We start from the raw sequence: 72,089 nt of genomic DNA on the forward strand, positions 1-72,089 counted from the left end.
TGCACCGTGCTAGGCAGTAATCAGGCTTGCGCTTCGCCCAGGAAAGATTAACTCCTGTTGTCCAAAATTTGAAGCAAAATTGCCCTTTGATATAGAAGGGCATCAAAGACCCCATAATATCTTCCTCATTTTTTGTTTCATTTTTTCTTTTTTGTGTGTAACATATGCATGTGTGTGTGCACATATGTGTGCACACACACACCATGCATGCACCTGTGGAGGCCAGAGTTTTTCTCTTTCTCTTTTCACCTTAGTTGTTGAGTCTCTCTCTCTCTCTCTCTCTCTCTCTCTCTCTCTCTCTCTCTCTCTCTCTCTTTCTCCCCACTGAACCTGAAGCTCCCTCAGCTTGACTAAGCTGGATGGCCAGCAAGTGCCCAGGACCCCCAGGTCTCTGCCCACACACTCCCACCCCCAGCACTAGAGTTACAGATGCCTACAGCAATGCGTGACTTTCACATGGGTTCTAGAGATTTGAACTCAGGTCTTCACACTGTGAGCCAAGTGCTTTTACCCACTGGGCCGTCTCCCCAGTCCTCTGTTCCATGTATTTTTTTTTAACCTCGAGAAAAAAAATAAGTATGACAAGCTGAGATGCAAAAATTATAAGGCAAATCCAATGGAAACTCAAATTTACAATGACTGATATATGAACTGTACTTAGTAGGACTAATGGTAGGTTACACACCGCAGGGAGAAGAGGAAATGAATGAGAGGATCCAGAAGCAAAGTGCCCAGGAAGAAACACAGAAAAGGGAGAAAAGTAAAAACCATAAATAATGAACCAGCAACTGAGACGAAAACTTGGAGCACCTTCACTAATATGTCAACGAAATACTGCTTCTTTAGAAATGTAGAGGGGCGAAACAAAGAATAATAGCTGATTTTTGAAATTTGAGTATAATAACAAACAAACAAGACCCCAAATAAATTGTTTAATTTTAACTACTTGATCTATGATTACATATCATCATAGGGCATCTGATGAAGGCCTACAAAAACTCCTTAAATCTGCCATGCTTCTATAAGCATAAAATTACCAAAGAAAGAAAACTTGCATTAAAACATAAAAATGTAAGTCTCAATTGTGCACTGTAATCAAGAAGCCCACTGTAAACATAAAGAGAAAAAATTAAAAGTAAGAGAACACAAAATGGAAGTTGCATTAGCAGAAAGATAAAGTATCTAGAGTAAGTCAGGCAGATTTCAGAGAAGAGAGTATTACAGGGGATAAAGAAAGTCATTTCACCACGAGGAGAGGAGTAACCAGTAAAGAAGCAGCACTTGTCACTTGTCCATGTCTAGGTTCGTTAGAAACCTCATGAAGTAAAAGCTTGGAGAGCTGAAGAACACTCAGACTCCACGATGACAGCCAGATGTTTCAATAGCCCCCACCCAAGAACGGACCAAATAAGCAGAGAAACAGCAACATAAAAGGCCGAAGTAGCTCTTGATCCCCAAACAGCCGAACCAGATTCTTCTCAGTAATGCATGAAATGTTTGCCAATAGACACCATATTCTAGAGAATTAAACAGATACAAATGATTTTAAAATGATTCAAGTCATGCAAACTATGTTTTCTAACCAAAGTAGAAGTAAATTAGGAATTCATGCAATCACAGAAAATTCTTAAATGCCTAGAAACTAAATAATTTACTTCCATATTACTCAACTGGTCACAGAAGAAATCAATGAAAAAAATTTAAGTATTTTGAATAGAATGAAATTTAAAAGATAACATTAAAACATTGTTGGATGCCAGTCATCCAGGTTTTATAATGTCTACAATACTTCGGAGGGTACAGTTTTAAAAGCACTCAGAGAATAGTATAAACAACTTCATAACCAATCTGGTGCTTTAGATGGGATAAACAAATTTCTTGTAAGATATGAACCATCAAAACTCATGGAAGAGGAAATAGATAAATAAAAAATTTATAAATAATCCATATGGTCCAAGGTATCAAATGCTTCAAAAATGCTATAAATTTCCCACAAACTCTTCTAGAAAACTGGAGAGGCAGAAACAGTTTGCAATTGATTTATTCTAGAAAGCCAACATGGCCCTGACATTAAGACTAGAAAACACACTACAAAAAGGAAAACTATAGATCAACATCTCTCATGAAAACAGATGGTATCAACAAGGCATAGAGGACAGTACTTTGTTGTAAGTGTGGTTTGTCCTGGAATGCCAAACTGGCCTAACCTTATAGATTAAAACATTGTATTTGATCATATTAAAAACTAAAGATGAAAAAAATCCATGGAACCATGAACAGGCCCACAGAAATCATTTGATAAGTATTGCATATATCCCTATATATTCACATATATGTATATTAGCAAACTAAAACATTGAAGGATTCTCCCTAACTTAAGATCATCTCAAAACTACAGTTAGCATAATAATAATTCATTATAATTCATCATAATAATGAAATATGAATAATTTTTCTATAAGATCAAGAAAATGCCAGAATACCTATTTTCATCATTTTTATTAAAGATTTTGCTGGAGGTCCCTGACAACAAGTTACAGAACAAGAAGAGGTAAGAAATAATGCATATTTGAAAGAAGAAGCAATGTTATTTTTATTCACACGACATCATAGTCTATATAAAAATTCTATGTAATAGAAAAATAGAACAAATGAGTGGGTTTTACGAGGTTACAGTAAGATCAATGTACAAAATTTAACTCCCTTTCTGTAAACTGGAAATGAAAAAGTGGGATTAAAAATTGTAAAAAGCAAACCATTTACAATGTCATAAAAACTGTTATACTTAGGTATGAATCTTACAAAGATATGAAAGACCTGTAGACTGGAAACCATAAAACATTGCTGAGAAATTATATTTGTAAAAAGATGTAATGAAGTGGAAAGATCTGTGATATCCATTAGTCAACACATGTATTAAGATGTCAGTTTGTCCTGAAGGATTTAGCTTGAATTCCAATAAAAATCTCAGCAGGAGGTTGTTAAAACTGAGGAGTTGGTTCTCAACTTCTTAGGAAAATGTTAAAGAGCGGAAATAGCCAAAGTGGCTTTGCAAAGACAAACCAAGTTAGAGGGCTAATAAGCTCATTTGAGACCTTGTAGGAAGCTACAAGAACCACACACTTTTGTTTTGTTGTTTTGTTTTGTTTTGTTTTGTTTGTTTTGGTTTGGTTTGGTTTGGTTTGGTTTGGTTTGGTTTGGTTTGGTTTGGGACAGAGTTTCTCTGTTTTCCTGGCTGTCCTGGAACTTGTTCTGTAGACCAGGCTGGCCTTGGACTCAGAGATCTGCCTGTCTCTGCCTTCAGAGTGCTGAGATTAAAGGTGTGTGGCACTACGGCTCAGCCATAGACACTTTTTAAAACAGCCATACATGGAAATAAATCTTAGGCTGAAGAACTTACGAAAACATATTGCTACTGAGCAAAACACAAAACAGTGAAAATAGAAATAAAAAAATCCAATTCTCAAAAATGTTTATGTCAATCCTGAATTAAAATCTAGAAAATACTGTGAAGGCTGGAGACTGAAAAAACAAGTTTTTAAAACTAGGAGATAAAACTGTTAAGATATTTCTTCTTAACAGAGGAAATTAGTATGTGCAAGCAAACCACCTTAAGAGAAGAACTAGAACACACAGCCAGGCTCGGTGGTGCAGGTCTTTAATCCCAGCACTCAGAAGTCCAGTGGATCTCTGTGAGTTTGAGGTCAGCCTGGTCTACATAGCAAGTTCTAGGACAGCCAGGGTTACATAGAAAGACCTTGTTTCAACAAAACAAAAATAGAATACACAACTTTTAAGTAGCTAAAGGAACTTTTATTTCTCTAGAGTCAAAAGATGATTTTTTTTAAGGAAAAGAATGTAGAGGATGTGACCTCTATGAGTAGAAACACATTTTAACATAATGGCACTGATGGAAAACAGAGGAGGCTATGTGGGATATCTCCTTCCTCACAACATTATGTGAAAAACTTAAAGCTTCTCTAAAATAGCATTCAAAAGACATGTCAGGGCTGAAGAGTTAAGAGAACTTGTTCTTCCCAAGAACCGGAGTTCAGTTCCTAGCACTCATATTGGGCAGCTCATAACTTCCTAAATCTCCAACTCAAAGGGCTCTGAGGCCCTCTTGTGGCCTCTGTGAGCGCGTGCGCACGCGCACAGCGCACACACAACACACACACACACACACACACACGAATAAAAAAATAAATTTTTAAAAATACACGTCAATATAATGATACTGTCACTTATGTATCTCAAATATATGTACTTTCCCATCGCCATGTGAGAAGAGACACCATGATTCATGGAGGTCACAGCACTTTGTGCCAGAGCTGATTTTGAGCTCATGCCTATTAATTAATATTACTTATATCACATTAGTACATGGAAACTGCATTCACCGAGTGAAATGTGTGCAATGACATTTTAACGCAGTAGCAAATAGACACATGGAGAGACTTCAAACTAGGGAGGAAATGGCTCCTTAAGTCCTTAAGAAGGTATGGAGGGAGGAAGGAAATAGTTAGAGATGCAGTCAGCTTTCCCTGCACCTCAGAGTGAGGGAGATACGGTACTCTCGTAAAGGAACGAGGTGCCCAGGTCTCCCTGCCAATGTCAGCCACATGTGGCACTGACAGCCCTTGTACCCTTCCTCTCAATGCCCTGTCTCAGTAGAAATGTTCTGGAACCTCAGGTGGGATATTCTCCCCTCCCTCACAGGAGTTTTCTCGGAAAGCTTAAAATGAAACCAGATGCAGAAACAAAGAAATAGCCTTTTTTTTTTTTGCAGGGTTGGAATCAGCGGAAGCCAAGGGACAGGGCCTGTGTTCCTCCATGGGTCTATCAAGGACAGTCACGAATGGGCCCCCTTTTGTAGCAGCGAAGAGCAGTCATGTCCAATGGGAAGGGAGAATGCAAAAGTCTCATCGGTGCGGTTGCTTTAAACATTCGTAAGGCTGGCTGGGGAGACAGCTGTGCCTGTGAAGGGCTCAGCATGGAAGTGTGAGGGTTTGAGTTCAATCCCCACGTAACACCCTGGGGCTGAGGAAAGAGCCTGTGACCCCGACACTGCAGGAGAAATGACAGGAGGAGCCAGTCCAGCTGTACCGGAACACTCCGGATTCAGTGACAAACTCTCTCAAAAATAATGTGAACGTGAAGTTGAGTGGGTAGGAAGAGGGTTGTCTCAGAGGAGCTGGGGGAGGGAAATTAATAGGACCAAAATATATTGCAAGAATGAAATTCTCAAAGAGAAAAGAAAACCATGTTTTAAAATGTCACGTGGACAGCAGCCGAGGAAGACATCCAACATTAACCTGTGGTCATGTTACACACATGCACACTTACAAATACCCCAGGCACCAGCCAAGCACCTTCTCTCAGTACTAGCAAAGGAAGACTCGGTTTAAAATGTGAGGAAGCCACTGGACTCTCCTCCACCACCCCCACTTCAGAAGCTTCTTGCTGGGAAAGTCCCCCTGTGCCATCTGCCAGCGTCCTCAAGCTTCCTCAGAGCTCTGGTTACAGATCTGCCTTTCATGGTGCCCACCTCAGGGTGAGTGTACAGCTTTGTCCTGAGTGGCAGGCTCAGTGAACCTCACCCACATAGCTGTAACCAGGCTTAGGAGGAAGGTGGGGTGGAAGCAGCTGAGGGGCCCTTCCTGGCTTGTGTGGCCTCAGAGCTGAGGCTCCTGGCTCCCAGGACTGCAGAAGGAAGAAGCTGACAAGGCCCTGTCCCTTGTCAGCTATAAATTCTCTATCTCCCCATTCACTGGAGGAAGGAAATTTTGTGCCCACCTTGTCCGTCAGGGGAAGGGGGAAGACCACTGAGGTAGGTCTTTTTCACTAGCTGCAAAGAGGAAATTAAAATCTTTCTCCACTGAACCAAGCAAGCAACCAGTCCAGAAGTAATTAAGCCAGAACCGGAGGGGAAGCAAACACAAATGGGGTCCTTCTATAATTTATAAGACTGACGTTTCACAGTGGAAGTTTCACAGAAAGAAACTGGGGCATCTCAATGTTATGTTGCCAATAGCTTTTGCCGTCAGTCTTGGACTTCTGGGTAGGAGGTAAGACTTGAGAATAATTAAGTCTCAAACTTTGTACTTTTAACCTTGGACTTCTCACCAATGAAAATACAAGGAGGCGGGGCTCATGGGAGGATGGAGGCAAGGACTGTCAGCGTTCACTCTCTACTCTGCAGTGGTCTTGAATTCAAAGAAGGTGTGTTGCACACCTTTGCATAGTTAGTGCTCAGCACATAAAGGATGGTGAGAGGTTTTAGTGACTCTGGGGAGAGGTGTGTTGAAGTTTCTAGAACTCAGAGGAAAGTGATCTGTGGCCCATTAATGCTGTGCCCTGTGAGTGTGCTGTGATCCATTAGTGCTGTTGTCCCTGGAAGCCAGTAAGAGAATGAGTGTGCATATGCTATCTGATTTACCATCCCTTTAGAAAAAAATATGCAGTATTATTCTAGTTAGGGTTTCTATTGATGTGAAGACCATGACCACAGCAACTCTTATAAGGAAAACATTTAATTCAGCAAGGCTCGCTTAGTTTCTGAGGTTCAGTCTTTTATCATCATGGTGGGGAACATGGAGGCGTGAAGGCAGGTGTGGTGCTGGAGTTGAGAGTCCTACATCTTGCAGGCAACAGGAAGTCGATTGAGACCCTGGGTTGTATCCCGAGCAAAGGAAACCTCAAAATCTACCCCCCACGGTGACACACTTCCTCCAATAAGGCCATACCTCCAACAAAGCCACACCTCCTAATAGTGCCACTTCCTATGAGATTGTGGGGGCCAATTACATTCAAACTACCCCAAGTATGGATGGTGGTTAGTACTAATTGTCAACCTGATGGAATCCAGAATCGCAGAGGAAACAAGATCTATATTAAAGTTATCCTTGAGAATGTCCATGAGGGAATATCATGATTGCATTGGTTGGTGTGGAAAGGCCCATCTTAATTATGGGTGGAACTAGTCCTTGGACATGGGATCCCGGACTGCATAAGGTGGAGAAAGAGGGCTGAGCAGCCGTGCTTGTTCATTGCTTTCTACTTCCTGGTTATGGATGCAATATGACCAGCTGCCTCAAGCTCCTGCCCCTGTGGCTTCTCTGCCATGAAAAGCTACAGCCTTGAAGTATGAGCTGGAATGAACTTTCTCCTTTAAGTTGCACTTGTCAGGGTATATTACCACAGCAACAGGGAAAGCTGGACAGTGTGCGATGCTAAATAAGTATGCTTCTAGTAAGGAAGGAGGTGGGCAAAATCTTAGTGATTTGTCTCTATAGCTAGGGTCCTTATCTGCAGAAAAATGCTACCTTCATATCTGACTACTTCCACCAAAATAGTAATAATAATCATGATGATGATGATGCTGACAATACTCAGGCTGAGAAGTGAAGCATCTTCTTTAAGAGGACTGCACCAGTGTGTGATAACCCACTAAAGCCAGAGCCAGTGGTGGAGCCCGCTACCTTTCTTGGCAGATATCATCTCGTGGCTATCCATCCTCAGTGAAGTCACCTTTTCACAAGGAAAGTTTAGTGAAATAAAGCTAGGGCATCTCAAAGTTACATAACCAATTGCATCAACCTTCACGCACAAGGGCTGACTAATCCACTTTTTCTGACCTGCTACCTGGATGCTGCTAATTAAACAATAGCAGAATCAGCAGGCCATAAGCCTCTTCAAATGTGCTAAGCAAAAAATGTTCTCAAATGAACATTTTGTCCACCAACATTCAGGTTAGTTGAATACATAAGCCTCATTATATTATGATTATGATTATCATTGCTACTTGCCCCCCTTCTGTGTGTGTGTGTGCGCGCATGAGCACATGCATGTGTGCCTGCCAGTGTTCATGGTGGCCAAATGTCAACCTCAGGTGTCTCTCTTCAGGAGTCATCAATCTTGCTGAGTTTTTGTCTCATCTTGGTTTTTGTCTTTGTTTTGCTGAGACAGGATCTCTCACACTGAGACCTGAGGCTCACCAACTGTGCTAGGCCAGCTGACTAGGAAGTTCTAGGGATCCACCTATCTGGCCGCCCTCATGCTGGGTGTATAGGCATTATACCACGCCCTGCTCTTCACTGAGTTTGGGGATCAAAGTCGAGCCCTCTTGCTTGCTTAACCGGCACTTTAACTACTGAGCCGACTCTTCAACACCCAAGCCACATTTTGAATGGCAGTGAAATATCCTGCTTCTGGAGAACTTCCTTTAGTCTTCCTCTCAAGTCACTCCAGTGACAAGATTAAACTCACTGTACAACACTTAATATATTTTCCTAAGAAAGGATGATTGATTATACCCAATGGAGGAGGAGAGGAATCAGAAGAAAAGATGAATGGGCATTTCCTTGCCTGAGGGAGACATTCAAACTCACATGTTTAGGCCTCTCAATGGGCCTGTTTCCCCTATCTTGGGACCTAGGCAGAACAATTATCATAAACACACACACACACACAACACACACACACACTCACAACACACACACACACACACACGCATACACACACGCATGCATGCACATGGGCAGGAAGCTTCAAGCTGCTGCCAAGCTTTCTCAGGATGGCAGGAAAACGCTTATACTCTATTAACAATTCTTAATGCTGTTGTACAGACCTGATTAAAGGATGGAAAATTTATGCTTTTCAGTTCCCCAGGTTATATCCAGCCTTGGAACAGAAAAGAAGAGAAGAGGAAGAAGCAACAAGAGATCTAAAGCTTGTATAGAAAGATTGCATCAAAAGGGTGGCTATTTCCACTGGACTTTTGCAAAATGGATAGCTATTTCCACTGGACTTTTGGAGAGAGACAGCCAAGTGTGCTAGAGTGACTTCTGTAGGTCACCTGAATTCTCAGGTGTGAGTTCGCGGCTCTGGGGGCTGCAGTATCTAAATGCCTTCTTCTATCCTGTCCCTTCCCTAGGAAGACACAGGCTTCCTAGAAAAACCTACCACAAGCCATGAGCAACCTCAGAATTGTTTTTTAATTTTTATCTTTTATTTTTTTATTTTTTAATGTGTAAGAACACACGCATGTGCATAGGTATAAGCATGGTGTATATGTGCCTCTATCGGCACACACAGAGTCCAGAGGAGGATGTCAGGTGTCCTCTGTCATTCTCTCCTCATTCCTTTGAGACACAGCATCTCACTGGACCTACAGCTAGCCTGGACAGCCAGCAAGATCCAGTGATCCCCTTGTCTCATTCCCAAAGCGCTAGAACTGCAGGGATGTGCATGGCTATCCCCCGTTTTTTTATGGGGGTGTTAGGATCTGGACTTTGGTCTCCATGACCAGACAGCAATGACTCTCACCTGCTGAACCATCTCCCCAGGTGCCAGCCTCAGAATCTTAAAGGAAGGGTTAACATGACATTCAGAGATCAACTTCAGAAAGCAGTAAGCAGGGTGAATGGAAACAGGATCTTTTGGGATGAAATGAAATAACCAGAAATACCAAGAAATGTTGACTGCTCGAGTTCAGTGTGTGGCTAACATTTTGTAGTGTGGTCTGATCATCTCCCTCCCACACAAATTCATATTTTCTTTTTTTTTTTTTAAAAGATCTATTTATTTATTATGTATACAGTGTTCTGTCTGCATATATCCCTGCAAGCCAGAAGAGGGCACCAGATTTCATTGTAGATGGTTGTGAGCCACCATGTGGTTGCTAGGAATTGAACTCAGGACCTCTGGAAGAGCTGTCAGTGCTCTTAACCTCTGAGCCATCTCTCCAGCCCCATATTTTCTATATATTAACTAAATATTTGTCTGAAGTAGGAACTGGGTGCTGGTCCCCGCTCAGCAAAAACAGAGCTGTGCAGTGTGCCCAAGCCACGTGCTTTCTAAACCTAGTGACCGACCACTGTTACTGAAGCAGACCCCAGGTAGAGTTCAGTCCTCAGCCAAGGGTTTGTCACCCCATCCAGAGCCTTCTGGGAGGAATATTGTTGTGTGAAACATTCCCACAGGCTCTCAGCCAGCTTGTCTTATACCTTGGCTTGTGTCTGCCTGAACTAACTCATAGAAAATATTTTGTGTCATGTATACTCAGGTACAGTGCACACATGTCCTCTCACATGTTTTGTTCTGTGTGATAATATCTATTGTCTAATATGCATTGGCCATACATGTTTTCAAGACAGGATTGTACACAAATAGAAAATACCTGATTAGTTCATTTATACATCTATTTTTTATTCTTTACATTTATATAGTGCATGTGTGTGTGTGCGTGTGTGCGTGTGTGCGTGTGTGTATGTGTGTGTGTATGTACATGTAGATGGCAAAGAACAATTTTCAGGAGTCTTGTTCTTCTGATATGTGATTCCCAAGATTTGAACTCAAGTCCTCGGACTTGGTGGCAAGCCTTACCCATCTCACGGGCCTTTCTATCTGTTTTAATTGAGTGACACTCCTATTAATTTTAATTGAATGAGCAGTCTCCAAGTTGAGCTTCCACACTAGTGAAGACTGAATCCCACTGGTTTTCAGATCTCTGTGAAAAAAATCCACTGAGTATTTTTAAAGCGTTGCCTTTTTCCTTTAGGCCTGGATTAATCCCTCCATTTCTTGGCAGCCTAACCCAGCATAGAGAAAAATGAATCTGAATGTCAGCAGAAGAAGAAACTATCTATACACACTTTGACACCTTCTCATATATATGGATGTTCACACACACACACACACACACACACACACACACACACACACACACACACCACTAAAAAACAGTAATCGGCAACTTGGGATGTGTGATCACAAAAGATTGCTACTTAATCCAGCTGTGAGTTTACCTGTCAGCTCAAATGTAGCTCTTCAGAAGAACAGACGATGTGTCCCTTGCCAAGAAACATGCCACATAAACAACTTCTTAGTGACTTTAACCTTCCTCACAAATATTTCTGTCACAGGGTACAGAGGAAGTGACAGGATGTCCAAGCAAAATATGCAACAATAGCAAGAAAGACATTTGAGAAACTGCCCCCAGAGTCCTGAGAGCCACAGCACTTGTAGGGCCGTTGTCCTCCTTCTGGTCCTCCATGCCTCTGACCCTTTGTTTTCATTTCCTTATTTTTCTGTCCTTCTTTGGCTGTCTCCACAGCATCCTCTCAGATAGTCATTGGGCAAAAGGGAACAGGAACCTGTGTTGCTTTTATAAGAATAACATTATCTGGTACAAAGCAAGTAGTCACTTTGTAAGAAGAGACAAGACCAGGGAAGGTCTCAGTCATGGTCTAAGCCACACTGGTCCTTCAATATAATCCTGCTCTCAGGGTGGCTGTAATGAGGTCAAACTCGTAAACGCATGGGGAGGTGCTCAACCAGTAACTCACGGCCAGTGTCCTCTGAGTCTGAATTATAAATTCAGTAGGGCACTTCTTGCACTTTTTCTTCAAAAGTTAAGGTTCAGATAGTTTGAATGCCAGTGTAAGTTTCTTCTTGGACTGGGGTCACCCTTTATATCCTCCTTAAGTGACATGTTCCTGGAGTGTCAGAACCCTGTTTTATAGCTTCTGTTATGTAATAGGCAGAGAGTTGAGCTCTTTGCTGGGCATGTGATAGATGCTTCAGATATACAGTGCATGCTGAGTTAGTTTTTCAAATCAAAAAAACCTATGTATCTAAAAACAGTTGCAGAAGTGCCCCGAAGTTTAAGACTTCCATAGGACAACGACACTGGTCTTTGAGTAGATATCCTGTGTCCCACCCAGCCATCCTACTCTGAGACAACTACTGTGAATTAGTACAGCCATGGCTTATGCTATTTCCATTTCACTTTCCAGCATGTACAGTAGCTCTGGATTTATTAAGCATACAGATTCCTTGATGCCTTTTTGAATTGGTGGGAAATTAACACCCTTAAACTGCCATTGCTCAAACACCCTGTCCCAATAAAGTCATATCTCAATTTCTGGTCGAAGAAGTAGCTAATGATTAAACCCCAATAATGATGTAAGTATCGTTTTGCCAGTTGAACTGAACAGTAGGCGGGAATTGTATTTTTCTTTAATGGCAGCTCATTTGACTTTTTCTTTTGCAGGGTTTTCTGGGACTGATCAATCCACCACACCTATCAAATATTCACCTAAGGTATCTTTCGAAAGGACTTCCTTTCCCTTCCTGGGGGTCTCTGCATCCTTCCTCATAGCTGTCCTTACAGGACTTCCTTCCCTTGGCTGCTGTATCCTAGCAGCTGCTCCCCAGGCCTTGCCATTTTTCCTCTTTTTCACCAGTCCTCTGAAGCTTTCTAGGACAGAATGTGTGGGAGTTCCATTTTCTGGGATCTCGTATGTGTAAAGTTTGGCTGTTTCTCTATATGTGATAACTGAGTGTGAACGAGTTGAAGGATGATAGGAAAAAAGCAGATGCAACAGCCGGAGGCAAGAGAGTGGGCGATTTTAGATCCGAGAAGAATCGCAGCCGTGTATCAACCAAACAATAAGAAATTGGACCACAGCATTATTTTCTCGAGAAGACAAGTTGAAATGAAAGCAAAAGAAATCCTTTGAGGAGAACATTAACTCAGCAATTTATGAAAGACACAGGGTATCTTAGAAGAGTCTTCCCTGTGTCTTTCTGGGTTAGAGACGTTGCCATTAACGACATTCCTATTCTAAACCAAAGTTGTAACAGCAGGAAGGTGCTGTGAAGAAAAAGGGGGAGCCAGAAGGACTCACCTGATGCCTCCTGCACTCTCCACGTGAGACCGTTGTGGCTATTACATCATGGGGTAACGTCAGACTTACAACGAGAGCCCCATGCCTCCTGAAGGACAAGTTCATTCGGCTGGTCTGAGAGTAGGAAGGTGGGGAGTTGTGAGGAGGGTCCTAGTTACCGTGAGATTACCAGTGAATGGACGCCCGTCTCTTCCCACTCTCTTCCAAAGCATAGCTGACATCAATGCCTGTCTGTCATTGTCTGCTGTCTCCCAGAACTCTCTCCGGCTAACGATGTACACTCAGTACTTGCTTTGACTAAAACGGAAGTTAAATCTTCCCCTGACGTTGTACATGCAGGCTATCTGCCCACATGTCCTACCACCTCACTAGTTTATCAGATGCTAGAGGTTCCTAAATGATATCCTCATGTCAATATACCTAAGTAAAAAGCAAAGGCAAACATGTAAAACAGTAAATAGAACAAGAAGGCAGTTATTAAAACAGAGGAGAAAGATAGTGCATAAATGTAGGATCTGCTTAATTGCTTGATTTTCTTTTTCCTAATATCAAAGGCAGAGGCAAAGGACTCTTGTGCTTTTGTTTCTTTGTTTTAAGAAAATGTGATGAAAAATAAGGTGAGGTGGAGAGGCAGGGAGACTACAAATCAGCCCAGACAACTGGCGGCCACTGGAGGAGGGAGCGTTGGTGTTCGTCAGTGCTGCGGCCCCTTGTAGGTTGCGCATGCTCAATGGACGGCCCCATAACCATGCTGAATATGGCAGCTTTAACTGTGCTCAGTGAGTTATAAAGGCAGAAATAAGAGAAGAGAGCATGAAACCGGGAGAGAACATGGTGGGGTCTGGGAGAAGTTGAGCGGTATTGTATCAAAATACATTATATACATGTACGACAGTCCCCAAAATTAGACGAAGTTAAAATTTAAAAACTCAGCCAAGATCTCAGGAGGCTGCTCTGTGAGACACAGTATTGAACTAAATACTGCCATCCTATTAAAAGGGGAATTTCGCAATATTCTTGTTATATAACCATTCACTAGCAGCTTAAAGTCTTGGTTGGCTTTTGAAAAAAATGTTTCTATGATAAGAATGATATCCGACTATTATTTTCAGGAGATAATAAAGAGCTGACTAATCCCATATTTAGTGAGGACACCAAACACTTCCTCATCCAGGAAGGCAAGACACGGAGTGAATTTATCCAGTGAGCTGCCAGTGTGCCAAAAAGAATAATGATCATAAAACTAGCTTCAAAGCAACTTACTTCCAATTTTGTTTGTTTTTCGAGACAGGGTTTCTCTGTGTAGCTTTGCGCCTTTCCTGGAACTCACTTTGGAGACCAGGCTGGCCTCGAACTCACAGGCCTGGTTCTGCCTCCCGAGTGCTGGGATTAAAGGCCTGTGCCACCACCGCCTGGCTACTTCCAAATTTTAAATGCAAAGACCAGTAATATTAAGTATTTGAAACCGAAGAACTTGAAATATTTTACCTTGGGTATGCTCCACAAATATGCATAAACTCCACATGCATAATTTCTGGTGTGTAAATATCACCTATGAGCAGGCTTTGTAATGAGTAATTTACTTTCTCTTCCATTGGGTAAAAATGGAAATTCTGCCAGAATATTAGGTGATCACTTTCTCTAGTATTTTAAAATTTCATCCGATTATTAAAATAAAGTAGATTGGTTTACCTAGTGATCACAAGCAGACACTAACAGTAATAAAACCTCATTAATTTATTGACAAATTTATTATAATTTTTCTTGATTCACTGTATAACTGAAAGTATGTAAATTTTATGCCTTTATTTTTATAGTTCTTAGTTGGAGAATGTATTTAGACCACTTTCTGATTGTTTTCTCATAATATGTTCTGAAAAGAATAAATAAGATGTGAACATTTGCAGGATTTTAACCTATGCCACCAAATTGCTATCCAGAAATTTTTGCAGCAATTTACATAACAGCCCCTGATAAGGACACTTCTTGTATTTCACACTGATTAGCAGAGGGTTTTAAAGGAACTATCATTTGCAAATCTGGAAAACAAAAAGGTGGATTTTTTTCAGTTGCATTCATTTGAGTTCTAGCAAGATTATTTATATTGCTCTCTAATTATATTTTCCCATGTGAACTGGAGTTTCATGATCTTTGCCTTCACGGTTCAAGATCCTACTGTTTTCTTATCACTTTTACAAGTTTTAATATGTTCAGATTATAAAGCTGTCTATCACTCTTCTAATAAATACTGTTCTTTCTTGATCTTCAGTTGCCACGGATGGGAAGATACCATTACTTTAATAACATCTTTTAAGAAAATAAAAGAAAGTACTATTTTCATAAAATATTGATTAGAAGACATCTTGATTTTAGAGATGTTAAAATGTAGGTGAATGGTGAAACATTAAAATGTAGAGAATGTCAAAATGAAGAGTTGGCTCTGAGTAAGTACAGTGTGACGACTCTATTGCAGATTTCCATAATGATCTTATCATGTGATGAGTATTGCTGCTAGAGAAATATGACCCGGCATCTAAAGACAAATCCAGTCTGGTAAAAATCCATGGATTTTTAAGAAAGCTTATTGAAATTATGGATCAGTGGCCATTGCCTGAATTCGGATCATGAGTTACTCCACATTATTTTTTTTTAAGTGTCTTGATGTAGACAGATGGATGCGAACTCTGGAGTGAATGATCTTGTCATCAATTGACACAAATATGTAATTTTTTTAGGTACCATCAGAAATCTTATGCATATCTATCCACTTATATCCACATTAACATACCTATATGTATGCTTCTTTTATTGAGCTATCTACTCTTAAGGGGTGTATGTGGGGTCGTCACTGAGGGCTTAGATCTATAAAAGCTGTCTTCACAGGGCTAGGGAAATGGTTCAGGGAGTAAAGTGCTTGCCACGCAAGCATGAGGGCTTGAGATCAAATCCCCAGAACCTACATTTTAAAGCAACATGGTAGCTCGTGTCTGTAACCCCAGCACTCCCACAGCTCATGGGAGGAAGAGACCGGAGAATTCACTGACCAGTTAATCTGCATGCACAGTGGGTTCATGAGAAGAGACTCTGCTTCAAACCAAAGCTGCAGGTGAGGACTGACACCCATGGTTGTCTTCTCACCTCTGCAGCACATTGTGACACATGCACACTGTGCACATACATACCACCACTCACACACACACACATATACACATACACACACACATACACACATACACACACATACACACACACACACACACACACACACACACACACACACGGCTTTTTTTTTTTAAATGTTGCCTTTATGGGTCTTTTCCAGAACTCTCTTCATGTCTATGATCCATCAAGAATAATAAAATACCACATAAAATATGGTAGTTTTGAAATATGAGGATTATTCATACATACAGACACATATACATATGTAGTTACATATTCTAATTTGGGTTTCTCTTATTGAAAAATAATATCTGTTTCATCAAAAGCATGAATGTGATATTTACATTATTCTGGCTTATTATTCACTAATCCAGAGACCTTTTGTAATCCACACAATAATAATTATATCTATCATTAACTGCGGGCATTAGTGTGCCAGTCACTTTGGAGGAATTTTGTGAAAGAAAAATAATTTAGGAAAACCAAAAATTTGATTTCAACTATTTACAACACCTTTTAAATTATTTCTTTTATTCATTGAGATTAATATAGGTGCATCATCCCCTGCTTCCCTTTTCTCCATTTATACCCTCCCATGTTTTCCTCCTTGCTCTCTTTCAAATTCATGGCCTCTTTTTCCATTAATTTTCACTACATGAATATAGGTCTACATATACATTCCTAAACATATAAATACAACATAGTCCTTATAATGTTACTTCTATGGATGTTTTCGGGGCGGATCATTTAGTATTGGATAGCCAACTGGTGTGCTCTTCCCTGGAGAAGTCTATTTCTCTCACTTTCAGCATTTCTTGGTTGCCTGGAGTTCTTTCTGTGGGGTTGAGGCCTCATGGGCTTTTCCCAGTCCATTTTAGCATGTCTATTGGTGTTTTCTTTGTTCGGCTCATGATTGGATAGACATGTTGGTGGACTTTAACGATGTGGCTTCTGGCATTATCAGGAGACAGTCTCACACAAACCCCCTCCTCCTCGACTCTTACCAGCCTTCTGCCCCCTCTTCAGCAGTATTCTCTGAGCCTTGTGCGGTGCAGGAGTTACTTTGTGGTCCATGCACGGCATCTTTTGAACACTGTCTCTAGCCAGGCGCTTCTGCAGGTCTTGAGAGGAAACAGGAAAGACGATGTAATCTAGTTGTATTGCTGCTTCTGTGATAAAATACGCCAAGAAAAAGATAGCTTAAGAAAGGGTTTATTTAGCTCAAAATTCCAGGTCACCATATTAACAGTAACAGAAGTCCCTTACTGTGTGGGCAAATCATGGTGACAGAAGCTTGAGGTAACTGGTAACATCACAACATCCAGTCAAGAGCAGAGAGAAATCGATGTGTACTCGCTTGTGTTCAACTCTGTTTCTCTACCTATACACAATTCAGAAGCCCTGTCCTAGGGAGTGGTGCCACCACCCACAGTGGACTAGAACATCTCATAGCAATCCATCATTGAGACTCTCTTCCCGTGTGATGCTAGATTGTATCAAGTTGGTAATTAAAGTTAATTGCCTCCCAAGATCTCTGATCTCGTGGTACTTACAACATGGTTTGGGGTGAGGAAGAGAGGGTTAGAAAAGTTAATCAAAATACCAGAGTATAAGAATTTACCATGAGTGAAACAAAACATGTGAGAGTAGCTGGTGAGGGTGTTACTTAAATTTGTGCTGAAGGACCATCTGAGAACCTAATGAGCACACATTAGGAGGTGTATACTCATAGGGCACTCAGGACCATCCTCTCCTGAGTCCCAGCTTGACTTTGTTGGCCACTTATAACAATGCCCTTCCTGCCTTTAACCCAACCCTGTTAATTCGTTAATCCTGATTTTATTTTAAAAGTTGATTCTCTGTTCACAAAAGCCTTGGGCTAAGACATGAGAAACCACCCCTTAAGTTGTTCGTCATGGTTATCAAAGAGACAATCAAAATAATTTAGGCTATTTCTTTGTCTTTCATTGTTTCCCAGAAATTGGAGGTTAAGACCCTACTGCTGAAAATAACAATGAACCTTAAACCCAGGGCCTGGAAGCCTCCTCTCTGAAGACTAGCTTCCATATATCTGAAGGTTCTGTACAAACTGCCAAGGGAGAAAAGCAATCACTAGCCCTACTCAGCTATAAAGCCTACAAACCAACAATGACCAGTATGGCAATGTATGCCCAAAGTTGCCACAATGGCACTTATAATGTGAGGACAACCAACGTCTGTCTAATTAAACTCAAGGTCCTTTCAATAAGAAGGAATTTGTGTCTGGTACTGTAAACCTAGCCAAGTACTCATGGCTGGTGAGGTCACGGAAACTAGAAGAACTTAGTACTGCCACTTCCTAGACCAGCATAATTCTAACTGTGTTCTAAAAACTTACCCTTATAGCCACAAGTAAATGTGGCTTGCACCCCTTATCAAAGAAGCTTTTTTATTTTTGCAGCAGTCAGAGACCATTACAGAAATCCGTAATTGGTTAAAAGGCCAAAAACAATTGATCCTGAGGTAGCCAACTCCAATTGACACACTGTACACAGCCCCTACTCTTAAAATTCAGGGAACATTGAGGAAGAGGTACAGAAAGACTCTAAGAGCTAGAGGACCAGATGTCTTCTGTAAGATAGTGTCTTCTATATATGACTAGCAAACTGCACACATAAAATCTCAAAACTGTGGTCACCTAAACAAGACCAGCACAATGGCAGACAGCACCAGTTGACATACCAATGTAGAAGGGGCAATTTCACAAGGTCCTACCCCAGATTGAAGAGCTACAGGCAATTAATGGCTGCTGGGAGACAGGGAATCAAGAACAATTTTTCTCCAGGATGATTCCCATAATAGGTTATCTAATCCCAAGTAGTCAGTCCTAAACAAATACACAGAAGAGTAACCATAAATGGATTTAGGCTCTGTGTGCATGCATGCACGCATGCATGCATGCATGTGTGTGTGCGTTTGTGTAACGATGTAACAGTTAAAGAAAAGGTAACAAGTTTGAGAGGAAGTGAGGGGGTGCTGTGGGATGTTCTGGATGTCCTGTGGGAGCCTGTTCTTGGGTTCCTCATGGCTTTATCCAGCAGGTCCCATAGAGGATGATTAGGACCACGAGCCTGAGTGCAGGTGTCTGAGATGGTCTGCACTTGGCTGTGCCATGGGATGGTCTGTATGTCAAGTTGCTCTGATTGGTCAATAAATAAAACCTGATTGGCCGTGACTAGGCAGGAAGTATAGGAGGGACTAACAGAGAGGAGAAATAAAAGAACAGGAAGGCAGAAGGACACACTGCCAGCCTGCACCCTGACAAGCAGCATGAAAAGATGCCAGTAAGCCACAAGCCACGTGGCAAGGTATAGATTTATAGAAATGGATTAATTTAAGCTATAGGAACAGTTAGTAAGAAGCCTGCCACGGCCATACAGTTTGTAAGCAAAATAAGTCTCTGTGTTTACTTGGTTGGGTCTGAGCGGCTGTGGGACTGACGGGTGACAAAGATTTGTCCTGACTGTGGGCAAGGCAGGAAAACTCTAGCTACAGGGGGGCATGGCATGGGAGGAGCTACGTGGGGAAAAGAAGGGATGAGAATGCAAATCATGCATGAAATTTTCAAAAAAAAGTTTTAATTAAAAAATTACTTTTCTTGATGCTGAGGATTTTTTTTCTGAAGTTCCCTAAGTTTTCACCTTACATGAATAATGTGTGGGGTAGAGTCCAACTACTGGCTTCATTGGCTTTGGGAAATAAATAAGCATGCTAAGCCACTGAGATGCAAGAATGTTTGTTACCGCCACTAATGCTCACATTGACTAACTTAACTCATTAATGGCTCCTGGATTTATTGCCTAGAGGGTATTTCTTCAGTTCATTAGACTTCATTTTGTTAAAAGTTAGATCTTTATTTATTAGTTAAAGCTTCTCTTTTAAATAAATTGTGAGATGTGCCAAAAATTAGCTTTTATTTTCTTGCTAAAATTAACTAAAAATGAGGGTATCTCAAAATTCTTATATGTATATAAGCTGAGGACAGAACTCAGAGCACTCTACCACTGAGCTAAATCCCCAAGCCCTATGTATAACTCTTGATTGACAGTTTATTTACATTGGAGTATGCTACCTCTGCTGATTTAGTAGAATATGTTATCTTTGACTGAATGCTTACCTCTCTGAAACCCATTTCATCGTCTAGGAAGTGGGGCATATAAGAATACCCACCCTGTGGTATGATGTAAAGCATAAACAATGTTGTCCTTGGCATACCATGAACATGGATACCTATTAGCTTCTTTAAAATGGAAGCCACTTTTTACCTCTCTCCTTCTCTCTGGTATTTGAGGCAAATTGGAATTGGGAGGCTGGTGTGCCAATCGGTGAGGATTGTTGTCAATTAATGGAATCATTAACACTAAGCTATACTACAAAGAAACCTTTCGGCTGTCCTGTGACAGAAGGAGGTGGCGGCACACAGTCCTCACTCAGGAAGGCTTACATGGGACTCTTACTTCCAGAAAGCCCAGATGCCAAGACTGGCTCCAGAAATCCTGGGCTCCCACCCATGCTGGGGGCTGTCAGCAGGAGTTATAAATAAAGATGGAATCTCCTTTCCTATTGGATTAAACTCAAACTATGAAACGACAGCCAGGATTTGGAACCCTTGCCAAAAAGAAATCAAGAAAAACAATGGGTGTTGGAATTTTCTCTGAAGTCAGTTTCCCAAGGGGACTTTTTTTGCTTGTTACCTGTAAGTGTCTCAATTCACAGAAAGACTACCAGCAAAGATAATAATATGTCGTAATGCCTACTTAAAGGAAAGATCTCTTTTGTTGACAAAGAACAAGAAGACAAGAAATGAGCCTGCTTAAAAACATATTGCTTTTTGTTTTAATTTACGGAAAACATTTGTTTCCTGAATAGTGCTCTTCGGAGCCAGGGGACCACAGCAATCACTCAGATATCAGCTTCTTTCTCCCAAGTCCCTCCTTTGGAAAAGAAAGCGATGAAATTTCTAAAAGAAAGCCAAGGGTCCCCTGACACTTCTTCTAGTGTTGATTTACTGTGATTTTTCACTCAGCACATATCAATCCGTCTTCTTGAAGAGTTCTGCCATCCAAGATTGGCAAGGGGGCTCAGCGGGTGAAAAGGGCCCTTGCTGTGGGGACCTGAGTGTGATCCTCAGAACCCACATAAAGGTGGGGGGAGAGAACCATTTCTACCAGGTTGTCCTCTCACCTCCACACACACACCCTGGCACATGACTCCCCCACTCTGTCTGTCTGTCTCTCTGTCTCTCTCTGTCTCTCTGTCTCTCTCTCTGTCTCTCTCATTCTCTCTCTCACACACACATGCACATAGACACACAATAATAATAACAATAATAATAATAATAACAACAATAATAATAATAATTTTAAATGTTATCCCCAAAGGGAGGCAAACAGTAGGAATCTGTGATAAGCACAGGACCCAGTCAATGGAGGTTCATCTACAGTGATGATTGGTGCCCTGAGATTTGCAGGGTGAGAACAAGTGGACAAGATCAGGAAAGTCTTACCAGGGGAAGCAGTAAGTTCCATGTGTCATTTATCAAATACAATGAATTGTGAGCCAAGTCTGAAGAATAAGGTGGAGAGTAGGTAGACGAGATAGGGAAGAATGGTCCGGCAGACAGAGTATGGCAAACTGGACACTTCATTCTAGATTCTAGAAGATCCAGAAGGCCAAATACTGCACACCTTTATAACCCAACTCTACCACCGAGTCTGGCCAAGATTTCTACTGTTAGTGATGGCTAAAAAAAAAAAATGAATGGATGTGTGTCAGGGGTGAGCTTTCAGTCCTTGGCATCTGATACTTTACTCTAAATAGGAGCTAGGGATCTACACAATTTTCCAGACAACTTTGAACTTCCAGCAGGAGACATCCATACAGGACCAGGCTAACATTTGGTGAAAGGAATTTGGCTACCCAAAGCACAGCCAATTTGAAAAGGAGGAAGGCACTGTTTTCTCAGCTTTGGGCTCCATTGGGAACTGGAGTAAGCCTGAATTAAGAGATGAAAGTTAAGCTCCAAGTAAATAGAGCTGTTGCTTCCAAGCACAGGCCGGGGGTGTGGGTGGTTAGGCCACTACAGTGGGCTTCCTCTGATGTCACTTCTCTAACTAAGAATTATCCTGTGGTGTCCAGACAGGACTTACTGTTCCTCTAGCTGTGCTGCTGACCAAGTTCAGAGAGGCCTGTGCTCGAACCGTAGCTTCCAAAGCCTCTTCCTGCTTCAAAGATTAGGCTAATGACCCACAGCTGCAGACCACTTTTGATGAGTTGGGTTGATTTTTAATATTAAATAAAAATATACTCGAGTGGTTATTTTTCTTGGAATGAAAAAGGATAGTATCATCACATAATGATAACAATTGCTAAGCTTTGTTGACGGGCCAATCGAAATAGAGACATAACATTGTCCTTTGTGTTTTGTGTGTTCAAATGTTTCTGCAATAAAATACCCCAAGGTTTATTTTATTTTTGTTTGTGTGTGTGTGTGTGTGTGTGTGTGTGTGTGTGTGTGTGTGTATGATTGCATGTGGATATGTGTCCATGAGTACAGGTGCTCTCAGAAGCCAGGAGATGGCGTCAGATCCCCTAGAGATAGAGTTACAAATGGCTGTGGGCCTCTCAACATGGGTGCTGGGAACTGAACCTTGGTCTTCTACAAGAGCAGTAAGCACTCTTAACCACAGAGCCATCATTTCAGCACCAACTTTTAAAAATTTATTTATATGTACATTTATGTGCATGTGTGTTTTTCCTGAACCAGGTACATGCCTGGTAGCCCCAGAAGCCAGAAAAGGGCATTGAATCCCTTAAAATTGGAGTTACAGATGCTTGTGAGCTGCCATGGAGGTGCAGAGAATTGAACCAGGGTCCTATGGAAGAGCAGTCACCACTCTTAACTGCTGAGCCATCTTTCCAGCTCTCCATTAAATTTTTTTTTTAATTCTCTATTCCTCCCATGGTCTATGTTCACCAGAGTTAGACTTTGTAATAATTTCCTTCATGTTCTTCCAAACATTTTCCTACCTTTAGAGGCATACATGCATTTGTATAATATTTATAAATGGAAATATCACAATGAACCTTGACTTGTTTCCTGATTAGCAGTATATTGAAGAAATCCATCTTATTCTCTTAATAACTACCTAGTACTTCATTAAAACAGACTTAAATACTGGGTTAGCACTTTTGGTTTAAATCTTTCCAAATAAAAGATGAAAAGTGTCTCATATACTGTTGGTGAGATTCAGCATGAGATTCACATGTCTCTTGGTCATTACTTTTTATCTTTCAGTTGCCTATTCAGATCTTTTGTCCAGTTCCCTTAGAGTGTTTTGTTTTATCTTTTCAAAAATTTGTTTGTAATACCTCCTTCATAATAGGAGGCTTTCCTTGTATATGTATGTGCTATAGATATTTGAGAGCATGCTGTGGTAATGTGATTGGAAGTGATCTTTGAGAATCAGATGTGTGAACCACTCACTACTGATAGACAAAATAAGCCCGGATTACCCCAAATATCCTTCCTAGTGTTATCGTTTGAATGAAGATTGGCCTCTACAGGCTCATATGATTCAACACTTGGTCCCCCAGTGGTGACAGTATTTGGGAAGGTTGTGGGACCTTTAGGGGGTACAGCCTAGCCAGAGGAGAGGGGCACTGGCAAATAGCCATTGAGGTTGATAGCTTAGCTCTATTTTCCACCCTGCCTCCACTTCTCGGTCTGCAGAAATGTAAGCCAGCAGCCTCATCATCCCACTGCCACAGCCATGAGGCCCTCCCTCCACCATTCTTTCCCTATGCTTATAGACTGTATCTCAAACAGTGAGGCAAAAGAAATCTTTCTTCCCTTAAGTTCTTTCTTGTCAGGTAACTTCATCATCAGGACATGCCAGGTTAATGTTTTGGCTTCTATGTATGAGGCAGAACACGTGGTACTTGTCTTTCTGTGTCTGGCTTATTTCACTTAGCATAGTGTGCTCCAGTTTCATCAGCATTGCAGCAGATGACAATTGTAGATAGCGCTACAATAATCCCGGGCATGCAGTTATCTCTTTCACATGCAGAGTTCACTTCCCAGGGGTCCACACCCAGAGGAGGTTATAGATGGATTGTATAGTAGTTCTGTTTTTTAAGTTAGATTTTTGTTGTTGTTTTCGCTTCAGGAACCACTGCACTGTTTTCAAAATGGCTGTTCTAATTTACATCCCCACCAAGGTGTGGACGTTCCTCTCCTTCCGTTTCCTTGCCAGCATTTGTTAACTGCGCCATTGTGACTAACCATACTCAGTGAGTTGAGGTGCTGTCTCGCTGGAGTCTCGATCGATACGTCTCTGACGACTAATGATGTTCGGCGGTTTCTCCCACTTGTTGCCCATCCCTTTGGAGAGTCTTCTTTACTTACGGTCTCACTTTCCTCCATTTGCGGCAGTTGGCATGTCACTGCCTCTGGCCTTACCAAGGACACTATTTAAAATCCATCACCGCTTTTCACTCTTCGGCGACTCTTTTTGAGTAGTTAACACCACTGAACGCCGCCTCCTTTAGAAGCTCACCCCTGATTGCACAGCACATCGTCTTCTATTTATTCCCCTAGTAGCGCAGCCGCACCTCTTCTTACATCTTTTCCTTGCCCCAGTCCTTGATAGGCTGGAATTTCTCACCTCTGTCATAGGAGCTACCTGTAAGTTTAGGTGCTAACAAAGCTTTGGTTACCCTCTACATGCAGATAATTTTCAGATCTTTTTATCTCTTCCACATCTGTCTCTGGCCAGAGACACACAGAGCCGACAGCAGCCTTTTGGAAATATAACGTAGGTAAAGAGCTCAAAATTGTACCTCAGTTAGTTAGTTAGGTAGTCTTGAGTTGCCCCTTTTGGAGAATGGTGCTTACATCAACCATGTTGCCTAAGCTCCACACTCAGACTAACTTCTGCATGTGCCCCTTGCCTAAACTGCCACTTCAGGTAAGTGTTACTATTATCTAAATCCACCCACCACCACCACCCCCATCTCCCTTACTACCATGATTACTGCTAGCTTTTATTTTTGGTCTGGATCACTGCCTCCAACTGGCTCTCTTCTTTCCTGTCTGATGACAGAGTGATCTTCTCAAGAGACGGATCTAATTTGTTGTCTGCCTGGTTAAAAGCACAAATGGTTGTTTGACCTACCATCAGCACAATTCCTTAACCCAGGAACTGTGGAATTATGGACGTCATGTAAATGGTCAAAGAGATGTTTTGTCTTGTTGTAATACACCACTTTTGTGAGCCAATTCTTCAATAAGTGCTAATTACAATTAGGCATAGTGAGAACACTCATACCATGAAAACAGTAGATGGCTCCACAATTATTCATTAGCACTTTTTTTCTGAGCTAGCCTCGACTCTCCAGATGTAACTGTGCTCTCCAATCAATTGTACCTGCATCCATTGTTGGTGGCACTGTCCTCCCCCAATTAGCTTTCCTAGTTGTCCTCTTGGTCTTTAAATGTCTTCTGAAAAGGACATTTGGTGTTAGGCTCTTAAATTGACTAATACACTCCTTCTGTGTGTCCCCATATCCTGTCTTCAATAAGTGTATGTACATATGTGACTACATTAGAAGCTGAGACCTTCCTATTTGCCAACAGTGTAAAAAAGAGTTGAACTGCATGGCCTCGGCTAATCCCCATTGATACTTTATTAGCTAGTTACTACCTTAGATGAAGAAATCGGAGCTTGAGCCAGTCACCATTTGCACAGTCACTAACACAGCATTTTCCAAATGCCTCTTATCTGATTACATGATGCTCTTCTGTTTGTCTGAATGGTGGGTCTGTCAGTTCCATGAGACTCGATGTCGCCTTTGACATCTAGTACTTATCGCGGCATCTGGCACCCAGCAGGTATTTGACCTAGACGCATGTGGAACTGGTTCATTTTAAGTCAATAAAATAACTGTTTGCCAATTCTAAATGAGAACATTCACAGCTTCTCCTGTTATACTAGTATCCATAAATTGTCTAGAGTTACAAATAACGCTGACTAGAAGTTTACCCAGCATCTCCATAAACAGCCTGTACAAGAATCCTTCTTTCAGGAAACAGAGATTAGGAAAGCACCTTACGTTGTCAGTCAGACCAGCCTCTACTCTCTACAGCTCAGGAGCTAGAACTCCTGCATCAAAAGCTCTGGTTTCCCGAGGTTCTATGAAAAGCCCAAGCTTCTTTCGTTGGTGTTTTGTTTTTAAGTTGTGATTTCTCCATAGCCACCACTGAGACCCACTTGACCTTTTCTCGTGGTTCCAAAACAGCAGCCAAGAAACTAGGTTTTGAAACTGAATCCAGAACAAAGGTTATGGACCTGGAGCCCCACAATATTATTCTTGCCATTTGGTTATACTGAGAATTAGGAGTTCAGTGAAATGAACGAGGTTTTCTCACACAATGGATGGACCCACATTGAAATTATCTTCCTTTAGAAATTAAACTACTACTAACTGACCTTATCTCCTGATAGGGGTGATTAATGTCTACAACACCCTAGGAAGATACTGCCCATCAATAGCTTCTACTGCCCCCCACCTCCGCTTACTGTGTGCTGGATCCCTTAATGATGCTGAGCACTCTGAATGACAGAAACGGATCTGCATGTTTTCTGTGACCTAGAACTGCTTTACTTCAACCAAGAACAACAGGCCAAAAGAAGTTTTGATAAAAAAATTTTCTTTCAATTTGATCAATTAGAGTTTGCTTCTTATAAAATGATGTTTAACTTAAAACATCTAAAATAATTGCTAATAAAATTACTTTACCAGAAGAAGAAAAGTAATAATGGGAAACTATTTTAAGTAAAGTCAAGTCTAGCTCAGCTGGTAGAGTATTTGTCTAGCATGCACAAAGCCCTAGATTCAATCTGCACTACTGGATAAAGCAGGCTTGATGATATATGCCTGTAATCCCAGCACTCAGGGGGAAGAGGAGGGAGGACAATGTACGAAGTTGAAAGCTAGCCTAGACTCTGAGACTCTGACTCAAGAAAAAGAGAGGAAAGGGGGGGAGGGAGAGAGGGAGGGAAAAATTATTTAAAATTAAAAACAATTATGAATGAACAAAAAGTGCTATTGAACATAAATGATCTGATTTTACATCATGTGTCATCTGTATGGTAAAGGAGAATTTATATTATTTTTTTATATCAACACATATGGAAAAGCTATTTTGATTGCAGTTTCCTATCATGCTTCTTTCTGTAGGCTTCTGAATACTGTGTTTGCAGGTAATTATTAGATACCGTCATCATCACATCAGCAATATACCATCCATGCAGAACAAATACATAGAACACAAGCTTAAAATGTGTATCTTCAAATATAAAATTCTGGAAAGCATATATTTTCTTCTCTAAGGTAATATATAGCAAACGTTCAGTAACTTGTAGTTTTCTCAACTCTTAAATGTATGTCTCAATCACATTTTACATGCATAGCTGTTCAACTGACTCAGAGACAAGATGGAGAATTTCACGACTCTTAGATATCTCCCTTGAGTTCACACCAGTTAAAATCCTCTGGAGACAACTATTGTTCCCTCCCCACTGCTTTACCCATCCTTGAACTTTATCTGATGCCATCCTTCCGTGTCTAGATTCTTTCCCTGAGAAGTGCATCTGTGATGTCTGCCTGTGCTGCTGTATGTTATCATAGCTTGATCCTCCGAACTGTCCAGTATTATTCTACTATTGGTAAGTATGTGGGTTGGTTTCATCTTTGCTTATTAGGAATAAAGCTTCTGAAAACATTCCTGTATGTCTGAGGTGGAAATTTCATTGAGAAGTGGAACTCATGCACTGTAGAAGAGACTGTGTTTAGAATGTTTGTTTTGATTTTTTTTTTTAAGAATGTGACAAGAGGGGATTATCTTCTATTGGTGTCTGTCCTATCACTTGACATTCCTTTAGATTATTTATCAGTGCAATTGATCATGTTGAACAGGTGTCCTTCCAGGTAAGGAGTAAGTGGATAAGATTAGAAGGCACTTGAACTATATCATTAAGCTATTGTATATGAATCGATGAGATGTATTTTTGAAATTTATTTGAGACTCTCAGAAAATGTCAAAGTCCTAATAATCTGGTCATTAAAAGTTCTTGGAACAATGGAGGTGCTCTAGCTGGATGCAATTTTAATACCTCTGGTCCAACCCACAGCTATCTGTGTGATCCAGGTAATGAGTACAGAGATGCTTTCACAGGGGAGTAAATAGCGCTCACACGTGCTTTTTCCATCAGCCCCTCTGGGATGTAAAACCTCCACTTGGGCATCGTTGATGAGGAAAAAGAGATTTTCATTTATCACTGTCACTGAATAAAATGTCTCCTACCACCCTCAGGGTTTTTCCTGGGTTTGAATCAGAGTCTTTATATGGAGAACAAATTCCGTGCCAAGTACAAATTAATAATTTTTTTAAAGTTGCGTATCCCCCAAGGAAGCTGAAGTCTGATCAGCTTCCTCAACATGGCAGAACTGTTTCTTCATTCCCTTGATACTGCCCTGCCCTCCCTCCCCCCTCATCACCCACAAAAGATTTCTGCAGCCTCTTCTGTCTTTTCCTCCTCTACAAAACACTTCTTTTCTATAAAATCTCTTTGGTGAGACAGAGCTCTGTCTTCTCAGTCCCCATTGGCACTAGGTTGGTTGTGCAAGGGTTATCTTGAGGCTTTGTCTAGACTTAAAAAAAAAATCCGGGAAGAGTTCCAGACTTTTTGATTAACTGGGCAGTTCTGGAAATCCAGGCTGATTTTGCTATTTTTTACTTGAGTTACGGTATTTGTCATTGGTCCCTTATATCAGGGTGTGTTGCTAGGAGCTTCTGTTGATACAGGATGCGACAGTTTGGATTCTCATGGTGTTCTTGCTGAGGTCATTTCACCTTCCTTTAGAAGCCACCTTAGATTTCTTATAAATCAGTAAATGAATAGTAGAACCTTTCTATGAAATTCTACCAAGTCCTTATCATAACACTAACACAGCCCTCAAACTTTTTCCTTTCTGGTGGCCTTGACTTGTAAAAGTGCTTTTCAGATCTTGGATAAGTTTTTCAAGATTAAAAAAAAACTACAAATATCACATTTTCTAACTACAGGATGAACATAATACCAGTTACCAGACATTTCAGTTTCATTTCTGTGGCTGTAACAAAATACCCAGACAAAACACAATTTCGGGAAGAAAGGGCTTATTTTAGCCCACAATTTCAGGTCATAGTCCACCATAGCAAAAAGTCAAGGCAGCAGGAACCTGAGGCAGCTGGTCACAGAGTATCTGTCCTTGAGGGCAGAGAAAAATGAGTGCATGCAATGCCTATCGCTCAGCAAACTTTCTCTTCTCTTACACAGTCAAGGGCCCCAAACCGGGAAATGATACAATCCACTTTGAGACTGAATCTTCTTTTATCAACCAAGGTCATTAAGGCATTCCCCTAGACACAAGTCCAGAGGCCCACTTGATCTAAATAATCCTGCAGCAGGACTCTTCCCAGGTAATTCTAGGCTGTGTCAAGTTGACAATTAAAACTAACCATATACTAGATATTCAGGAGTTTTTTTTTTTAATATCCTCTGCTGATCAAATAGACCAGTTGATTTTCTTTTCAATTTTCCTATTTTTACCAAAGTGACATAGACATAACAAACATATCATCCTAAATATTTAATTGTGTATTTCAATTGTATAAAATTGCATATTTCAATGATATAAAATAAATCATTGTGTACAACTAGTACCACCAACCATAAGTTGAATTCTTTTCCCTGTCCCAGACTGCAACTCTATATGAATTAAATGAAAAACTCTGCTCTTCCTTCCTACCCAGGTTCATGAATCTGAGCTCTTTCTGACATATCCAAGTGTGAGTGTACTGTATTTGTCTTTTTGTGACTGTCTTATTTCACTTATCATAATGTCCTCAAGGTTTATCCATGTTCCATGTGTCAGAATGTCCTTCCTTGTTATTACTGAGTAATATCTAATTATAAATACCATTTTGCAAATTCCTTCATCAATCAATGGGCACAAAGTTGCCTCTATGATTTAGGTATTGTGACTAATACTTCTGTGAACATGGGTGTGTGAAAATACCTCCTTCAAACCCAAATTCAATCCTTTGTGATATAGGCTGGATAATGGAATTACCAAATAATGGGGTAATTTTTTATTTTATTTTAGACCTGCCACACTTTTCCACAGTGAATGTACTATCACATTTCCAACAATAGCATACAAGTTTCTAATTCAATACTTAGGATTTCCTGTTTATTTTATAATTGCCATTCTAATGAATAACCATGGAATTATTTTAATGATAATCTTTTAATAAAAGGTTTGCTTATTCCTGTGTGAGTTTAGAATGGCTACCTGCTGACTAAGTGTAACTCACTTATCAAATGGTTATGATCAACTTCTTTCCTTCTACCCGATTTCACACCCCTGTGCAGGAGAATCTGAGCTGACTACTTCAGCCAATACAAAGTAGTAATGGTGAGACTGTGTCAGCCCCAGACTGTACTTTTGTGAGGACTTGAACTTTCTACTTCATGGAGCCTTGGGCTTCCATGTCGGAAATATGAGTCACTTTGCTAGAAAGAATGACCAAGTACAAGGAAAGCAAGCGTCAGATACAGATAATGATGCTTAGTACAGTCCTTAATTCACATAGCTATGTGATTAAAAATGCATGAAGAGCCTAGGTAAAGACCATCCAGATAAGCTCAGTCAACTCCCAACACTAAAGTAAACAACAGTAAAGGGTTGTAAGCTACAAAGCATTGTTATGACTGGCTGTACATTAGTTTATAACTAAAGCAAATGGGTCCCCAAATAAGGCAAGAATCCAGACCTCAAACTCCTCACTAATGAGTATTTCCCTATTTACATTCGACCCAGTTGACTTTTCTTCCTGCTTATGCAGGGTTTAGTAATGAATGTGGGTTACTAGCGTCAAGCTTGTGTCTTCTAGATATGTCAACATATACATCTTCAAGCTTGTTTGTGAATGTATATCACATAAATTTACAAACACGGTTTACAAAGGCAGCTGGCACATCACTTCAGGGCTGCCGAACTAATGCTGGGGAATCCCAATGGAGATCACCCAATTTCACATATCAGTGATTTACTGGGCAACAGGGATGCATCATCTGATTGTGTGCTCGGTCTTGATCCATGGAAGGATGCTAACAGAGGCTGTTCTGTAGCCCACCAAAAACAGCCAGCTCCATCATTTGCTCCTTGGCTTCTCAGAGAAGATCTTCTGCATGATGATATACTACTTGGCTTCTAGGAGAAATTTATTTTCTGTCGTGGGTAAGGGAGAGATCCAGGTAGTAGAAATATAAAGCTCCCTAAACACACAGCTTGGTTAATGACTATCAATCAGTCTCCACGCATAATCTCTCTGACTGTGAATCCAGATTTGAGTAACTAGACCTTTGATCTACTTACTGTGTCAGGAAAAGAACAGGCAAGCATATATTATGAGTCAGAATGTCATTTTTCCATGTGTTCATAGATCATCTTCAGTCCATTGTTTTAAGTATGTTGCTCTCTGGTGCTCTACAACTCAGCAAACACCCCCAGAATTTACCGAGCTCCTTAACCCACAACCCAAGAAACATCATTATCCTCGCACCTCTCTCCACTCCGTGTTGTGATACCATCATGTCTCTAAAGCCATTTAGCTGTGCACTTTATTTCATTGGGCTCAATGAAATAAAAAAAAGGTATATATGTGAAATATGGCTGCTGGTAAAAAGACTAGAATCATATCTAGACTATTTCCATTTCTCCTGACGACCACTCCTGTCATCCTCATTTAAACCCTTGCCTTCTCTTGCCTGCCTTACTGTGTGTGGCAGCCCCCTAACTGGTCACTGTTTCAAGTGATTCATAGATCCCTTCTTCGACCCTTTTCTGCAGAGCAGCCAATTCTCCAGACACAAATCCTTCCCAGGACTCACCCAAAACAGCAAGAGAGATGGCTCGGTGGTTAAAAGTATTTGCTGTTTTGACAGAGCCCCAGAGTGCGATTCCTGGCACCTACATCAGGCAGCGTCTGCAGGCATCCTCACACTTGTGACAGACACGCACACACACCCACAGAAATAGAAATAAAGATTTAACAAAAAGGTTTCCCGTCACTGTGAGGATAAAATCATTCAAGATTCCACATGATCTGGCCTGTCTTCCCAATTTATGTCTACTGTTCTCCACGCCTCTTACTCCCACCACGATGACCTTCCTGTACCCCACAAGACATGCCAAGTTCATCATAGTCGGAGTACTTGCCGTTCTTTCTGGCATGGCCTTCCTCCAAACCGTTTGGATCTTTTTAATGTCTTGTCGTTATAAACGTCTGAGGTCGTTCCATATAATGTAGCCATCCCAGACCCCTTTACACTTTATTGCTTTCACCCACGTTATTTTATCTTTATTAAAGTGTTTTTCACTGCACAATGCCACCACTCTCTGTTCACTTTCTGTCTCTATGTTTACTCCCCATACCCGCCTGTTTGCAGCCAACGCTGATTTCTCTTGCAGCTTGGCTTGTGTGTTCTGTCTTGGTTCACTGTTGCCGCTTCCCTGGTTCTGGTTTTACTGCCTCCCTCTTCAGCTCATTAAGAAACCTCATAAACGTCTTAAGCGTCTCTCCAACTGATTCTTCAACAAGCTTTCAAAACCTCCAGTTGTTTGCCTGCTGGACAGATGCTAAGCTCCTTAGTTTAGAACACAAGGGATGACAGTATCACTTTCTGTGGAGCCTTTTCCTCCACCAAAATGGACCTTTCACACTGTCTCTTTGTCTTAAAATGTTTCTATTTATGTTTTCCTCAGTTGCTTCTCACAAAAGCTTATGTTTAAATTCCCAATATAAAGGACACATTCTGTCTTAAGTCTGGTATAAAAAATCCTAGATGCATGAGGCCTCTTCTTCCTCTTACCATTATAAAAATTTACTTGCACCTTATGATTATTTATATATATGTGTGTGTGTATGTATATATATATCTTCTTTAGCAATATTTTAAACTGCTTAAAATGAAATGGTTTTCTAAGATACTATTCTTATTATCAAATATTTACCTCATCAGAAGTTAGACTTACCTGCTGTGGAATGTCGTTCTATATGCTGTGAAGGTGTGTTGCTCTGATTGGTTGATAAATAAAATGCTGATTGGCCAGTAGCCAGGCAGGAAGTATAGGTAGGATAAGCAGACAAGGAAAAAGAGGAAGGCTGAGTCAGGAGTTGCCAGCCAGACACAGAGGAAGCAAGATGTGAAGGCAGAACTGAGAAAAGGTACCAAACCATGTGGCTAAACATAGATAAGAATTATTGGTTAATTTAAGTGTAAGAGCTAATCAGTAATAAGCATGATAAAATGGTCAAGCAGTTATAGTTAATATTAAACCTCTGTGTTATTATTTTATAAAAGGACACAGAAAAACTTCCGACTATACCTATTTCCCCTTTATAACAGGTCTAGCTACATAGCTGGCTTTGGCCAATAAATCTGAGCAGAAGTGATATGTGCTATTTCAGATCCAGCATACATTTCTGACATCTCTTTATTGTCCCCTACCAAAGACACATTACCCAGTTAGAAACTGCTCCTCCTTCCCAAATCCTAGAATAAAAAAGAGGAGTAAAGTTATATGCTGCCCGATGTGGACATTAACGTGGATGATAAATAAACCACATGTCATAGATTTCAAACTCTGGGCTTGTCTGTCACAGCAGCATAACTTAGTATATGACGGATCAGTCTGTTACCCAATTCAACAAATATTCAGTCAGTCACAGTCATTTCATAACACTGAGAACACAATCTAGGCCAACACTATTTTAAATGCCATAGGACAGAGGCTGGAGACATGGCTCAGCAATTAAGAGCTCCGATTGCTCTTATAAAGGACCAGGGTTTGGTTTCCAGCATCCACATTGAGTGGCTCACTATTGGCTCTACGTCCAGCTCTTGGGATCTGATGCTTTCTTTCAGCTTCTGCATATACCTGCACTCACATAAACATACCCCCACACAGATACATAAATAAAAATAAGACAAATCTCTTACATAAACAGACCCCCACACAGACATATAAATAAAAATAAGACAAACCTCTTTTAAAACACTATGGAATGTATTTTGCCATGGAAAACATAAGAAAAAAATTGTAAAGCAGTTGTCTTGATTTTTGAATAACAGCATGAAACATGATTTCAAGTTGCTGTAATCCAAAGCAGTATGTCATGAAGCTATTGTGGGGAATTACGACCAAAGGGCTAGTCAGTGTCAGGAAAGAGAACTGGACACTAGAGGGGTCAGAAGATAGAGAAAGCAATGTTGCTGTTCTTTCTGCCATGCTTCTCAAACAGAAGGTCTTAGCAATGTATTGGACAGAGAGCCAGATGAATCATTAAAAAGCAAACATAAATGAGCAGCCAGTTATACCCAACATTGTCTAACATGTCTGTCTTAGTGAAATCTCTTGATGGGCCACATCGGGAAAGGTGGGGTGGTGCAGGGTAGAATACAGCAGGGCTTATGAACTTGAGCATGGACGCATCCACTTGAACTTGATCCCATGGTGAAAGCAACCTTACTCATTGACCCTGGCACCTCTCAAGTTCCAATCATTTCTGGTTAGTCATGTGCCGTTTCATATGACCCACTGCTCTTGGCAAACAATTTAAGCAAGTTTATCTCACAGTCAGCAGCCAAGGGCTTCCTATTTTCAGTTTTACCCTCCATGAGAACCAAGCATCCCGCTGAGCATTCAAGACCCCATACTGGGGAGTTCACCGGGACCAAGAGAACTTAGTCCATGGACCAGTGGATGTGTGCAAATTTTCTCAAAACAACCGTCTTAAACAGCCTGGGGCAGAGTTTACAGAGGACAAATTTCCCTCTTTCACTTTGACACATGTTTCTAGGGTGATTCAAGTGATAAATGCCCTTTTCCTGGGTTTATAAATCATAAATCCAGGACTTACTCAAGTAGCTTAGTCATGCGCTCCATGTTAGGGACAGGAAGACTCGGCACCACAGCCTGGGAGGGCCAGAGTGAACTCTCGCCCTGCCTTTCCCCTAATACACTGAGCAATGGAGCTAAGTCCATCTGGTTATAAGGTCTACAGCTCTGAAATTCAGAGAAAATAGACAATTATACAGATTCTAAAAGATTTTCCCCTGCAAAATGCAGAGCCTATTCTCCTTTGGATATTTTTCCTGATGACGATGGAACTGAGGGTCTTTACTCCAGCACACACCTGCAGGGTTTTCTTAAGCCCCATCCGTGACTTTGGTTGACAAGAGAAACCTCCCATGCTTAGAGCTGAGACCAAGGGCCTCATGACCCCATAACATGTTCTCATGATACCAACAGTATCAGTGTATCTAAGTGCCCCCTCCTCACTTTCTAAATAGAGATGATTCTTTAAAGATACAGTGAACGTGCCACGCCTGCTGAGTCTGGGTGGGATCCAAGAAGAGAAAACCTTCACGTCCTCCTCCACAGTTCAAACATGCTTGTTGTCTGACTTACAAACCGTGTGCCACAACTTCAGAGTTATAGAACAGCCTCCTTGCAGGGCGGTCACAAGGTATTTCACTCATGTGACAGCCCCTCCCTAATACAGCACCTCTTCTCCACACACACCCCCAGGACTCCCCGAATTTGTTTCAGCTTTTGCTTTAAATATGGTTCCATTAACTGCCCTTTACTTGGTTTGCTGGTTAAATACTGTGTTTTCTATATTTACTGTATCTCACAGAAATCCAAGAGGCCACGTGTATCGGAAAAATTACGGACCATGGGATAGAGGAAGTTGCCAAGTCACCCAGCTTAGCAGAGCCATTCCACTGTTAGGCGTGTTGACCAAATGTGAGATCTCCATCAGCCTGAAAATATTACTTTAGCTCATGACAAAGTTGTGAAATTCTCTAATTACTGGCCCAGACTGTATCCTGGCTCAGCCCCATAACTGCGCCCCCAGAAGCTCCCACACTGGAAACCAGCTGTCTTGTGTTGTCCAGGTTCCCATTCCCGTACTCATGAGTTGGAGGGAGAGATCCAGCCAAGCCAAAAACCCACTCAAGTCCATCAGCACTCAGGCTGGCCTCTTCCACCAGGGTCTTCCCACTGCACACTCTCAGAACTCCTAGGAATGTCGATCACTGCCCCTCTTACAATCTTATCAAAAAGAAGAAGTTTTCACATGCTTCTTTCCACTTTGTATCTCAATATTTAAATATGTAAGACTGCTTTGTGTTTTATGGCTAACCAACTTTGGGGTTTAGAAGGGGGAGGGTTAAGAATGGAAGATGAATGATGTATCGGGGCTAAGAAGTTATCAGCCAAGGTGAGCACTGGGGACTGAGTGCCCTGCCCTTCTCCAACTTGTCATTCCCCATGACATCAAGGGCTCAGGTGCAAAGGAGAATCCTCATAAACATTTATGGAAAAGATCAATAATGAAAACTCAGTCTGCTCTACTGTCAACTGAGGATACCAGACAACTCTTTTCTGAATCAGATCTGGCCTCAGAGGATGTCTTCCTTCCTCTAACAATGTTATCTTCAGGATGAGGTGCTGGATTCCTCATACCGAGGAGCCCAGTTGTCTACTTAGCTCCAGTTCTTTGATGTAATGAGATTAAATAAGGTGCATGCAATAGACTCACAACATAGAAACTTCAGATAGTTCATAAGCTCAAACAGAAAGGGAAAAAGTTTGTGAGTCTCATGCCATGATGTGATAGAGCAAGGGAAATGATCACACTGAGGATTTGTGTGGAAGTGTTAGCATTTATTCCAGGTTTCCATAAATCTTACCTTGTTTGAATCCTACATTTACCTGATGGGAGTGGTAGGCAGAGAATACTGTCTCTATTTCATATCTGAAACGTTGAAAGCTCCAAGAATTGAAGTGCTCGAGCTACAATCTTGACAAGAAAAGGAGCCCAAGCCAGAGCCCAGCTCTGCTCTTGCAAGCTAAGAGTTAATGTTTATGTAGCTGTCACTCATCAGCTGGTTCTAAGGTCTTTAATCTCCATGTCAGGAGTGACTTTTTCTCTAGGGGATGTGGTCTATCTTCCCACCTAAAAACCCAAAGGACAGGGCTATGTCATACTCATTTGATGCCTTATATCCAAACAGAGCTTCTGTTGAGATGCAGAATCAAAATGATATTTAATAATAATCATATTATTTTAATAAACACAAATGGTTCTTCCATTATATTAACTGGTTCCCAATTTTACACCCACACAAGGACGAGCTTTCTTTCTTTTTTTTAATTTTATAATTTGATTTAATTTTACATATCAGCCACAGATTCCCCTGTCCTCCCTCCTCCCCACCCTGTCCTCTTCCCAGTCCACCCCCAATTCCCATCTCCTCCAGGGCAAGGACTCCCCTGGGGATTCAGCTCAACCTGGTAGATTCAGTCCAGGCAGGTCCAGTCCCCTCCTTCCAGGCTGAGCAAAATGTCCTTGCATAGGCCCCGGGTTCCAAACAGCCAGCTCATGCACTGAGGACAGGTCCCGGTCCCACTGCCTGGCGGCCTTCAAAACAGTTCAAGCCAATCAACTGTCTCACTTATCCAGAGGGCCTGATCCAGTTGGGGGCTCCTCAGCTATTGGTTCATAGTTCATGTGTTTTCACTAGTTTGGCTATTTGTCCCTGTGCTTTTTCCAATCTTGGTCTCAACAATTCTTGCTCATACAATCCCTCCTCTTTCTCGCTGATTGGATTCCTGGAGCTCCACCTGGGGCCTGGCTGTGGATCTTTGCATCCACTTCCCTCAGTCATTGGATGAGATTTCTAGCATGACAGTTAGGGTGTTTGGCCATCCTATCACCAGAGTAGGTCAGTTCAGGCTTTTTCTCGACCATTGCCATTTAGTCTGAGTAAATTTCTTTCTTTCTTAGAAAGTGTCTTGCTCTGAGGCCCAGGCTGTGAAGCACAAACTCAGTCTTCCTTACTCAAGATCTAGTTTTGCAATCAGTTTAAACGACCACATCAGTCTCTAACAGCTTTTAACTTCAATATTTTCTATCCATCATTTCCAGTGTGAAAGTTGAGTAATTGTCAGTGTATGGTCAATGAACAATTAATCCAAATGTATTAAACTACAAGCAGAGTCATTGGAAAATGAGAAGATAGACAAGCAACACCAGGCAATTTCAGAGGGGACAGCAATTGAAACAGACAGCAGGGAACACAGGTGCACAGGGCCTCTGATGGAATAATTGCTATGTGACAAGGCAGGGGGACGTGTGGCCACGCAGTGACTCACTGTTCACAGGGCACTGGTGGAAGGCATCCCCTTTGGAGCATACAATGGGGTTGAAGAGCCATCTTGAAGGTTCCATCTACCTTGGGCTAGACTTGCGTGCTTTCTGCCTAGAGCTGGTTCACCTATGATGATTCATCCTCATCTTTAAGATTCTGGGGAGTGCATGCTATGCCTGGCATGAGGTGTGTAGTGGTTCAAATAAGAATGACCCCAGAGCCACATTTATTTGAATACTTGGTCACCAGGGAATGGAACTATTTGAAAGGATTGTAAGGATTAGAAGGTGTGGCCTTGTTAGAGTAGATGTGGCCCTGTTGCTGTAAATTTGCCCTTATTGGAGGAAGTGTGTCACTAGGGGTAGGCTTTGAGGTTTTAAAAGCCCATGCCAGGCCCAGAGTCTCTCTCTCTCTCTCTCTCTCTCTCTCTCTCTCTCTCTCTCTCTCTCTCTCTCTCTCTCTGTCTGTCTATGGGTCAGGAAGTAGCTCTCAACTACTTCTCCGGCATACCAAGCCTGCCACACATGCCGCCATGTTTGCTGACACAATGACAATGGAATAACCCTCTGAAACTGTAAGCCAGCCCCCAATTAAATGCTTTCCTTTGTAAGAGTTGACATAGTTATGGTGTCTCTTCACAGAAATCGAACAGCAACTAAGACAGGATACCACGTTTCAAAGTTGGCAGCCTTCAAGTTGGAGAAAAAATCCTTTCTAGATGGCCACGTCATTCAGAAGAAACCAAAGGGGCAGACTCCAAAGCTCTGCTCGGATAGTTTTGTTGTGCTTTGTTTTTAATTTAATCTACCAGGGAAAAACTGGGTTTAGAAAGCAAAATTGAAATCTATTTTGATGACCTTCAGGAAGGAGACTTCAAAGCAAAGATTTAATTGGAAATTGTAGCTACTTGACTCTTCTGGAATACAATTCATTCATCTAGGATTAAGTATTGCTGGTTATTTGGCTCTTGTTTCTACTGTTGTATCTCTACAATACATTTCCTGACCTTTGCACAGACATTGTTCTGATCTTTGGTGGGGAAAGAATTTAGTGATCATGTGTCTCGGGGGTTCTATTTGCAGCTTACTGTAAGTTACTTACAACCCATCTCCGAGTCCAGTGTTTCTTAAACTTTTTACACGCACAACCCCTTATAGCCAAGAAAATTTCACATGCACCTGGCTAAATCAGTAGATAAAATAGATAATCAAATAATTTATAGATAATAAGTCATAAACAAATAATTTTAAAACACTTTTGATACACATCTATTGACTATAAGGATGGAAATAAATTTGTACATATATACTTATTTACCTAACACAATGCAATCCAAAGATATAGTAATTAATACATACTGAAGAATCATGGTAGGAAACACTAAAAGTTTTTGCCGTCTATAATTAAGCCATTGTGCTTTTTAAGATCAGAAAACTGTCTGTACAGTAAAAAGACTGCAATCCAGAGCAGTCAACAGATGAGGTGTTTCAGGCATTATTTGTTGCTGTTGCATGCAGCAATGGCATGCTCAGTGCAAAGTTCATGTGTTGTGTGTTTGGAACTAAGAATTTAATGGGATTTCACGATGTAATATGGGCAAGGTCTACCAGAAACCCACTGAGTGCGTTGCACATTCTGTTTGAAATTCTGTTAGGTCATTATACAATCTGAAACATTTTACTGTTACCAGATTTTCATACCCCTCCTCACACTCAGTTACTTGATCTTATATGAGTTTCCACAGGTTATTAAGTGGTGTCTCAACATTTAAGTTTGAACAGTCTAAGTCTGTCTGTCTGAACCATTTGTCCAGGACAGTGAACGGTACTTGTGTGTATGTGTGTGTTTATGTGTGGTATATGTGTGTGTGTGTTTGTGTAAGATGTGTATATGTGTGTAAGGGGATGTATGTATGTGTGTGTGTGATGTGTGTATATGTGTGTGGGGTGTGTGTGTATGTATATGTGAGGTGTATGTGTATGTATGTGTGTGTGAGGTGTATGTGAGTGTGAGTGAGTGTGTGTGTATGTGTGTCTGTGTGTGTATATGTGTATGGTGTGTGTGTTTGTATATGTAAGTGTGGTGTATATGTGAGGTGTGTGTATGTGTATGTGAGGTGTGTGTGCATGTAAGTGTGGTGTATGTGTGTGTGTGTGAGGTGTGTGTGAGTGTGTGTGAGCATGTGTGTGTGTGTTGTATGACATTTTGTTTGCATTCTGACAAACAAAGCTTGCCTGGAGATCAAAGAAGCAGAGCAGCAGTCACTAGATACTTCTTACCTCTACGAAATCTCAGCCCGAATGGGGCAGAGATCCTGTCTCCACCCGCCTTATCACTTCCTGTCTCTACCTCCCTAATGCTGAGATTAAAGGCATGAACCATCAACTGGCTCTGTTTCTCTTTTAGACTGGTTCAATCTCCTGTACCCCAGGGTGGCCTTGAACTCCTGATCTTCCTGCTTCCTCCTCCCAAGTACTGGGATCAAAGGTGTGTGCTACCACCGCCTGGCCTCTATGGTTAACTAAGGGCTAGCTCCACCCTCTGATCTCCAGGAAAGCTTTATTTGTCAAAACACAAACGAAACACCACACATGTTTGTATGTGTGAGGTATGTGTGTATGTGGGGGGGCGTAGGGGAGACTGGGGGAAGTCTTGAGCTCTCAGGATTTCAGTATCATTGACAAAATGTGAGTTTTACTTACATCAAGAACAGACAGGTTTGCCGGGTGGTGGTGGCACACGCCTTTAATCCCAGCACTCGGGAGGCAGAGCCAGGCGGACCTCTGTGAGTTCGAGGCCATCCTGGTCTACAGAGTGAGATCCAGGACAGGCATCAAAACTGCACAGAGAAACCCTGTCTCAAAAACCCAAAAACAAACAAACAAAAAGAACAGACAGGTTTGAGAAAAGCAGGTACCAACACATCCAATGGCCCAAACCAAAAAGAAAGAGAACACAAAACTAATTCTATCATGTTTGGCACATTTTTGCCTCTTGCTTTCCTTCACTGTGACAGAAGGCAATGCCACAGTCAGGCACTTGGACAGGACTGCACCAGTAGCTGCTAAAGGCTGATGCGAGTAGATGATTATTTTTTTTTTCTCTGTGGAGTGGTTCAGCTTCTTAAGTATGCCATTAAATGTACGTCATGGGCTCATGAGGCGGCTCAGTGGATAAAAGGTTGCTACCAAGCCTGATGGCCTGTGTTCAATTTCCCAGGATCCACATGGTAGAAAGAGAAACCCAGCCTCCAAAAGTTTCACCCCGACTTCTCTCTCTCTCTCTCTCTCTCTCTCTCTCTCTCTCTCTCTCTCTCTCTCTCACACACACACACACACACACACACACACACACACACACACACACACACCATGCACACATACACATTTACGATAAACAAAAAAATAAGCGGTGCAATAAAAATTTAAGTTGAAGTGACTTTCAAGGGGGGACAGAGCTTGATTATTTCTCAGAATTCAATGCAGGGTGCTGTGGACATTGGGAGATTTAAAAATGCTTTCACTAAACAAGGAGACCAGCTTCAAGGAGAGGTCAACAGTGTCCTAGGATTTTCAAATAATGCCAGGGATTTAGTCCACAAGGGTTTTTGGCCACTGTCTCTGCTATATTTCCATTTTGATAGCTCAGTTACAAAGACCCTCCCTAAGTAATATTTTGGCAATCTAAATCACCAGAGTCTTGAAAGAGTTGATTGTTTCTGTTAAAGACACACTTGGAAGCCTCGGGTGTTACAAATGTGCAGTGCAGTCCAGAGAGGGAAAGAAGATCTGTGCCACAGTCCACACGACAGGAGCACCTTGACCTTGGTTGGGCTAAGGGAAATGACATTTTGTGCAGCCTGCAGTCTCTCCTGTGAGCTAGGTATCATCAGGAAAAATATAACAAAAAGTTCTTGTCCCTGTGGTGATACTGGTATACACTAGTTACTCAACAAGTACTTATTGAGAAACTGAGTGACCACATTCCCACATAATTAATAATAAAACTTTGATGTGTAGGACTCCTTCCAAGGCAGAGCTTTTGTATCCTATGACACCTTTGTAACATTTACATAAGGGGCTAATTCCTCCTGTAAGGTTGTGAGGAAGACCCAACTGTCACTCATGAGGACTCAGAGCTGACAAGGCTCATGGGAGTCCAGTCCTACTGGTGTGGAGCCTGCAGAGTAAGCTGTGGCTCCAACATCACCCAAGCCTGTTGGAACAAACGTTTCTCTGCTGGTCACTCACGATGCCTAGTCCTGAGTAAGCGGGCTGTTGCCATCTTATCCGAGTAACAGTACTACACTTCTATCCAGGCCACTAGGAAGAGACGTCCACACGAGTGTTGGCAGAGAGGCCAGTACCACTTTCTTGATGCAAGAGACAAGCATGTGCTTCCTCTGGAACCTGGGAAAGCCGATTTACACATGACAAATTTACTTGCACACATACTGTAAAGAAGTTCTTTCTCCCCTTGAGTAACAGCAGTCTCAAATCTCAGGGAGTTGAGTTTTTCTTCTCCCCCGCCCCCACCCCATTAACATCAACCAACATTTGTGCTGTTGAATTCCCTGAGTCATAAGCCAGACAATTCCAGGGTACACTCCCTAAGCCAATTCCTTTGGCATGAGCTGCAGCCAGGCCGAAGCTATTTCCTGGATGGAGAAAGCAGCCTGTTTGCTTTGTTCTCTCCGGTTGATTTAGAGCCTTGAGTTTTTCCCAGGGAAATTCAGATGGCACTGCCGGCCCTAGGTAAGAGTCAACTCCTATAGTGACAGTCTCCATGACAGTAGGCTCAAGATCCATTTTGATTACTCTCTCTCCAACTCACAATTATTTGGGAAGGAAAGAAAATAACAATGACTAGCCCACCCCTCAAGCAAGAATCTCTGACAGAAGGGTTCTCCATGGGACCCTAGCCTCCTCAGCTCTTTCTTCCCTAATGCATACATTCCCTGGCAGAGTGAAAATGGTTTCTTCACTGTTACATTTCATTCAGAAAAGCAGTTTGTTCTATTTAAGAATATGATTAGATGTTGTTACCTGTTTTTGTATAATAAACCACTCCAAAATTTTAGCAAGTTAAAGCAACAAACTATTATTATTTCTTAGGGTTCTGGAGCTGATTGGGACCATCTTCATAAGTCTTGATTAAAGTCTTTTCTATAGTTTCTCTCAAATGTCGCCTGGACATCCAGGATGGCTTACTCGTATGGTTGACCATTGTTGCCACTAGGTAGGAGCTCAGCTTCCCTTCTTACACGTGCTTCTTCCTATGGCTTTTCATAGCAAGATATGTGAATTACAAGAAATAGTATCCACCAAACATTTCAAGAGGCCCAGGCAGAAGCTGCAAGGTACTCAATCAACATAGTGTCGCATCGGCAGAATTCTGGTTAAGCATGGATGAGAGGGTTAGCACAGATTTGAGGGCAAGTTCCCCCATATAGCTGGAAGACTTGAAGGGATAACTCATTGTGACCCATTTCTGGTCTAATCCAATGCAATAAAATTAGAGAGACTCAATCCATATTCAGATTGGGAATCTAACTGAAGAGCAATCGATATGTAAATAGTGTTGACACTATCCACATAAAAGAAATTCCCCAGAAACAAAGTATGGGACACAAAATACCAGCAAAGAGCTGTGCACACCAGCATCCAAAGGCAATAGAGTGACGGAGAGCAAGGATTTGGGCCATAGATACAGAAAGAACAAGTACACCTAGACAAGCCAAACTTCAAGCTAAGGAAACAGTCCACTGTGTCAAATGCTCTGGAAAGACAGTTATGTGGAGCATGAAAGGCATTTCCACTAGATTTAACAACCAAGTGGTCATAGGTGGGCCTGAGCAGGGAGAGGTTTAAGGAATAGGAAAAGCAAAGTAGAAAAAAAGAGGGCAGCGAATAGTAACTAAGAAAGAAAAGGAACACACACACACACACACACACACACACACACACACACCACACACACACACGACAAAGTACTGAGAAAGGACTTGTGTATTAAGATGGCTAGAGAAGGCACGTTATACTCAGATTGCTTGCCTGTGTGGGTAGACAGAGTGGCTCTATCGTTTGCTTATACTCACTAACCCTTGACGTTCTCGGCAGAGGTAGCATGTAAACTGACACATGAGAATGAGCCAGCATGTGCCATGAGTTGCAAGGTCATGTTCTTGGCTGGGATAACAGCAAGGGCATGAGCAGATGGAGAGCACATGTGGTCCATTAAGGAATAGACTGGAGAGGAGCAAGCTTGCTGGTGGATAGGGTAGGAGATGTGCTTAGTACAAGAGTGAGCTGTGAGAGTCGGGGAAGCTGGTCTTTCTTGGCTTGTCCTATGGTAGAGTTCATATTTGTTACAGTAGAGTCACTAGAGAGTTGTAAACATGATTTTTTAAAGGTTATTCTCTTTCAAAAAACAGACATGCACCGACCCAGTGATTCTATTCTTAGGTATTTACCCCAAACAAATGAAGGGATATGTTCATCAAAAGATTCGCGTTGAGAGCTGAGGCGCTACTTTGGGGTAAGAGGGCTTGCAGCGCTAGCATGAGTACGTGAGTTCAGAGCCCAGCACCACATAACAAGCCAGATGTAACCACATGTGCTACAACCCTAGCCCAAGCTGGTACAGAAGGATCACTGGAGCTTGCTGACTGCTAAACTGAATGAAAACAGTGAGTTCCGGGTTCAGTGAGAGACTCCACCTTAAGAGCATTAGGGGGAGAACATAAAGATCCCAGACATCTTCTGGTCTCCGAGTATACAAAGGGATGCACATTTGCATACATTATACATATGCAGAGGCCACACATGCACACACACACACACACACACACACACACACAACCAAATATAGCCATATGAAGTATATATATATGTGTGTGTGTGTGTGTAGTCATATAAAGTGTTTATATATACACACATGCCCCCAAATACAGTCATGTAAAGTGTTTATATACACACACACACCAAATATAGTCATGTGAAGTGTTTATAGAAGATTTATTTATAATAACCACTAACAGGAAAGTCCTAATTTCCATCAATAACCAAAAAAAAAAAATCCCAAAACAAATAATAGACTACTACTCAGCAGTAAAAAGGGATGAATTTATTGGCTACAGGTGACAATAATTTATATGGTTGCATTTATGATATTCTGTAACAGAAGAGACTAATCTAGACTAGGAAAAAACTAGAACACACTGGTGGGAATGAAGGTTCTCAACCTATGGGTCATGACCCCCATAGGGGTTGCTCTTTGGACATTCACATTTCAATCATCACAGTAGCAAATTACAGTTATGAAGTGGCAATGAAGTCATGTTATGGTTGGGGGTCACGACAACATGAGGAACTGTATTAAAGGGTCACAGCATCAGGGAGGGTGAGGACCACTGCTGTAGGGAGACAGAGGGAAACATTTGGAGTGATGGCAATGTGTTCCCAGTAAGGGTTGGGGTCACACAGATACCAGAAAAACTTAACAAATGTTACGTTATACTCGATCTTAACCAAAAGGCCAAGAAGCAATAGCAGATAGAAATTTGTGGTTAAAGCTTCTCATTAGAAGGAAAGCTCCACACATATTGAGATGCGGTTAGTAACACAGATGTCTCAGTGCTCAGGGGAGAGCTCTGACGCCTGCAATTTCTTTGAAATGTACTCAGATTGAGACTAAGTAAACAGGGAGACACATGGCTGGACAGGAAGATGGTAGGATGAACATTAGTTGAGAGGCATGTGAACGCTCGCCATACAAGTGTTTCAAGGTTGCCCTGGGTTGGAAGATTTTCTTAATGAAATGTCAGAGGACTTCCTGTTTAGCTTTAACTATCAACTGGACACTGCCTCGAGTTGAGGGAGGAGGAGATCCTCAGTTGAACTGTGTCTGCAAGAGACAGTCTCAGCTGATGCAGGAGGGCCAGGCCCATCATGGTCAGCACCGTTACCTGGCAGTGAGTTCAGAAGAAAACTGAGCACGTGTCTATGAGAGGTAGCAAAGAACGTTCCTCCGCGATTGCTGCTGCTCTTCCTCAGCTGTGAGCATGCTCCCTGGTGAGAGATAATGCTGCAAAACAGCAATCAGACGTGCCTTCACGTTCCTGCTTGAGTTCCTGCCCTGACTTCCCTCAGTGATGGATTATGACCCGGAAGAAGAAACCAACTGGATGCTCTCCTCTCCTACGTAGCTTTGGTCATGGTAATTGTCACAGCACAGAATGAAGCTAAAACAGGCAGAAAGGTCAAACTGACCTCTCCTCTGTATATAATTGATTTCAGAGGCACCTGTGGAAATTGGGAGGCGAGAGGAAACTGTCTCGACAGCCAAAGTAGAGAGTATTTTCATTGTGCAGGGCAATGCCAGTGACCATGGCAGTGAGAATGACCTTGGGGGGCAATGGACAGATTCTATATTTATGTTGGTAATAGAAATAATAAGGATTTTTGATGGATTTTACTAGGTTTTAAATAAAATGACAAGCCAGGTGTGGTGGTGCGTGCCTGTAATCCTAGGAGCCTGGAAGCAGAGGCAGGAGAATCATGAATTCACCAAGGCTGACTGGTATGAAATTTTCCTGCTGGATAGCCAATTATCATATGTTAATATGGAGATTATCATATTTACAAGATCAATTATTAGTTTCGACTTGTTACTACAGAGATTGAAATGATTATCTGACTTCAAGTGGTAAGTAGTAAATTAAAAATAAAATTATAATTCAGTGGATTAAAAACCTCCAAACTATTCGTAACTAGGTTCGGTGCACAGAAAGAATAATATATGCTTAGAATTATTTCATGGCTATAATATCATTGGTGAACTGGTATATTCCATCTTGAAAACGAGGGAAGGTTCAAGCTGTCAAGATGGCTCAGTGGGTAAGGGCACTTGTCACCAAGCTTGATGACCTGAGTTCAGTCTCCAGAACGCACATGGTGGAAAGAGAGAGCCCGCTCCCATACATTGTCCTCTCTGACTATCACACATATGCTGTGGCATGCACACATGCTTGTGCGGACACAGAAAATAAATAGATAATAAATGATTTACAAACTTTAAAGAAAGAAATGAGCTCATCTCTTCCCATCCCTCTTGCAATGCCACTTTCCAAATCATCTCAAAGAAACTCAAATTTAAGGGGTTGGGGACGTAGCTCAGCTGGTAGAGTGCTTGGCTAGCACATGAGAAGCCCCGAGTTTGATTGCCAACAACACAAACAAGGGTCTTGTGGTACATACTAGGAGACTGAGGCAGGAGGATTGGAAACTCAAGGTCATCCTCAGCTACATAATGAGTTTGAGTCTAGCCTGTGCTCCATGAGACCCTGACTCAAAGTAGAGAAAGAGAAATGTGGGGGATTCCTTCCCTATAAAATAACTCATCCCACATAAAACAAAATGCAGAGGGTTGTTTTCTTATTTGCTTGTTTTACTTCCCTCTTTGAGTTTGTCTAAATATAGTGAGTTGTCAAATAACTAGACGTAGACTCCAACTCCTTTAAAGTCTTAATACAGAATATGATTGTATTTATGTTTTCTGACAAAGGGTTAGGCTCTCTGGCGGTCTCCATAATACATTTTTGACTGCGAGATTTGAACACAAATTTCCACCACCTTTGTTAGACTCCTGGTTTCTTCATCAGGCACAGTGTAGAGAGAGAAGGCCTGGATTAACCACGTAGGCAGGAACACTGGGGGAGACATGAAAATCTGTCATCCGTGTCATTATCTCAGCAGTGAGCCTTAAGGAGTAGGAGAGATGTCACTCACAGCATCTCCATGGTCGCCTGCCTTGCCTCGGTGTCTGCAGCTGCATGATACACTCATCCGAGCTCACTGAAACGCTCACCCCCTCTCTCCCACCCATGCACCCCCTTTCTCTCAGTGGAAACAAGGCCACTGTTTGTTCAAAACTCAATGGAAAATAGTATCGAGCAGGATCTCGGTTTGGTTTCTCTTTTTAAGGTAACAGCTAATTGCTTTCTTGAGTGCTTGACGAAGACTGAGGTGCCATCCAGAGCTCTGAGCGTTTCATTCAACCTTCCTAGCAACGGTCCTGGGAGGTGGCAGCTATTATTATCTGCATCTTACAGGTGAAGTATCGGATGCTCCAAGGTTAAGTCATCTGCCCAACTAGCAAGAAAGAAGTGGAGTTCAAAACGAAGTCAGACTGGTGGCACAAAATGCCTGCTGTGCCCTAGGCATGCCAGGAGGACCATGGAGCCTGAGGAAGGCCGATGGAGCCCTTTGAATCTTCCACAGCCGTGGCTTCCGCTCTGCTCTGGAGGGCAGTAGAAACAGCAGCTGAATCCAGAGGCATCCATAGCCCGTGATGCTACCCAGTCCCCAAGGCTTCCTGACTCCAGGGGGCCAGAGGCACTCCGGCGGGGTGGGGGATGTCAAGTTTTACCTCTCCTCAGAGATGAAGCAGAATGCAAATACATTTTTTTAAAAGAAACTGCTTAAATCCACAGTAAGTTGTCTGCAGCGTGTGTGGAGCTCCATCTGGGTTAATTCTAGCTGGAAGAAATCGGAGAGAAAAGGAGAAGGAACAGCTGGGTCTAAAGGGCTACAGGCTGGACCAGGAAAAGGTTCTCAAGCAAGGATATGGCTGGAAGTTTCCGGTTACCCACTGGGTCATGCCCATAGGACCCCAGCCTCTCCTCCTCATTGGAAGGCTAGCACCAAAACTCCTTTCCTCTTGCTGATGTCAGTAGCATTCAGACTGTAATGTTTGTTATTTGGAGAAACAGCATGGCTGACGTCAATCATTATTTCTCTGGTGTTCTTGCTAGCACCCTGCTCTGCTGGGCACCAAGGAAAGGGCGATCCACCCACCTATTCCTGAACATGAAGAAATGAGATCAAAGGTGGGCAGCTCTGTATCACGTGACCATTCAGCTATTGTCCAAGTTGCCCCACGGGGCCAGGAGCTATTGGTTCGTTCTCTGCGGGGCTTCAGAAACTGACAGGGAAATCAAAAATGTCAAGCTTTGTCTAGGAGTACAGGGGTAATCCTGGTACTTAGTTTAAGTCATAAAATCAAGTGAACGCCAATAAAATACTTGTAAAGGTTTATTTAATGTCTGTCTTCCTCATTAGGCTAGAGCTCAGTTGAAAGGTGTCAGCCAGAGAACTGTTCCAAATCCAATGTCCAAGGGGAGCCAGAGCCACCCACTGCTGAAGACTCCATAAGGATGTGAACAGATGAAAGATGCTCATTTGTCACTGGAAGCACGTCCTGGCCTCCCCTCAGCTCCTCAGGAAAACCTTGCATTTTCAGTCAAAAGAATTCAGGAAAGACACAAAAAGCACAGAAGACAGAGATTATTACAGAGTAAACCGAGACACCTTTAAGCGGTAGGAGTTGATAGTGTTCAAAACAAGGGCTACTGTGGAGAAAAAGGCTCTTGTGTGAGAATTAACAATGGCCAACGAGACCATTGTGCTAACCCACATTCTGAGCAGACTTTATACTAGGAGAGACAGCTCTCCTGAAGGGGCAGCCCTCTCCAGGTGATCAACAGACATTCTTGGATTCATGCTATAAGGCAGGAAACCGTGGTATAGCTTCGTTCTTTACCACAGAACCAGCTAAATGATAACCTTAGGATCTTTTGAGTAGTTGAGAATGTCATGTCTTGCCAGGCAGCAGTGGCATATGCCTTTAATCCCAGCTTCGGGAGGCAGAGCCAGGCGGATCTCTGTGAGTTCAAAGCCAGCCTGGTCTACAGAGCAAGATTCAGGACAGGCACCAAAACTACACAGAGAAACCCTGTCTCAAAACAACAAAAATAATGTCATGTCTCAACATAGGCCATGTATGGATCTGAGCTACATACACTTTATGGTTGTATAGCTGAGTGTTTTTGAGGAACTCCCAACAGTGGGAGTTGGGGGTGTCTTCTGATTCTTTTGCCTGTGCTTTGGACCCTTTTCCTCCTTTTGGGTTTCTATGCCCAGCTGTGATATGAGTGTTTGTGCCCCATCTTATTGTGTCTTTTTAGGCCAAATTTGGAGGATATCCCTGAGAAGCCTGCTCTCTCTCTCTCTCTCTCTCTCTCTCTCTCTCTCTCTCTCTCTCTCTCTCTCTCTCTCTCTCTCTCTCAACAGAGGAGGAATTAATCTGGGGAGAGAGGAGCAGGGGATAAGGGGCTGTGTGGAGTGTAGGGAGGGGAAACTGTGGCTAGGATATGTATGAGAGAAGAATAAAAGTTTAAAAAAAAATGTCATATCTTCAGCCAGGCCAGAAATACAACTTAGATCCCATTCTTTGACCCGAAATCATATAACAGACCATATTAAAAAGAATTTTAAAGGGAAAAAAATCTTTATAAATTTATTTCCCCTGACCCGTAAAGGACTTCAGCAGAGCCTTGCTACCTCCTCATCCTCCCTTTCACATGACATTTTAAATTTTAAGGAGGAGCAGCTGTTACACTTCCCCCCATTCTTTCACGTGGCATTTCAGACGCTAATGAGAGGCAGCCATGATATTTTCCTCTTCATTAAAATCACTGTTTCCAAGGAAACAGGAGATGAGGTCCAGAGGTGATTATGAGGGAGGGGTCCATCCTCGATGACCTATAAGCTTGCCCTTTTCTGACTAGCTGCATACCATGTTGACCCTCATTTTTAAAGTAGTGAGTATGAAGAGAGAGAAAAAACATCTTTGAATAAAGAACGAAACATCAGAAAGGCTAGCTGAGCAATCTTCTCAAGAGGTGGAGAGCATTAACCCCAGGGCTGAACTGCTCTGAACTGCGGGAGATAGGGCACCCCTGCTTACCAGCACTCAGCTTCCATTATGGGCTCAGAGGAAAGCCAAATTATTCACCCACCCAGGTATCCAGTAGTCTTGGTGTGGCCCTGATCAACAGGAGAGGTGTATGTGGACACGAGGACATTCTATTCTGTTCAGAATATTCACCCAGCATCCAGGGGTAGCCAGAGCCTATACCCAAGAGTGAGGCAGGCCATTGCATATTCCAGAGCTGCCATTTAGAGGTGTGCAACTGCTTTCACCAGCCTCATGACTGGTCAAGTAGCCTTAGGTTTGCATACAGTGGCCCCAGCTTTATTGACTAACTCACTGAATATGTAAACAACTGAATGGGTAAATGACATGATATCCATTTCATTGTCTCAAATTTATTTCCTGCATTCTTAACTCTTCTGCCTCCAGTCTCTTAGCAGGAGCTATCTCCCTAGAGATCATGACCCTTTCTTTCTTGAAAGCCTCTCATGCTTTTCATTACCAACGGAAAGGACAAAATTCTTAGCATGGAAGGTGAGTCCCTCTGTGAGTAGCCCCGGACTGTCCTGCCCAGTGTCATCTCTTGTGACTCCCACTTTTCTGCTCTGGGGCACAGCCATGTGGTCAGATTCACAGTATCACTCCTCCTGGTGCAGATGCACAGACTTCATTCCCAAAACCGTAAATAATGGCCAAGTATTTTGTGGCTATTCCCTTATTGAAATTTGCCTGGTGGTTTTTCATCACCACCACACTGTCTTCACTGAATTGCCATATTGTTCATCTAACATTGAGGATAAATTACGTTAACATGTCTTATCACAGTTACTAGGGATCTGGCTGAAGCAGGCTTCATTTGCGTGTTCTCAACCATCAGCCGCTGTCTCTCTACTCTGTCTTCCCCACTCTGCTCTTTGGAAGGACAGCATCATCATAGTTCATACTCAATGGATGGGGTGTGCGTTCCCCCTCCTCAAGAGGGAACATCTACCCAAGTTATTGGGCTCAGTTTTTGGAAATATTATGTCCTCTTAAATACCCATTTCCACCCACAGAATTCTGTAACCCTCTTGGCTTCTCCACACTAGGCTTCTTTGACTTTGGGTAGTTGATAAAACTAGTGTTTAAAAGAAAAGAATTTAATTCTGTTTTAATGTTTCTTTGGGAGGACTTGCCTTCTAGATCTGAATTATTTGCTGCATTTTAAACATGCAGTTTGTGGTCTTTATTTACTATTTCCAGAAGATAAGGAGTGTATTTCTTTATATAAAGGAAAACCATAGACTTGAAACATTAATAAAGAGTGAACACCGTTGTGATCATGAAAGACCATGTGTGTGTTACCTATCTGTCTAGGGAAGGCGGCAAAGAAGTTTGATTTGCTCATTTGAGGAAAGTCCCTTTAAGAATTTGTTCTTCAGCTCCCTCAAGCCCCATCCCAGCAGGAGTTAATAGTTAGCCATCACATTCCAAGCAAGAAGAGAGACTTTCCTCTATGGTGCTTTCAAAGCCTGTTCTTCAGTTTATATAAACACAAAATTTGCCTTTGCCTAGCACCCAATTCAGATAGGCATTCTTGTCCTGAAATGACAAGGCCATATCAGCCATCTTTTGATAAAAAAAAAAAAAAATACTGTGTTTATAAAGTCCATCTGTTAAAACACACACCACACAGAGACAGACAAGCCTACCACAAAGAAAAGTGTCTGCCCACTGAAATCAGCTGGGTAAGAATGCAGCCAACTGCACCCAGCTGATAGCAGGCCATGACTGGTGGTTTCATTACATGCAAGGGTCTTCTTTCCCACGCTTATTTGAGTATAGACACAGCCTAGCCCAAGATCCTTTTAAACTTATAGCAAACTTTATCTTTAATCATTCTTAACAACTAAACAGTTAAGTCATGGCTCAATGGCCTGAGTTTGATCCTTGGAATTTCCCTAAAACATGTTTTGTTTTGTTTTTCTGGGACAGAATTTCCCTGAGAGAAAAGGAAGAAAAGCAATGAATTCACACGTTATTTTGGAATGTCTAATTTGGTAAGAAAAAGGACTGAGTGTACCTAATAGTTAAATTTTCCAAAGTGAAACTATCTGGTACTTAGAAAGAGAGAAGAAAAAAAAAAGGCCCTGGCTGACAGAGTGAGTGACATCAGAACTTCATCCTCTCCTCTCCTTCATCTTACTTGATTTAGGAGTGACCACCTATGTGGCATTTCATATCTGATGATGAGTTCCTGTGTCTGCGCAGGTGACATCTCACTGTGACACAGGACATTTGACACGTGCAGCCAACAACAGCCGAAGTTCATGAGTGACTGCAGGAACACATGCAGACCTGAAGAACCAAGATAACCACACTGCGAAGAAAAGGGGTGGGAAGGAGGTTTTAGTTTTTGATAAAATATGCATCCAAAGTGTAATTAGCTATATACACATATTTAAAATAGATATGTATGCTATAGGTCCCTGGTTAGTTCTGAATGCTGGGAATGTAAATCATCTTTGTGTTTCTCTTGGACTGTCTGAATTTTCAGAATCTTTATTTAATTGGTGCAAATCAGCATACTTCTCTTTCTCCTGTTACAACTCTCTTCTCACTCTATAAATGTAAGCTCACCATTCTCTGTTTGCACCCGAGTGGAAGGAATCCAGACTCATTTGATATGGTGTCTGAGGGGTGCTGGGACAGACTGAAGGCCACGGGAAAAAAAAAAAAGTTCCATTTTTTTTTTCTAGAAGAATTTTTAAAGGCCCCTGAAGGTTTATATAACAATCTGGCAAGCCCCCAAATTGTTTTATTTACAACATCTGTTATCATTGATGGTCATAAACATTACTTTTTTTTTCTGAGAGAAAGGGAGAAGTATGCAGTGCTTACTGATTAATTCACATAACTAAAAGCCTTGAAAATCTCCCAGAACAGATCAAGTCTATCAAAGTCCCTCAAGTGGGAACGAAGGGAAATGTGTGCTTTTAACAAACTAATGTTCTCATTTTCTAGAGAATTTTCAAACACACTGAACTGTCGACTCCGAAAGCCTTCTAACTGAGAAGCTGTGCAGTCTCCTGTCTGATGATAGGGGGTGCCAGTGAGTGACACCAGCAATCACAGCAGAAGAATGAGTTTGTCATGAGCACTTGGTGACTTTCAAGGCCATTGTTGGGGTCAAGGGCAGCTGGATGAGGTATGGGTATGAATGGGCAATTGGCAATGCAAGGAAACAACCACAGAACTGACTAGAATCAATTGACAACTTTCCAGAGCCTGACAAACTCCTTGAAGTGGAATGTCATTAAGAACATTGGTTCCCGGGACTGGAGAAATGGCTCAGCAGTTAAGAGCACTTGACTGCTCTTTCAGAGGATCCAGGTTCAAATCCCAGCACCCACATGGCAGCTAACAACTGTCTATAACTCCAAGATCTGACACTCTCGCAGGGACAGACATGCAGGCAAAAACACCAATGCACATAAAATAAAAATTTACAAAAAAAAAAAAAAAAAAAAAAAAAAAAAGAGCATTGGTTCTCTGCCAGGCAGTGGAAGTGCATGCCTTTAATCCCAGCAGATGGCTCTCTGTGAGGCTGAGACTAGCCTGGTCTACAGAGTGAGTTCCAGGACAGCCTAGGGCTACACAGAACTCTAGCCCTTAATACGTTTAAGAATCACCTAAAGAGATAGTCGAAGCACCTGTCCGTAGACCCCCACATCCAAACATTTGGATTTAGTTAGTCTAGAGTGTGGTGAGAATTTGCATTTTTAACAAGATCCGGGTATTAATGGTGCCAGTATGTGGATCACACTTTGAGGATAAGATCAGATAGCCTGACCTCCAGTACTGTCTCTATCACTTGAGACAGTCATATGGGTCCCTCAGCAGCTTCTCTGGGAAATGAGATAATGAGTTCCTATCTCACAATGCTTTGGGGAGGAGTTAATGAGAGAAGCCATTAAGAAGCCTGGGAGCAAGCTAAATACATAAATACTATGTTTATGAAATACTTTATACAGCACTCTATCTCACTCTCCAAATTAAAAACCAAAGCTCCAAGAGATTGAGTAACTGTTTGATAATGCCAGAGTGAATGAGCAGGAAAGCTGAGATGTAGACCCCTGGGTTCCAGGCTATCTCAGGGCATGAGGCTGAGATGTCTAAGGACATCTTGCAAACATTGAACACTGTCACTCAGTCTGAAACACATGATCTTCATGTAGGAAATACATTTTTTAACAAGCGTGAGGAGCACACATATCTGAGGAAGCTCGTGCCCACTTCAGCTCAAGCAGAGAACACACTGTCCTGATATATCAAAAGTGCAAAGTCAAGGCCATGCTGAATGGGAAATCTGTTGTAACAGTAACTGGGATGCTGGCATTGCCCTGGCCCTGGCCAAGATGAGAGTGCCAGGTGATGTTAGACACATGTCTTGATTCTCAGAAGCATATGGAGGCCATAGGTACAGCCACAGCCCCCAGCTTCCAACAGGACACTTGCAATAGCAGAGACACAGCAAGATAAATGCCTCCATCTGACTGCTGAGACAGAGAAAATTCTTTAACTTTTGCTTTAATAAAATGTACAATTATGCATTTTTGAAAAGAACAAAACAAACCCTCTTCCCAGCCAGGAGAATGTGCTGTTTTTTCTGCAAAGCAGCCGCAAGGGTAACGACACCTCACCCTGCCTTAGCTTTAGTGTTTCTACGTCGGAAATCAAGGAAGGGATGTTCTTCTCACATCCTCAGTAAGCCAGTACTTTGGGGAACTGGAACAGCAGGAGGAACACAGATCCCTGGAACATTCTATTCGAAGCAGATCTGAAAGGAAGAAAATCAGGAAAAAAATGACATTCAAAAGATTCCAATAATACATGATATCAAAAACCTGCTTTGAATTTTACCAAACTGACAGCTTCATAGACTTCATATGACTTTATATGACTTACTATGCTTATTATCAAACTTATTATTATATTACATATTATATATTGGTATATAATATATGATGTGTTACATATAATATATTGTAATGTATTATATATTATTATATTATATACTTATTATTATACTTCCATGTGTACAGAACCTAATAAGGAGCCTATAGCGTAATTCTTTTGCCAGAGTTTGCTGTTGCTATTATGAATCTTTCCCGTTACTTTAACATAAATTCCCGTCCTACAGTAACATTGTAGCATTCACAGGCTGGTTCAGAACTGATACTTTTCTGACTATGAAATAAGAAATAATATTCCCTCAGATAGATATTTTTTAAAAGAACTGTCATTGATGAAAAAGAGAAATATTCTGACAATAAAAGTTTCACTAAATATGGAAAACGGGCTGTTTACGAAGAACCAGGTTTGATTTTTGTTGTTGTTGTTGTTGTTTATTCTCATTGTTGTTTGTAAATTGGTGTACATATTCTGGAAGAAACTTTGAAGATTTCAAAATCACAGTTGATTGATTTCAACCCCAAATGGTATATATATATATACAAACACACATGCACACGCACACAGTTACAGTAGGAAACCTTATGTCCTCTTTCAAAATTGACTTTTAATCCATTCAAATCTGATTGCTGTGCACTTTGGCTGACACTGGGGGATTGAGCCTAGAAGTCTGAGCAGCAAGGTGAGACCTGTCTCAAGACAAAACAAAAGCAAATGTAGATTGTGAAGAATTTAGTTATCTCAGGGAATGTTGCCTACCATGTTTATTTCTAGTCATGGTTTTCTACTCTTTTCTGATATCTTACTGAGTCTTGAATATCCTCTTATATCTTTACATTTGGTCAGGAGAGTTCTACCTTATTCACAGTGATAAGGCCCAAATGAGTGTTTTAATACAATATTGGAAATAGAAAATAATGCAACTATTCAATTGGCTAGTAAAAATTGTAATTCAGAGGCTGGGGAGATAGTTCGGTGGGTGTGGATAAAGCATAAAATTTGGTTCGGTTGCCCAACCCTTATGTAAAGGGGCTAAGTGCAGAGGCAAGAGTCTCTAACTCCAGTGAGGAGGAGCCATGGACAAGTGGGTCCCTGAAGCCCATTGGCCGGCCAGCCTAGATGAATTGAGGAGAACCAGGTTCTGATGAAGATCTTGTCTCAAGATAAATAAGATGGGAGGCTGGTTTAGTGGGTAAGAACACTGGCTGCGGCCAAGTGGTGGTGGCTCATGCCTTTAATCCCGGCACCTGGGAGGCAGAAATAGGCGGATCTCTGTGAGTTTGAGGCCAGCCTGGTCTACAGAGCAAGATCCAGCAGGCACCAAAACTACACAGAGAAACACTGTCTCAAAAAACAAACAAACAAATAAATAAATAAAAGAACACTGGCTGAGCAAGCATGAGGCCTGAGTTTGGATACCAAGATCTTACATACAAAGCAGTGTGACAGTGCATAGCTGTAGCCAACACGTGGAGAGCAGAGAGAAAGGAATTCTAGGCTAGGCCTTGGTAGTCACCAGCCTAGATCTAAGTTCAGAGAAAGTTCCTGTCTCAAAGGATAAGGCCAAGGGTGTGAGCAGAACCTCCATATCCTTCTCCAGCTACCAGACACACATGTGCGTGTACCACACAGAGAGAAACATACAGAAATGAAAAGGTAGAGAGTGATTCAGGAAGACACCTGATATAGACCTCTAGCTCCATATGTGTGCATGAGTGTGTGTGTGTGTGTGTGTGTGTGTGTGTGTGTGTGTGTGTGTGTGTAATAAATGCAATTCAGGGCATGCCTAGAAGTATGCCAGTTGTAACCATTTCCTTACTTCCATGAAGAAGGGAATGAAGGTTCAATAGAGTGGCGATTTCTCTGTATAAAAACTACATCAGCGTCAGTTGAACCTGATGACACATGTTTGTAATCTTAGCATGAAGGAGATGGAGGCAGGAGGATCATAAACTCCAGACCAGCAAAACCCTGTCTCAACCAAATAAAAATAATACAGACGAAAATATATCAGCTTGTAACCAGAAAAGTGCACAGAAATCAACTGGTCCAACCTGTACCATCAGGTCAACATATACCCCATCTCTCTTTTCCCCTCCCCTTCCCCCTCCCCCTTTCTTCCCCTTCCCCTTTTCTTCTCTCTCTCTCTCTCTCTCTCTCTCTCTCTCTCTCTCTCTCTCTCTCTCTCTCTCTCCTCTGTATCTCTCTCTGGTCCTGTCCTGCTTTGACTTCTGCCCATTGCCTGCTTTGGGCTCTATGGATATGACCTTCTCAGAAACATCTCTTTTCTGCTTTGCTTCAAAGATTACCACAGAGTCCCAATCCCAGCTCTCTCCACATTACATGGTCTTGGGAAATTTATATTTCACCTCAACTGTCTCATACAACTCCTCCCTCTCCCCCAAATCTCATCCAGCTAAGAAATAGCAAGAAGCAACCTCCCTCCCCATTTGAGAGACAAGGGCTCATACAATTGATGACAAGATTGTGGTTAAATGTTCTGTTCAATCCTACCATATGTTGGCTGTTTGTCTGTGGTGCTGGGAATTGAGCCCAGAGCCTAGAACATGCTAAGAAAGTGCCCTGCTGTGGAGCTACATTGTAATCCCTTGTTCAATGTCATTAATGCCATACTATAACTCCAAGTCAAGAGAAAAATGCCAGGAAGGGACAATGTTTCAACAGGAACCACAACGTTTGTAGATAGATTCTGCTACATAAGCCTTTGCTCTTTGAACTCCTCTGGACTTACCTTCTTCTAGATCAAACTTATATTCTAAAGCAGCATGTTCCATCAATGGAGAGTGTCTAGACCTCTTCCCAGGTTCACTTTGCTATCAAGGCAAACACTTTGATTCTGTTGTTATTATTTATTACTGTGGTGTTTGTTTGTTGAAGACTGCTCACTGGCAAGAACAGGTCATAATCAAATTAATCCAGTACTTAATGATACTCTTCCAGGAAGAAATGCTTTAAGGAAATCAAAATAGCAAGTTTACCCAGGAAAACTCTTGTTTAGGCCTCAATGGGATTGCTACGTCCGTCACCAAGGCCTTTTGGGTCATCTTTTAAATTCTAACTGAAGAGCAAGCATGGACATTTTCTCTTTTTCGAAGCTTCAAGAGTGACATGGCTACAATCACGTCAATGCTTCACTTACCAGAATTCAACAAAGAATTTCTCAAACAGCAAAGTACAATATGATCTTCATCTGCAGATAGGATTATGTCCTTGATAGCACAACGCAGGCAGCTGTAATAGCCAGGCCAAATAGTAATGACTGATTGCATAAATTTGGCAGAAAGAACTGCACATTCCTTTCTCTAGAAGTCTCCACAATGTCTGGCTCAATGCTTCACTGAGCGGTTTATAGTCACCAAATTTCAAATCAAAGATGCCCTGGGCAAGAGCTGGGCAGTAATGTAGTGCCACCTAGCTTCCCTCCTGGGGTTAAGTTCATCCCCAGATGTTCTCAATCACTGAAGAACCTGGGTTTTCTTCCACAGCATACCAAGGCCATCTGAGGCACAAACAGGCAAAGGAAGAAACTTCTTCATGTCCATCCTTCCGGGAACAACTGAGCATCAGGGATTTGACCTAGAGTTAGGTCAGATCCTCTGCAGAAGAGCCAGCTTATCGTGTGCTTGACTCCTGCCATCATGCATTTCTCCTAAGCACCCCCACCGTATGTACCAATGTCTCTATTTCTGTAGAGTATGTTTTCCCAGCCTAAGATCTCCTTGTCCTTCATTCTTCCAAGTCTTTCCACACATTCACATTCTCTTTCTTAATCAGCCTTCCCTAACTACACCAAGCCATAATACTAATCTCATGTCTGCATTACGTTTTATTTCCCTCCTCTGTTGGATCTTCTGTTACTCTACCTGAGTCAGCCAGTCCCAGGCATGGACCTGGACTCACCTACTCATCCTTGAAGACTCTCACACTTTCTATCGGATAAACCATACGGCAGTCCCCATGGCATCCCCTTAACACTGTGACGTGCCTCTAGCAGACGTCCCTGGTAGGCTCTGAGCAAGAGATGCATTCTAGTCTTAGAACAAAGTACAGCTGTTTATTTGGTATTGTTTCTCCAAGTAGTCTATATTTCTCGGAGAACTGGCTGTATCTGTATACAATGACAAACGCCCTCTTAATCTTATTTTTTTTAAACACCATAAAAACATGAAAACAAAATTCCAGTGATTTACTCTTCCACTCATGGCAAACGGCCTCCTCCTCCAGCCTACTTTTACTCCAGTCTAAGCCTTGCTTCTTATTTCACTGAAAAGGGGAGGAGGGGGAAGCAGTCGGGATTTCTGCCAGCATGGTAGGAAGAGAAAAATTAGGAAAGTCAGACGAGGTTAGCTGTGAGACCAGGAGTCAGGAAAGTACCACAGCACACAGGCAGGCCAACAAGCATGCCTGTGCCTGCACTGCTTGGAGACAGAGACACGGCCTTTAGTGGCCAAAGGCATCAGAGGCAGAGAAGAAAATCCCACACAAATCCCAGGTCTGTTCTCACATTAGACAGAGTGACCACTTAAAATGCCACTCAACTGTTGACTATCCTCCAGTGACCTCCCCTCCATATGGTCAGAAGGGAAGAGTTGAAGCGTGCTAAGATTCCACCCTAGCCTCCCCCCCTCACCTCACTCCGACTGCTTGCTCTTCCTCACGCTGCGGATATTCCTGATATAAACTGCCATGCTCTTTCCTGCACCCAGTCCCTGACTTTTCCGCTCTCTATTTCCCCAACCACACATGCCCATTTCCTGCTTCACCCAGGTCTTCTGTAATACAGCACCCCCAGCATGGCCTTCCCTGCCTACAAACCCAGGCTACTCTGCCTCCATGCTCTATTCACTTTATCTTGAATCATAGCACTTATCAACACTAGAAATCATGTTTTATAGTTGTATTAAATATTGTTATCAGCTGGGTGGTTGTGGTGGCACACACCTTTAATCCAAGTACTCAGGAGGCAGAGGCAGGCAGATTTCTGTGTTTGAGGCCAGCCTAGTCTACAGAGTAAATTCCAGGACAGCCAGGGTTATACAGAGAAACCCTTTCTTGAAAAACAAAAACAAAACAATAAATACATACATACATACATACATACATACATACATACATAAATTAAAATATTTGTTCTCTTTGCCCACAAGAATATGAATTTTAAGAAGGAAAAAACTTTCCCTTTTCATTTCTATAAAAAAATCAACAAGCAAAAACTGTCTTAGATGTGGATCTTGAAAGAAGAATGTTTTGTGCACATGTCTGCTTCTCTCTATGGACCAACTACTGTGACAAGCCTCATGTTCTGGGACATACGATGGAGGTTTCCTCCTCGCCCATGATCATGTCTGCATCAGTGCTCCTATTCAGGTGGCCCGAGGAGTGACCAGGCTTCCAATCCAGTCACTACACCGTCCTATAACTTTAGAGTCCTCCTCCAAGATTCTCTCCATCTGACCAGAAATGGGGAAGTTAAAGAGAGCATTGAATGTCTGGAGTGATACAAACATCTTTGGTGAACACACAGCACACTAAGTCTGTCATGAAACCTCACCATTAGATGATACACACAATAAATTATATAGGAGTTAGAGGCACTCTGGGAAGAAGGGGGAAGAATGGACCAGGAGAAAACACACACATGCACAGAAGTATTTAGAAATAATAGCATGTCTCAGGGAGTTCAGATTGTAGAAGGAGATGAGTGTAGGTTATGAACCAAGAAGGCAGAAGATTGGAGAGGTGGGCAGAATCTGGACCATGAAGGACTTTGCGTGCTACACCAAGATGTTCAGACTCAATCTACAGGAGTTGGGAGCCAGCAGAGGCTACTACAGGGTGAGACTAGAAAACAACATGACTGTACATGAGTTATTTTTTTAAAAGTTTGCCTGACGGCTGTGTGGAGGATAAAATTTGGGACACAGAAAATGCAGACAAGATAATTAGATAGGAATCTATTGCCCAAATACATGAAATGTTGAAGGATGGGAACCCAAACCAAGGCAGCTGGGTAATGTTTGTTAAGTCCTGCCTGATTTCTGGAAGGTCTCACAAGCACACTTACTGGTTTTGGAGAGCTAAAGACTCTAATGTGATTTGGGGACTTAAAGATCCATCAAATAAAAAAGACAAAAAAGTCACATTTTAATTAAATTTCTAGTTAGATTTCTAAAGCTTACCATTAAAAAATACAAATCAAACTAAATGAATAGAACTGCTTTCCCATCAGAGCTAAGTGATTCCTGGGGTGTGTGAGAGAAGAGCTGGGTAAGGAATGTACTGAATTCTCACATTGATCGTCTGGACAAGAGGGGAAGACAGTGAGAAACACCTCCTCATATCCATTTTGAAGACGCAATTCCAATAAAGGGCAGGTAAGAACGGATTTATTGTCCATCATGACACTATACTCCTCTCCACCAGATGTATTAATATCATCCTTCCATTAAATTAAGCATTAGCTGTTTCCATGAACACACTATCAATTTTTAAATTTTTCTCTTTGTAATTATAATCTTTTCCTTTAACCATTGCTAATCCACATCTCTGATCTAAGATAATTAGATACATAATATAGATATTTTAAAACCATAGCAGAAAAGAAAAAACACTTGTTTATCACTCTGGAAAAAAACAGAAAGGTCTTAGAAAGTAGAGAACAAATTAAAACATCACCAGCATTTTGTAAAACAAATTTCAAAAATCTAAAATCTCTGGAATAATGATTTCTATTGTATTGAAATGGTACAATTATGAGTAACTTATTTTTCTCTATCAAACTTTCTGAGTTCATTACTTGTAGAGTAAAAAAGGAAAAAATATGAGTAATGATAGAATCACTTTTTGAAAATTAATTTACTCATAAAACTATCAGGATTCCTGAATTCTGCTTTGGTGCCCACGATTTATGGCATACTGGCATATTGCCTTATTGTGATTTTCATGGAGCCTGTAATATTAGCACTATTATGTACTAAATATGTGTTAAACACTTTATATACATTGTCCCATGTACTGAACCTTTTAAAGTACATCATTTTCCTTTCATTTTGAAAGCATGGATGAACCTAGATGTCATCGAGCTAAGTAAAACAAGCTAGGCACAACGCCACATAATCATGAATGCATCCCCACCAACTCCCAGCTTCTTTGGGGACAGAGGTGGGGGAAACAGTGGCTTTCACATCAAGCACTCCAGATTTCCTGAGGAGACTCCCTGAGTGACTTCTTTTGCTCTAATCTCCAGGCAGGCCCAAGTTTGGGGATCTGTTTTAAACCTTGCTCAATCCCCCTCTAATTCTTTTCACTGTGTCTAATGCCTCAACTCAAATCCAGGGTTTGATGTCTCTGACTTGATTAACTTACTATCCATAGGACCAGAGCAAATCTCTTTTGTCTGTTCTCCCAACTCTAGGGCCCCCCTCATGTTTTTCCCACACCTGTGAAAGTCCATTACCCCAAATGTAGCTGATACTCTTTACAATGATATTCCAAAACACAAACATTTATAGTGTCAGTATTAACATTAATAATACTACAATATTAGGATTAACTAATAGTTAATTTAAAGCATTTTTAAATTATAGTTATAGAGAGGAATCTGAATGCATAGGAAGGGAAGAATTGAATGAGGCCTTTTTGATGTTCTTAAAGGACCCTGGGAACACTGAAAGGCCCTGGGGAAAGTAGAACTGAAAAGGTGAGAAATATTTCTCTTTTTCAGTAATAAGTCAGTATCCTCTGATGACTCTGAGGCTGTTTTTCATATGTTGATAGAAGAAAGGTTTTCTTAAGTAATAAAGCCAGTGTGGAAAAAGATAAGGCCAAAGAGAAAGGTGAATGATTTTGTGTGTGTGTGTGTGTGTGTGTGTGTGTGTGTGTGTGTGTTTAAATAGTTCTTAAATTATGAAGAAAGAATACAGAGAAAGGGGAAAGGAGATGCTTTCAGACAAAGTGCCAGCAGGTAAGACTCCAGGGAACACACAGAAGTCAACAAATAACACTGAAAAGATGAATCCTTGTCAATTTAAAATACCCCCAAAGGAATTGTCCCAGCACCTGATGGTGATTGTTAAAATACTTTATTTTCTTTTCAAGAATATAATGTAATCATATCATTTCTCCCTTCCCTTTAGTCCCTCAAAACCCTCTCGTATCCTTCCTTGCTCACTTTCAAATTCATGGTTTTTTTCATTAATTGTTGTTATATGCATATACATATACGTATATTCATATGCATTTCTAAATATAGCCTACTCAGTCTGCATAATATTACTCGTATGTCTGTTTTCAGGGCTGACCATTCAGTACTGTTTGATCAATTGGTGTGCTCTTCCCTGGGGAAGACTGTTTCTCCCGCTCTCAGCGTTCCTTGGTTACTGTGGTTCTTCCTGTAGGATTGAAGCCTCAGGATTTCCCCCATCCACTTTGGCATGCTAATTGGTGTTGTCCTTGTCCAGCACGTGTTTAAGCAGTCATGTTGGTGAGACTTTATGGATGTAGCTTCTGACCTTACAAGGAGACACCATCTCACAGCAAACTGCCTGAGCCTCTGGTTCTTACAATCTTACTACCGTCTCTTCCACAGTGATCCCTGAGCCACAGGTATGGAGGTTGTTTTGTAGATGTATCTGCTGGGTCTGCTCTCCACAACTCTGCACTTTGATTGTTTACAATTTTCTGTAATGGTCTCCATCTGTTGCAAAGAGAAGTTTCCTTGATGAGAGATGAGGACTATATTTATCTGTGGGTATAAGAACAAATATTTCGACTGTAGTTAGGAATTATACTACTTTAGCACAGCGGTAGTTTTAGGTTCTCCTCCAAGGCCAATAACTTCACTCTCCCTGGGTAGTTGGCTAGGTTTCTGGTACCGGACATGATTTTCCTCTTCTTTTGTGGGTTTTACGTCAAACTAGAGAGCTGATGGTTATCGATAAGGTCTGCATGCCACTGCTGCACTCTTAGGGTTATCATGGCCTGCTGGTCATTGTGCTTCATAGGCATCACAACTAGGTAGGGCTTTTGGTTGCTTCCTTCCTTTTGGAAGCTTGTATGGTGCCTCAGGCAGGAGGCTTTCAGGTCAGTTCCAGCTCCAGGACTTCTGGGCCCTGTATCTGGAGTGCACAGTAACTCAGTAATAGGGACTTACCTGCTACCTCTAGGGTGCAGCCAAGGGTAATCTGGGGATGGTTTTTTATCCTCCTGAAACTCAGAGACTAATCTCCTCCAAGAGAACCAGATGTCATGATTTATCTACTCTGCAGAAACATGGTGCCTAAATCCAAGTATTATGCTGAAGGAAAGTTGTGAGTTGCTTATATCAAAAACTCATTTTCTGGTGGGAAAGTGATTATCTAGGCTAGGTATCACCTCTTCAAGGTCACAGAGAAGGTTTAATGTCAGATCCTAGGCAAAAGCACAGGGCTCTGGCTATTCATCCAGTTCCGTCTCTCCGCCAGGCTGACGACTGTCCACAGTATCACGTATCTTATTGAGCCATGAAATAGGTCAGGTCGCCAGTACTGTGTGGTGTGTTATCTCACACAGGATACAGAGCTTAGATTCTGGCTTACAGATCACTTTCTGCTGGAAGTTCAAGGTTGGAACAACCGCTCTTCGTGTCTCTTATTTACCAAATGTTAACGAGACTCTTTACATCGTGGGTGCTGTGTTGGACAGCAGCAAACCAACAATGGATACAGTAGTCAGAGTCTGGCTTCCTGGAAGTTATATTTTGGTGAGAAGGGTGAAAGACAAGGACAAATATAATTGCCAAATATTGTGATGAGTGATGTGCAGAAAACAGGGTTTGGTAACTGTAGCAGCAAATATGTGGTGCTTCCGTAGACACGCGGGCCAGAAAATGTTGCTGAGAGCTGTCATGTAGACTGAGTTTAAAATAGGCAATGAAGTTAGACACTGGAAGATTCTAGGTCAAGAGAGGAGAGGGTAAAAAGCTCTCGAGGTAGCAGGGAGGCAGAAGGCCTGACGTTTTAGAGCTTAGAGTCCGGGGAAGGGGACCTGAAAGGAGGTCAGCGTGGAGGCAGGGCCAAGACATGTGGGACCTGCAAGGTCTGGTTTGGAGCCCGAATTTTCAAACAAGAATGGAGGGAGCCTTCAGCAGATTTCAGTAGCTTGATCTAATTTACATTTTAATAAGAGTTTTGTATGGTAGGCAATATTCTATTCATTTAAAAAAAAAAAAACCTCAGTCAACTGGAAACCGTTCATCCAATGATTATAATGATTCTGTTGGGTAGGTGCTGTTACTGACATTATTACAGCTGCTTCCATTTCAAGTCTAAACTCACAGGCTTGGTGAGGGAGCCAGGATTCAAGCCCCAGTCATGTGTTTCCCAGAACATTCACACTGATCCCCTGTAGCTTTGCTTTTCAGATGAGTTTAACTCTGAGGGTGGAGAAAACGTGGCGGCAGAGATATTAGTGCTAACACAATCCAGTGGTTAAAGATCCACACAAGTTTTGTTGTCCATTTTGAACCTAATACCTCTTCTGAGAGGGTGGTGAGCCGAGGACTGCACAGAGGATGTGTCCAGAATCCAGGGAAGAGTCAATAGTCCATCAATTACAGTGGTGTATACCTCTTTAAGTGCAGTAGGAAGCATGTCAGTCTCATGATACAGTGGAGATAAAGACAAAAATGGGCTTCAGATATGCTGTGATAGTACCATTGATGGGATTCTGAATCAATGGACTCAGAAGGTGGAGAAGAGTGAAAAATGAAAGAGAATGTTCTCTAGTTTCTAGCACAGGAATGGATGCGGTAGATGATGATGATGATGATGATGATGGTGGTGGTGGTGGTGGTGGTGGTGGTGGTGTGGTGTCACTGTTTTAAAGTTGACAGTAATACAAGGCTGCCAGGTGCAATGGCTCATGCCTTTAATCCCAGCACTTGGGAGGCAGAGGCAGTGGCAGGCAGATCTCTGTGAGTTCAGTGTCAGCCTAGTCTACATAGCAAGTTCCATGACAACCAGAACTACAAAATATAGAGCAAATTAAAACAAGAAAGCAGAGGTTTGGAGTTGATTTTGGACATGCCAAGTAAGCATGTTTATGAGTATATAACTCCGAAAGATAACCCTTAAAATTAAGAAGATAGCCACATAAAGATGGTTTGTAAATCCCTGGAAGATGAGCAAGACAATTTAGAGAAGGGTCCAATGCTAATTAATCACTAGGGAGCAACAACAGATAGAGGTTTTTAAGGGGAGGAACCGACTACAGGAATCTGTGATGCTTTGGATAGGAACATGGAGGGAGCAAGAAAACATGGAGACAGAGGGGACTCGGGACAACACAGGATTTAACATGAGAAGAAGAAGAAGAAGAAGAAGAAGAAGAAGAAGAAGAAGAAGAAGAAGAAGAAGAAGAAGAAGAAGAAGAAGAAGAAGAAGAGCTTGGCAGGCCAGTGAGATAAAGGTAAAGGCTCTTGCTGTCAAGAAGAAAGCAGAAGTTCAATCCCCAGGTTCAGCATGGAGGAAGGACAGAGCTGACTGCTGGAGGGTGTCCTTTGACCTCCACGTGTACATCATGGCCTATGCTGCAGATCACTGGGGGTTCTTTTAATGAACGTGGGAAAGGGCCGGGCAGGTGGCTCAGTTGGCAAGGCGCTGGCCTTGCACGAACCTGCATCTGATCCCAAGAACTCCTGCTTGAAAAATCAAGTGAAGAAAGAACAGGAACAGGTTGGAGCTGCTCCCTCACTTGTTCCCAGGGCGTCCCGACAGCTCTCACCCCTAAGATCATCTCACTCAGCTCCTCGAGGTGTGAAAGTCCATGCTTACTCAAGGTGTCCTTTTATCATGTTCATAATCCCACGACATACCAGATAGAGGTATTTCTCTGTGCCGGATGAAGTAAGTTTCAGGGCCGTCCCGGAGAGCTGATTGAGAAGAGGAGAAAGGGGAAGGGAAGTGTAGGGTAGAGGCGGGGCTGTCGAAGTCGAGCAAGGCAGACAGCCCGCCTCAGAGAGCAGCTCTAGACTCCTTTGCACATTTGCCTGGGGCCTGCTCACTGCGATGAGTCACTCGGGTTTCACACTGCTCTCCCGACATTTGCTTTGCTAAGTGCATATCCCTTCGGGGTAGGAGCAAATGTCCTCTTTCTTTACACTATGCTCAAAACATTCTGGACACATCCTCTGAGCAGTCCTCAGCTCACCAGCCTCTCAGAAGAGGTATTCGGTTCAAAATGGACAACAAAACGTGTGTGGCTCTTTAACCTCCAGATCGTGTTAGCATTTGACCGATGGGGTGTGGCCGCTGAGAAAGACCACCGGGTGGACTGCATCATCACAATCCAAACCAGGCCAAGCCAACACCTGGAGCGGGGTGCACTTGCCAAAACCAAGATGCATTCCGCGCTGGGTGGCGACTGGAAATGGACTCCCGCTGCGTACCTAGACATGAGACACTGGCTGGCTGTTTCTTTGCATCCCCTTAAGTCCTTTTGCTCCTTCCCAGACCCTGAGCGGGGAGTTCACATAGAAAACTAGTTGGCCTTTGGTGTCACATATTTCCGTGATAAGTGGGTTTCGGCCACCCAAAGGGAGGGAAAATGTCACCATTCATCAATGTGGCAGAAACTTTGCCTCCACGTGTCTTTAGAGGAACAAGACAAAGGAAACAGCAGCTTCCCAGCCTTTCCCTTAGAAAAACAGCTATGTTTAAGTTATGTAATGGATGGTATTGAGCAATAGAAAAACCCTTCTTCAGAAGAGGAACGACCGGATGAACTAACACATCAATGCATCCGAGAAAGGTCCTACAGCCTAAGCCGGTTCCCTGTAGACTGTTCCTCATGTACCAGACTCAGGATGGGGATGAGAGGGCAGCTATTAAGACAAGAATGCAGGAAAAGCTACAAGGGGCGTAAACAAAGAGACCTTGGCTCCTGGGTAATGGCTGCGACTGTGCTCTGAACATTTGTCCTTGTGGAATCCTTAGGCAATCACAGCCAACTATTCTCAATTCCCTTATCTGAGGATGAAATTTCCCTGACTACGCAGAAGTGAGGCCGCCCATGGCCTCCCAGAGGAGGCATTTTTGAAAGGCAAGCATTTCCCTTTCTCAGAGGCACCCCCTTCAGAGAAGGTTAGCTTTCCGGGAGAGGCTCCAACCCGTCCAGCAACTCTGTGTCCCTGAATTTTGTACAGAGCAGCAGCAGGAAAAAAATCAAGGAGATTCCTTAAAAAGAAACAAAACAACCTTCCAGCTGATGCCTAAATGGTTGAAAAGAGGAGACAAGTGGCTGAAACCCACTTAGTCCACACTGGGGCTCGAACTGTAAGTTAGTTCTGAGGTGCCTGTGCCAGGCAGAATCTTACTTCTTAAATCTTGTTTGTCGGTAGCATTTCCATATACGCCCTAAATTGTCCATATGGTACTACATATCCAGTTATTCTGATGGCCCTGATCCACAGAAGTGGTGTCAGGATTAAATTAAACAGAAGGAAGACCGAGTTGTCTTGCCTTGGAACTGACTTCACATTCTCCTGCTTGTGACAAAGAGTGCCTGCTTCCAATTGGCATCTCTACTTGTGAAAAATGGTCCTGTTGTCTGGAACGTCCACTTGCCCCTGATACCGTGAGGAGACCAGCAGAGGAACCGGAGAAGACTAATTTAAAGTCTTTACTGCAGCTGCATGTGAACCCTCAGTAAAGGCTGCTTCCCTTCACTATGCTCAATCCGATCACAAATGGACTCGCTTTCCCTGCAGGCTTCCAGATTGTTGATTCCTGGGCCGTTTGCAACGGCCCTGCCTTGTCTTCACTCTGCTCTCTCTGCTGCTCTAGAAGCTCCCAGACATTGATGTGCAGCGTAGGATGACATCAGTTTTCTCCAGTCCAGCAATCACTGCCACATGAAGAGCATTTGTTAAATTAGGAAATCTACCTCTTTTATCAGAATAGACCAGCAGGCAAACTGCCAAGGTCTTGTTCTTATTCCAAACCTTTTCCAAAAGAAAGGCCTGATGGGTAGCCCATGTGATGGAGAAGGAAGAAGGCTCATGGAGAGCCTCCTACTTGCTGACATTCAGATCTTACTGTTTGCATTAAGCTTCCTTTGGCCCCAATTTGTGGAAAGAGAACTGACTTGGTAGTGGAAAGATTTTCCCCTCAGTCTAATGGGTTATAAGATGACTTTGATGACCCTAACTGAAACATTTCTGTGTGAAATGAAAGCAGGAACATCAGGGGTTGGCTCCACAGTCCCTGGTCCATCACTGGTTTTTATTGGTTGGGCATTATCAGCCAGTGATGGTAATAACTGTGGCTCTGGACTGGAGAGATGTCTCAGTGATCAAGAGTGCATGCTGCTTTGCCAGAGGACACAAGTTGGACTCCCAGAACACAGGTTAGACAACTCATAACTGCTTGTAACTCCAACTCTCGGGGATCTGAAGCCCCCCTTTGGCCTCCCCAGGCACCTACATACACACAGCACATGAGTACACACATGCAGGTGCATGTACACACAGAAAAAGAGAAGAAAGAAAGAAAGAAAGAAAGAAAGAAAGAAAGAAAGAAAGAAAGAAAGAAAGAAAGAAAGAAAGAAAGAAAGAAAGAAAGAAAGAAAGAAAGAAAGGGAAAGAGAAGGGGGAAGAAAGAAAAGCACAGTAAGTCCTTTTTATTTTTTTTAAACTGAAAATCAGTTAAACAATTTTCCCAGCCTAAAAATTTTCCATTCTCCAGGGGAAAAAAAAGTAAACCCCAAAGTACAAGTTGAACAGGCGGCAGCCTGGAACATTCGAATGCTGTGTACTTGCTAACATCCCAAATCCTGCAGTTACCTTTCGTCTCATTCCAATAGGCAAGGCCCTTTGGCCAGCAGAGAGACACTTTGTCCAGGAAGATGTTGTTCTAAAGGCTGAACTCTGCACCCTCAGCAGTCTCGCTGGGATGGGGAATGGTCTGTTGGACAAAAGTCCCTGGAGTTTCACCATCCAAATAAACACCAGGCTCAGGATCTCCCCCACTCAGAGGAGGGGACCAGAGAGAGGGCCACAGAAACAGTCTGTCCCCAACCCAGAGTTCCTCTCACGGCTTTTGCATTCCAAGTTTCCCGTTTACTTAACAGGAAAACGTGATTACACGTTAGTGTGGTCTTTTCACATCCTCGTAAATAGAGTCGATCGGCAGGTTAAGCATGGTAGCTAGCACCTTGATCTTAGAGAGGACTGGGGTGAGAATGTGAAATGAGGTAAGAGGAAAGCCTGTACCAAAGAGTGTCTGCGATCACTTTGCCCACCAAATCTAGAACCCACGAACTTAGGGATAAGGTTCTCTTGGGTTGCATCGTCATGGCGTCTAGGTTACTGTTGCGGTTCAGATAGGAAACGCTCCACCAAAGGCTCCTATTTTAAAAGGTAGGACCCGGTGTAGCCATGTCCGGGGGTGATACTGAGAGTGAAATGGCTGGCATGAGGGACTGTAGCCTCACCGAAGGATGAAGACACCGATGGGCTCATCATCTTACTGGCTTTGGGGAGGAGGTGGAAACTGAAGGTGCAGGATGGAGAATAGGGATCGCTGGGGACACGCTCCTGGGGACAGTGTCTTGCCTGGACCTCCCCCTTCTAGTTTGCTACTGAAGGGCATGAGGCAAACAGCTTCCTCCACCCCACACTCCTGCTCCCATGCTCTGCACTGACACTATTGTAAAAGCGACTGGAGCCAGTGGATGGCGGCCCTGATGCATCAGAACCACTAGCCAAAATACTTCCCCTTCAGTTTGTTTGTCAAGCATTTTGGGTGAGCAGCGCAGTCCTTTACATAGAATGGAGCTGTGTTCTCAATGCAGGAGCAGGGCAAGTGTCTATTGTCCTCTCCTTCTGTGGTCACCTGTGACCTGATACCTATCATCATTGTTAACCAGAACCCATGGTTTATGTGATGGTTCACTTTTACATTATGAGTTCTGAGGATCTGAACACGTGGACCACGTGTATCCACTATTACTCTATCCTGTCAGATGGAATTGAACCGCTCTGAAGAGTTCCCATGCTCCATCTATTTATTCCCTGCTCTTTTTCCCTGACCCCTGACTCCTGGCAAATATCAATCTTTTTACTGTCTCCGTAAGGTCA

At 42.2% G+C, this 72,089-nt stretch overlaps 1 long non-coding RNA gene across 1 annotated transcript; it reads left to right on the top strand.

Moving 5' to 3' along the window:
* The first annotated feature begins 13,437 nt into the window (after window positions 1-13,437).
* On the top strand, window positions 13,438-39,169 carry LOC119088291. The gene is made up of 4 exons (XR_005091915.1): window positions 13,438-13,550; window positions 27,526-27,622; window positions 35,707-35,816; window positions 38,869-39,169. It is a non-coding gene; the product is annotated as an uncharacterized LOC119088291 (long non-coding RNA).
* Window positions 39,170-72,089: the final 32,920 nt, after the last annotated feature.

Source organism: Peromyscus leucopus, chromosome 6, assembly GCF_004664715.2.
Source record: "Peromyscus leucopus breed LL Stock chromosome 6, UCI_PerLeu_2.1, whole genome shotgun sequence".
In the NCBI taxonomy this organism is placed as follows: Eukaryota; Metazoa; Chordata; class Mammalia; order Rodentia; family Cricetidae; genus Peromyscus; species Peromyscus leucopus.